The sequence below is a fragment of the Dipodomys spectabilis genome, unplaced genomic scaffold (genome assembly GCF_019054845.1).
Source record: "Dipodomys spectabilis isolate Male_0828 unplaced genomic scaffold, ASM1905484v1 ptg000216l, whole genome shotgun sequence".
Classification (NCBI taxonomy): domain Eukaryota; kingdom Metazoa; phylum Chordata; class Mammalia; order Rodentia; family Heteromyidae; genus Dipodomys; species Dipodomys spectabilis.
The window spans coordinates 754608-826538 of NW_024870893.1; the positions used below are offsets into that span (position 1 = coordinate 754608).

The window sequence follows — 71931 nt, forward strand, 5'->3', positions numbered from 1 at the left end:
CCTTGACACCACATAAGCAGAAAAAGCCAGAAGTGGTGCTGTGGCTCAAGAGGTAGAGCCCCAGCCTTGACCTGAAGAGCTGAGGGACAACGCCCAGGCCCTGAGTTCAAGTCCCACAACCATAAAGAAAGAAAGAAACAGTTGCCTTTCTTTGCTCTGATTCATCCCCATTTTATGTCTCTTTCCTCTTCCACTACTGTGCTTTGCGGTCCCCTTACCAAACTATTGCTGTGCTCGCGAAGTCCTCCAGATTTCCTCAGGTCCCGTTCACGCACCAGTTGGCCCAGTCAAGCCAGGGCACAAACAGGGGCACCTGGGGGGCAAAGAGATGGGTGAAGGAGGTGGAGAGAAGGTTGAAGACACAGCTCTGTTTATTCCAGCAAAAGCCTCAGCTATCTACACTTTCTACATTTGTCAGAGGCTTTCATCACATGAATCCAGGATTTACCTTGCCAACAAGTGCATGCAGTATGCATCCTTCCTCATTCTATTTTAAACAGTCTTTTTGGGGGGACTGGGGGTAATTTGGGGGGGTGGGAGGGAAGGGATAGTGAGGGGAAAACAAAGGAGGCAACAATGCTCGATAGGAACTGTACTCATTACCTTGCTCATGTAACTGTGAGCCTTCTGTTCAGTATTTTTGCAATAAAAAACATACACACACATATACAAGAAAACAATCTTTGTTTCCCATCCTCCCTCAGACAAGCTGTCAGACCCAAAGCCGAGGAAACCACTTCCTCAAATACAAGCATAAGTGCATTCAACACAGAGCATTGGAGTCAGTGGCTGGGAATCTTGGCTCCCACATTGCCAGCTGCTGCCACCTCATGGTCTGCAACACTTGTCAAATGGTTACTCACTTCTGTACAATATACAAATAATAATGCACAAATATACTAATAATAAACACAAATATACATAGCCTTTTTCTTTGTTTTGCCAGTCCTGGGGCTTGAACTCAGGGTCTGGGCACTGTCCTTAAGCCTCTTTGGCTCAAAGCTAGCACTCTACCACTTGAGCCACAAGGCCACTTCTGGCTTTTTCTGTGTATGTGGTACAGAGGAATCGAACCCAGGGCTTCATGCATGCTAGACAAGCACTCTACCATTGAACCACATTCCCAGACCACAAAGGTATTTATATACAAATTATATTACAAGATAGAGAAGCTTTATAATTTGCTATTTCATCCTTGTTGGGAATCATCAGTACAGTGTAGCTGCTGGTGGCTCATGCCTGTAATCCTAGCTACTGAGGTGGCTGAGATCTGAAGATCATGATTCAAAGCCATCCCCACATATTTTGTTTTCAACTAGCCCAGCACTGTAGGGACGCTCTTGGAAACTCAGGAGGCTGAGATCAGAGAATGGAAGTTCAAAGCCAGCCTGGGCAGACAAATTGGAGACTCTGATGTCCAATCAGCCAGCAAAAATCTGGAAGTAGAGCTGTGGCTCCAAGTGGCAGAGAGGTAGCCCTGAGTGAAAAAGCCCAGAGACAGTGCCCAGAGTTCAAGCCCTAGGACCAGCAACTCACCCAAAAAAGGAAAACCAAAAACAATGCAGCAACTGTATATAGCAAATTATAAAGCTTCTCCCTGACCTGTTGTTTCTTGCCCTATAAGGTGGTAAATAAAGACCAATACACCTCTATTTTCTTCTTCCTTTATGGCTAAGGAGCTATGAAGCTACGTTCTTCTTCAGGTTGTGGACCTGAGCTCAGCCAATGGGAGCAGAGGGCCCCCAGCTTAGCCAATGGGAGCCCAGGGGCAGGGCCTGCCACATGAGGTATGAAAGGGGAGCTGACTGCTGCCTCTGGACCAGGGGCTTTCTGCAGAAGGCAGCTTTCCCTTTCCTGTCAGGGTGCTTGTGTCTCCAGATAGGGCAGTATTCTATTAAAATATATGCATCTATCTATCTATCTATCTATCTATCTATCTATCTATCTATCTATATCTACACAGGATATTTGGATATTCTAATAAAATATAAGCATATATATCTGCCCAGTCAGGATGAGAGGCGTGAGCCCCAGCCAGGAGACCCCATGCAGAAAGGACCCCGAGGTCGCTGCACACTGCACGTAGCTGCTCGGCTTGCTGCAGATCCACTTCCGCTCCGTGTAGAACCGCCCACTGCTGATGCCCACTCCATTCAGATAGGCGCACTCCCCAGTTCCCCTGACCTCAGCCCTAGAAACAAGCAGAGAAATAGCACATATTCATATTGGAGTACATACTTGCTTTTTCCTTTTTGTAAGTCCTGAGCTCCTTTTGCTCAAGGCTGGCGCCCTACCACTTGAACCACAGCACCACTTCTATTTTTCTGGTGGTTCGTTGGAGATAGAGTCTCACAGACTTTCCTGTCCAGGCTGGCCTCAAAACTCAAACCTCAGATCTCAGCCTCCTGAGTGGTTACCATTCCAGGCGTGAGACATCAGCACCATTTTACTTTTTTTGCCATCATTATTGTTATTTGTTTTTCTTTGTAAGTCGTGGGACTTGAACTCTGGGCCTGGGCATTGCTCTGAGCTCTTCAGCTCAAGGCTAATGCTCTACCGCTTGAGGCACAGCACCACTTCCAGTGGTTCATTGGAGATAGAGTCACAGACTTTCCTGCCAGGGCTGGCTTTGAACTGCGTTCCTCAGATTTCAGCCTCCTGAGTAGCTGGGATGATGGGCATGAGCAACCGGTGCCCAGCTTTGCCATTATTTTTTGCACCTCCTTTCTGGTTTTTGGTCTTAGTTTTTGTGTTTGTGCATGCGCTGGTCCAGGGATTTGAACTCAGGGACCTCCACCCTGTTCCTGAGCTTTTGCGCTCTAGCATTTGAGCCACAGCTCCACTTCCAGCATTTTGGTGGTAAATGGGAGATGAGGGTCTCACAGACTTGGGCTGGGAGTGTGGCTCAGTGGTAGAGTGCTTGCTCAGCATGCATGAAGTCCTGGGTTCGATTCCTCAGAACCACATACACAGAAAAATCCAGAAGTAGCTCTGTGGCTCAAGTGATAGAGCACTAGCCTTGAGCCAAAGAAGCTCAGGGACAGCACCCATGACCTGAGTTCAAGCCCCAGGACTGGCACAAAACAAAGAAACAAACAATAAGACGGCTGATATGTACAGGTTGCTGAACTCGGTGTTGTCTGCCCACTTCCATCTATGCTGTGGAGATTCTCTTCTAAGGCCAATCCAATGCTCATACGAATCTCTGTGTCTTTCCAAGACATTCTGTAATCAAACACAATAAGTTGAAAATATGAGTCCTTATCTTCCAGATGTTTTCTTTCTTTTTCCTTTTCTTTTCCCCCAGGCCAGGGGCTGGTTATGAACTGTGATCTCACTTCTTACCTCCTGAGTAGCTATTTATTAGGTAATTACTTCTTTGTATTTTTCTTTTCATGTGTATGTATATGCCCGTTCTGGGGCTTGAACTCAGGGCCTGGGCACTGTCCCTGAGCTGCTTTTGCTCAGGACTAGCACTCTACCACTAAGCCACATTCCCAGCACTGTCCTTGAGCTCTCTTGTTCAAGGCTTTAACACTTGAGCCACAGCTCTCCTTCCAGCTCTTTTTGGCTGGTTAATTAGAGACGAGTCTCACCAAGGTTCTTCCACAGGTTGGCTTGAAAATCATGATCCTCGGTTCTTAGCCTCCCGAGGAGCTGGGATTATAGGTGTGAGCCACTGGCACCCACCCTTCATTCTGTTTTAGCTTTCACCTTACACAACCATCCAATTTCAGGGTGTCTTTTAGCATGTCACAGAAAAGAGGAGCCCCAAAAGCATTTCTTACCAACTCCTCCTTGCTGTCAAACTTGACCAGATTGGCACCAAAGGATGCACAGAAGTCCTGACTGGAGGTCCAGTTCCTTACATCATCAGAAAAATAATAACACTTGTTCCCAAATCCAATCCAGTCTCTTAGGCAAGAGGAAAACAGCCTTGTCTCCGGAATGCGGCTTTCTGTTTTGTTCACTAAAACACAGACAATGGATTAGCTGCTCATCAACCATTCCTTTCCCCTGCCCAGACCCCAGGCCTACCGCACATCCTGCATTGAAAGCGACTCACCTGCCGTAAGCACAGCAACAAATCCAAGTACAGTTGCAAGCAGAACAACATTAATGAGCACAGAGCAGTAAAATTTTCTGGGTGTGATGGGTGACAAAATTCCTAGGCATTTTCGTGGGAGATCTTTCACTGGAAACATAGAAATAGGAGGTTTGCAGCTAATGAAAGACATAGAAGGGAGACCCTCCCCACTTCATGAAGCCGTGGATTTGATTCCTCAGTACCACAGACACAGCAAAGGCCAGAAGTGGCACTGTGGCTCAAGTGGTAGAGCACCAGCCTTGAGAGACAAAGCTAAGAGACAGCGTCCAGCCCCTGAGTTCAAGCCCCAGTGTGATCATATAATATATGATAGTTGCTATAAATTTGTCATAATACAGACGTACGATCTAGTTTATGATCTCAATATATACTGTGTATAACATGATATAACCGTGTATACTGTATTACACTAGATAATATTATACTATATATACTCTTATACTACATACTATGGTCATTATGTTAAATATTATAATTTTACCTACATACTGTGTTTATCTTATAAACATTACAATATAAGATTTTATGTAAAAAAAAAAAGATTTTATGTAAAGTATAATATAGTCAGATAATCTACATATTATTTTGTATAAGATATAATATAAAAGAGTACTATCTACTACATATCATATATTATACTATATGATATGAAGTATATTTAACATGAAATATAAAGATGTGTAATAAGATACAAATAACTTATAAAATTAAAAACAATATAAAATATAACAGTATGATATATATTTTACAATATAAAATATAAATTCTATGTATGATATATAGCATATCATGTATACTATATGATGCTATATTATATATCATAATATAGAGTATATATACTGTATATCGTAATATATATGCTATATGCTATAGCATGTATGTAATGTATATTATGTTGTTAGATATCCTATATATTATATTATTTTGTATCATATACTACATAAAACATGTTTCATATATTACATCATTATGTATACATGTTATACTATATATATATATGTAAACACAGTGAGCAATCTTTATGTAAGTATTTTATTGTCACATTAAAGCAAACACAGAGACTCCAGCTGGAATGGAACTTGCACGCCTTCTTTCTGGAAACACCAATGGCCCAACCATTTAAGGACATTACTCAGCAGGTATGCCTGTTTACCCTCTTCACCAGTTACCTTCCACCTTTACCCAAAAGTCATGGGCACCTCTGCCTGCACACAGAAGCTTCCTGCAATTTCTTTTGTACTTACTCTAGGCCCTCCCAATGTTTGCTGGATTTCTGCCTCTCAGTTTAAAGCAAGCACAAGAGCATGAGGAAGAAAAAAAGCCCAACACCTTGTTTGTTTGTTTTTTTGAGAATCTTACCGAAAGGACTAAATTTACTATTGAGACATCCTTCAAGAGATCAACTGGTGAAAATTTAACTGTGTCACCCAAAATTTCCTGCTAACTTAGTTGTGTGTGTGTGTGTGTGTGTGTGTGTGTGTGTGTGTGTGTGTGTGTGTGTGTGTGTGTGTCTATACTAGTGCCTTGAGCCACAGTCTTTTTTGCTCAGGTTTGCTGCTTGACCTCTACAGCCAGGCCTTGAGCCCAGCTAGTTGGTGATTTACTGGAGGTGAGTCTCATGACTTTCCCACTTGTGCTGGCTTCAAACGATTATCCTCAGATCTCAGCCTCCTGAGTAGCTAGGATGGCAGGCATGAGCCACCAAAGCCCTGCTTCAGGACAAATTTTGCAAGGGTTGCAGTATACATTGCAAGATTATGATGACTAGTTTGCAATCCTGCCCCAGTGCAAATGAAGTTAGGCACCAACTAATTGGGAAAGAGAAAAAGAGGAAGAAGAGGGAAGAGGAGGATGAGGAAGAGTAAAGAAAGAGGAGGAAGCAAGTAACAGAAACACACCTCTGCTCCCCCTCCAACCCACTTCCCATTCATCTCTAGCCACAAAAATGTGGCTCCAATACTGGCGTTCATGATAAAACTCAAAGAAATTCAAATATGTTGGTCACTCATGCCTGTAATCCCTGAGTAGCTAGTATTACCAGCGTGAGCCTTCCCCATTTCTCTCCTTCTCTCTCTGTTACACACAGAAATTTGAGGAAAACAAAAGGAATAGGCCAGACTCGACCCACAATCTCCATCCCCCAGGCGGGATTGTGCTCCTTGCTTCTCTATCTCAATAAACACTCCTCACCTGTGGAAGATGGAGTCCAGCCTATTCCTTTTCCATTCTCCATTTTTTTCAACAGCCTTCACTTGCTCCCAGGTCCTGAGTGAGGGCCGTTAGCCTGTGAAACAGAAACTTGAGGGCAGGGAAGATGGCTCAGTGGTAGAGTACTTGCCTTGCACGCAGGAGGCCCTTCGATTTCTCAGCACCACATAAGCAGAGAAAGCTGGAAGTGGCGCTGTGGCTCAAATGGTAGAGCACTAGGCTTGAGTGGAAGAGCTGAGGGACAGCGCCCAGACCCAGAGTTCAAGCCCCACCACCGACCAAAAAACCAGAAACTTAAGATCAGGAAAAAGGCTGAGAAGGTGGCAGGACTGGTGGATAGGAATGACACCGGCAAACAGAGAGTGTCTCACAAGAGTCTTAGTTTGTGTAAATCTAAAGCAGTCTATCACAAGGAATCAGCTGCATGTGATAGAGTCAGGAAGGGTCCAGTCTGCTTTTGCCATGGTGGAGGCAGCTACACAGTTGGTCCAGGCAGGATCTGGGATAGAACGTGTCCCTCAGGTGATTGTCACATTTACTGCTGGGTTGCTTACAAATATATACCTAGACTGGTTAAAGACACTTGACAAAACGAATGACATGTTGGTGCTGCATCAGAAAGCATCAATGAAAGGATCCATCACATCCATGCCGGGGGACCATGTAGGCACAGGAGAAAGATTCCTAGAAGGTTTATTAGAGGAGCCATATTTGCCCTGGAGAGAGTGCATGGCAGCCTCTGCTATAGCTAGCAGCAGGGCCTGGGGTAGGAGGTGATGTAGATGGGAGTTCAGGTGGGTCTGGGCAGAGAGCAGGTCTGCATGGAGCTGAGGACCAAAGGTGGACATAATGCTTACAACATCAGTATTTTAATCATAGCTAGCTTGATTACATACCAGTTAATAATTCACAACATACTCATATCATTTGCCACCTATTAGAACCTTCTGGAGTTTCTTTTCCAAGGTTTTCTTTACAAGCTTTTCTCTTTATTTATATACCCTTATCTTCTTTCTGGTGTATGTTAGGTTTTTAAAGAAGAGGCCACTGAGTTAGAACACCACACACCTGGTATTTTCTGTTAAGGGGTAGGTTTATTCATTGTTCTGGCTGGAACCAGGCCAGGTTGGCACTCCATGGGACTGAGAAAGAGGGCATCTGGCTCTGGGCTAAGTCTTATCTAGGTTGGGGAGGTGAAAGGTGTGAGAAAGGCCAGGAAAAGGGAGGTGGACCAGGTAAGGAGGTGGGCCTAGGTGGGAGAAAGCTGTGGCCACATTGGTTTCAGAAGTGACCTCAGTGGATGGGAATGTGACGTCTTCCAGCTGTGCCAGTTGCCTAGGTAATGCAGGTACTAGGCAGGGTCTGCTCACCATCCAGGAGTAGACTTTACAGTGTTCTTGATCTCAGCTGTGTAGGAGCTGAGCTGCATCTCAATCTTTTCACTATTACCTTTGATAAAGATGTTTCCTTTTAACAAACAGCACAATTGGTAATTAAATTCTTTAACACCAAATTTACAATTGCCATCCAGGGACATCCATTTCAGGAAACATCAGTACCAAGAAATAAAAGAAGCCTTTTGACACCATGATAACAGCTTCTATGGATTACACTGAGATTATGTTGAACATGTTCACACACACACACACACACACACACACACACATTTAAACAAAACTTTTTAGGCACACAGGTTTTTAAAACAAAAAAGGAAATTGACCAAAAGTGTTCTGGAATTCCAGTGGCAAAGGGATATCATTTTGCCCAAGATAAAACCACATGGTCAGTGTCAGAAAATAGGCAATAGCATAAAAACACCAGGCAGTTTTGACACACAGAATTGAACAGAATTTCCATGCTAAAACAAACACTTATAACAAGAACAGAAACCCTTTAAACCAGTTTTGGTGATAAGGCACAATAGAATGTGAATTGGATGTTTTAACCCCTAAAAGAGTGAAGAGGAGTAAGCTTGGTGGAAGAGTGGTGGGTTGTAGAAAAACCCATCATGGAGCCTTTGTCTCTTCTAGAGCCTGCAAAGAGAACTGGAGGAGGAGGTGGCTGAACAGATTTGTAAAAGGAAAAGGCAGCACTTTGAACCTAAAGACATTTAAAGGAAGGATGTGGCATAATTCAGGTACTGAAAAGTGAGTGATGGCGCTGGGAAGGTGGCTCAGTGGTAGAGCGCTTGCCTTACATGCATGAGGCCCTGTGTTTGATTCTTCAGCGCCACATAAGCAAAAAGAAAAAAGAGCTGGAAGTGGTGCTGTGGCTCAAGTGGTAGAGCGCTCGCCTTGAGCTGAAGAGTTGAGGGACAGTGCCCAGGCCGAGTTCAGGCCCCACGACCGGACGAAAAAAATGAAAAGTAAGTATTTGAGTATTTGGATAGGGAGTTATTGGAAGAGATGAGAGGAAAGTATTTCTTTTCTGCAGCCTCCTAGAAGAGAAATGAAGAATCCAGATTTTGAAGTGAGTGGACTCAGGAAAGAGAAAAGGATTGGACTAATTAGGTGCCAAAGAGAAAATGGGTATTTTGGGGTGAGAAAGGGAGAGAGCAGTAAAAGGGAGAAACTATGTTTATCAGCCAGCCACTGTCAGTGACAGATGAATGAAAACACCAGAGCAGAGGCCCATGTATTTAGGGTCTGGATGGGAAGAAGGTGTATTCGCCGGAGAAGGGGGTTGAGAAATGTGTAAGTGTGGAGGGGCTTGTGTGGAGGGAGTTTAAGCAGAGCCATTAGCTGTTGTTTTACCTTTGGTGGTTTACGCCCACCTCTGCCTGGTGTCAGCTACGCAGGCAGACAGACAGATAGCCAGGCATGGATACAGGGTTCAGCAGGAGGAGTTTGCTTGGAGCAGACAGACAGTTTTAGCTTAGAGAATCTGGACCAACTGCAAGTAGCAAGAGTGTAGTTAGAAGAGCAAGGAAGGAGAAAAGGATCTTTGGTGCTGAAGGTCATCAAAGGAAAGAGAGAAAGAGGGAGAGAGGGAGAGAAAAGGGGTGAGAGATTGAGCTGTGACAAGGAGTTATTTTCTAGAGGAGATCTAGAGGTTGGGAAGCTCATGGCAGAGAAGGGCTTGGTGAGCAAGGCAGGGGAGCAGAGGGGCCACTAGAGTGGAGGTCGGAGAAGGGCGTAGGTTTAGGGGAACTCAGACCACTCTCAGTTTTGTTGGAGAATTGTTTAAATCACTGAGAGTAACACTGAAGATTTTGAGTTTAGGCCAGCGGTGGCCATGGTTTAGTGAGGCCAGATTTCAGTAGACAAACAAGTCAGGGTTTTTTTCTTTTTTGACTGCCAATCAGTCAGCCAAGAGTGTTCAGATTAGACTGAAGGCATGCCAAGGGGTGTCTGTCTCTGGGAGACAATTTGGTAAATTCAGTAGGACTACGAAGCCTGTCCCATTGAGCCAGGCGTCCTTGGTGCTTTGGGAAGGTGGATGGAGAGATCCCAATCATTAGGAGAGGGCAAAGTTCCTAATTACAGGGTGCAGGGCTTCAGGAATGGAGAGGCTCCTGAAGTCTCTGGGCACCCCACAAACAGGAAGGGAGAGACTCCTGGAATCCACAGACCTGGCTAGTTACCTTGTCCTGAAGGCTTTTGGATGTTGGATGGAGTTGGTCAAACAGTGAAGAGCCTTGCCGGGCACCAGTGGCTCATGCCTGTCATCCCAGCTCCTCAGGAGGCTGAGATCTGAGGATCGTGGTTCAAAGCCAGGCCAGGAAGGCAAGACCTTGAGACTCTTATCTCCAACAAACCACCAGGAAACCAGAAGTGGTGCTGTGATTCAAGCAGTAGAGCCCTTGCTTGAGCTGAAGAGCTAAGGGGCAGCACCCAGGCCGAGTTCAAGTCCCATGACCAACAACAAAATATAAATAAAAATTAAAAAAACAGTGAGGGAAGGCCTGGGAAAGAGAAGGTGAATGGCTCGGTTAGAAGCAGATGGAAAGGACCCAGTTATTCCTAGGCTTTTCCTCTGGGTTTCAGCTCTGGAACTGGGTTTCAGCTTCAAATGTTGGGAAAATGGAGGAGAAGGGAAAAGGAATAGGCCAGACTCAATCCCCCACAGGCAAGGACTGTTGATTGAAGAATACCAAGGGGCAAAGACTTTTCCACGTATTTGGAGGTTGTGCCAGGGACTGGATTTTGGGGTGCGCTTATATAAGACAGAGAATTAAAAAATGGGCCGGTTACTCTGAAGGATAGACCCCCATGCTTTGTCTTAGGCCCATACAAACCCTGGGACTCCAGGAGTCCCTCCTGCCTTCCTTATTGTCTGTGGGGTCTGCAGAGACTCCAGGAGTCTTTCCTTTCCTGACCCTCTGGGGACCTTAGCGGATTCCAACTGCAAAAAGTGGCCCTGTGACTCAAAGTGGTAGGGTGCTAGCCTTGTGCAGAAGTGCTCAAGTAAAAATGTCCAGGCCGTGACTTTGAAGCCAATAAATGTCAACTGGGACAAATTATCCCAGCAACAAGCACCCAGACCACCAGGACCAGGTGGAGAGGAGTCGGAGGAGATGATGTCACATCAGCCACTTTGTGCCTGCCCTTTCAAACTCCACCAGAGCCAGGAGTCCAATAGAAACAAGTTTAGAAGCATGCTCATCTAATGTCCATATCTGTCTAAATTCTAACTGGACAGGAATTGACATTCTTGCCTTTGTTACCTGCTACTTACAGACAATGATCAAGGTCTCTCACCAGGCCCTTAGCTACTCCAATCCAGCCCTAACTTCTGACTGTTTATGGGCTCATGATCCAAATGGAACATTTCTGGCTTGTGCCCAGGATGTTTTCCTGTGTTACTGGTATCCACCAGTCCTGCCATCTGTCAGGCTTTTGCCTGATCTCAGTGTTTTCAACTTTCTCTCTAGCAGGCTAACAGCCCTCACTCAGGGCCTGGGAGCAAGTCTAGGCCATCCAATTACTGCAGGCAACCAGAGGCCTGGCTTACACTGTCCTGCCGACTATAAGCCTGGACCCTGAAGACCCCAGGCCCAGTGACTCCTCAATACCCCCATACCACAGCAGGAAGTAGCCCCGAATAGCCCATGATGCCTCTTCACATTTTATATTCCTTCAAGGTTCCAAATGATGGTAATCTGCTTTGTTCTCATAACTCCCCACAACATCTTTCTCAGCCCAATTCTTCTTATGTATCCAAAGTCCAATATGAAAGACTTGCCTCTCTCCTCTTGGCCCAATTATATTATGTATCTAAAGATGAAATGTGAGGGACTGACCCCCAGCCTACTGTCCCAGGCCCACACAGACTGCAGGCAAAATCCCGGGTATGTGTGAACTCCTTTGTGATCTCCTTTGAAGTGCAGGCAGGGCAATCCATCTAAGCCCAGCTGTACTCATCCGATTGTGAGCTCAACTGAAATGCCCCCCAACTTCCTTTTCCTGGTGGCTTTTTCTTTCACCTCTGTCTCCTTCCTTGAGCCTCTTATAAAAACCCAGCTCCTGTCCCAACTCTCAGGCACAACCTCCTAACCTGCGGGAAGCTCTCTGCCCCTTGCTGTTCTATCTCAATAAACAGTCCTCCCTGTTGATCGATTCCGGCCTATTCCTTTTCCATTCTCTTCCATTTTCCTAACAGTCTTCTTGGGATGCAGGCAATGATCTTGGCCAGGCCCTCAGTTAAATGCTGGTTGTGGCTTGTCTCTTGGGGGCCCAGGTGGGAATGAGCCACCTGCGGAGAGCACACACCTGGTACTTTGCTTGACCTTGTGGAATTAGGCAGGACTCAATCCTTTATACTTCATCTGTTTGTATGGCCACATATTAATTAGAAGCAGGAAAAAGCCTGGCCTCTGCTTCCATTTTTATAATTTCTTTTTTTTTTCTTTTTTCTTTGTTTTTTTGTGTTTTTTTTTGTTTTTTTTTTTTTTTTGGTGCCTTTACTAGAGCCTAAACTCAGGGCCTGGGTTTTGTTTCTCAGTTTTTTATTATGTGGGTTTTTTTTCTTTTTTTTGCTCAACACTGGCACTCTGCTATTTGAGCCCCAGTTCTGCGTGCTGTTTTCTGGTGATTCATTGGTAAGAAGAATATCATAGACTTTCCCTCCCAGGGTTGGCTTTGAACCCCGGGCTGGGAAGATGTCTCAGTGGTAGACTGCTTGCCTTGCATGCATGAAGCCCTGGGTTCGATTCCTCAGCACCACATAAGAAGAAAAAGCCAGAAGTGGTGCTGTGACTCAAGTGGTAGAGTGCTAGCCTTGAGCTGAAGAGCTGAAGGTGCCTAGAGTTCAGGCACCATGACCAACAACAACAACAACAAAACCAAAAAACCTTGAAACCCGGTCCCCAGATGTGAAGCTGGGATTACAGGCATGAGTCACAACGCCTGGCTCTGAATCCATGTTGAGTTTTTCATGGGTATCTCCACAGTGTCTCTCACAATGAGCTTGGGGTTCAGGGAAGACAGCACTGATGGAAACATCTTTCTGACAAGGGGCTGAAGTGACCTGTGAGGAACAGTAGAGCCACACGGGGCAGCAGAGCACTCCAAATAAGGACAAGGGCCAGGCTGGACCAGGAAGACAGAGGGCCCTTCTTATGGGAGCCAGTGGCTCGCTCCCATTCACAACAGAGATAATGATTTCTCCAGAAACCAGAACCCAGAGAACCAGAACAGAGAGAGACACCTCCAAAGTCACTTGTAGCTGAAGTCCACAGTAAATGCCAGCAAGGGTGGGAATGTACCCAAGAGTCTTGTTATTTGTTTTGTGCCAGTCCTGGACCTTGGACACTGTCCCAGTCCTTGTCATTTTTTTTTTTTTTGCTCAAGGCTGGTGCTGTACCACTTCAGCCACTTTTTGGTGGCTATCTGGCCATGACAGCCTTATGAACTTTCCTCCCCCAACTTTGAACCACAGTCCCCAAATCTCAGTCTTCTGAGTAGCTGGGATGATAGGTATGAGCTACCAGTGCTGGGCCTGTGTAATTGGAATCTCCAGTTAACCACCAAATAAAAAATCCAGAAGCGGTGCTGTGGCTCAATTGGTAGAGCACCAACCTTGAGCAAAACACTGAGACAGTGCCCAGGCCCTGAGTGCAAGACCCATGCTGGAACAATCAATACATAATAAACAAAGCAAGCTTTGGTGGGCTTTAATTGAGCAAGAGAATGTAACCAGGAGATAAGATGCACCTTTGAAGCATTAGATGAGCCTCAGGCAATAATGTCTTTGTATTGTGCTCCTTTTCTTCCTGTGCCTTGGTATATCTTGGTATATCTGGCATTGTACTATTGGCAGGATTGAATGTGCATGTATTTTCTGTTTTTTTTCTGTCAGGCCTGGGGCTTAAACTCAGGACCTGGGCACTGTCCCTGAAATTCTTTTGCTCAAAGCTCGTGCTCTACCACTTGAGCCACAGCACCACCTGCAGCCTTTTCTGTATATATGGTACTGAGGCATTGATCCCAGGGCTTCGTGCATGCTAGGCGAACGCTCTGCCACTGAGTCACGGAGTAGGTTCCTTGCTACTCTCATTTTCTCTTCTTCCTGAAAAAAAATCTCTCACACAGGTCATTATAAGAATGAGAACAAAGCCAGGCACCAGTGGCTCATGCCTGTCATACCAGCTACTCAGGAGGCTGAGATCTGAGGATCAAGATTAAAAGCCAGCCCAAGCAGGGAAGTCTATGAGACTCTTACCTCCAATCAAGTACCACCAGGCAAAGTGGAGCTGTGGCTCAAGTAGTAGAATGCCAGTGTTGAGTACAAAAGCTCAGGAGGCAGGCGCTGGTGGCTCACAAGTGTTATCCTAGCTACTCAAGAGGCTGAGAACAGAGGATCATCATTCAAAGCCAGCCCAGACAGGAAAGTCCATGTGCCCTTTGTCTCCAATGAATTACCCTCCGGGTAAGTGGCTTGGTTTTTTTGCACTTTGGTTTTTGTGTATCTTCTCAAGTTTGTGCTTTCCTCTTGTGTTTTTGAGTTTGTGCTTCCTTTGCTTTGTGGATCTGGGTCAAACACATTCATAAAGCTTGGCCCTGGATCATTATCATTTGGGAGATTTAACCTTTCCCACCTTTCTTCCCTCTGTTCTCATTCTCTCCTTTCTTTCCACACATAATATGGATTTTGCATCTCCCGTTGCAACTTTGTTCATTGCCAGAGGTTCTTACAGCTCCCTGCACACAGTCCTAATACTGAGATTCTGTGACTGTGAAGGTGTGTTCATGGGATCTCTGTCAAAATACAGGACAATGCCAGGCACCACTGCTCACGTCTATAATCCCAGCTAGTCAGGAGGCTGAGATCTGAAGATTGCATTTCCAAGGTAGCTCAAGCAGGAGAGTCTGTGAGATTCTTATCTCCAAGGAGACGGTGAGAAAAGCCAGAAATGGAGTTGGGGCTCAAGTGGTAGAGCACCAGCCTGGAACACAAAACTCAGAGATAGTGCCCAAGCACTGTGTTTAAGCCCCAGGAGTGGCACAAGAAGGACTGGAGAAGGAGAAGGAGAAGAAACAAAATACAAACGGCTGTGCGAAGACTCACTGAAGAACATTCTTGAATTACAAGTTGATGCTTTGTAAGTTAAAGGTAGAGCTTCTTTTTCTAAGTCACAGGATACAGGAGATCAGCAATTAACCTCTTTACTGTTCCTTTCCTCTTTCTGTTTCTCTGTCTCTGACTCTGTCTCTCTCCCTCCCTCTCTGTGTGTCTCTCTCTGCCTCTCTGTTTTTCTTTTTCTCTCTGTCTCTCTGTCTCTGACTGTCTGTCTCTGTCTCTGTGTGTCTCTGTCTCTGTATATCTCTCTGTCTGTCTGTCTGTGTGTCTGTCTCTCTGTCTCTCTGTCTCTCTGTCTCTGTCTCTCTCTGTCTCTCTCTGTCTCTTTCTGTCTCTGTCTGTCTGTCTCTGTCTCTGTCTCTCTGTCTCTCTGTCTCTCTGTCTCTCTGTCTCTCTGTCTCTCTGTCTCTCTGTCTCTCTGTCTCTCTCTCTCTCTCTCTCTCTCTCTCTCTCTCGTGCAGGTCCTAAGCTTTGAACTCAGGGGCTGGACACTGTCCCTGAGCTCTTTTGTCCAAGGCTGGCACTCTACCCCTTGAGCCACAGCTCCACTTCTGGCTTTTTGGTGGTTCATGGGAGATAAGAGTCTCACCAGTTTTCCTGCCAGGGCTGGCTGGGAGCTATGGAGTCGCTGGGATTACAGGCGGGATTACAGTGACTAAGAAGTCATGAAGCTACATTCTTCTGCAGGTTGTGAACCTGAGCTCAGCCAATGGGAGCAGAGAGGCCTCAGCTTAACCAAGAGGCAGGGCAGGCCACATGAGCTATGAAAAGGGAGCTGACTGCTGCCTCTGGCCCAGGGGCTTTCTGCAGAAGGCAGCTTTCCCTTTCCTGTCAGGGTGCACATTCCTCCAGGTAGGGCAGTATTTTATTATATACATCTATCTATCTATCTATCTATCTATCCATCCATCCATCCATCCATCCATCCATCTATCTATCTATCTATATCTACACAGAATATTTGGATATTCTAATAAAATATAAGCATATATATCTGCCCAGTCAGGATGAGAGGCGTGAGCCCCAGCCAGGAGACCCCATGCAGAAAGGACCCCGAGGTCGCTGCACACTGCACGTAGCTGCTCGGCTTGCTGCAGATCCACTTCCGCTCCGTGTAGAACCGCCCGCTGCTGATGCCCACTCCATTCAGATAGGCGCACTCCCCAGTTCCCCTCACCTCAGCCCTAGAAACAAGCAGAGAAATAGCACATATTCATATTGGAGTACATACTTGCTTTTTCCTTTTTGTAAGTCCTGAGCTCCTTTTGCTCAAGGCTGGCGCCCTACCACTTGAACCACAGCACCACTTCTATTTTTCTGGTGGTTCGTTGGAGATAGAGTCTCACAGACTTTCCTGTCCAGGCTGGCCTCAAAACTCAAACCTCAGATCTCAGCCTCCTGAGTGGTTACCATTCCAGGCGTGAGACATCAACACCATTTTACTTTTTTTGCCATCATTATTATTTGTTTTTCTTTGTCAGTCGTGGGACTTGAACTCTGGGCCTGGGCATTGCCTGAACTCTTCACTCAAGGCTAGTGCTCTACCGCTTGACCCACAGCACCACTTCCAGTGGTTCATTGGAGATAGAGTCATGGACTTTCCTGCCCGAGCTGGCTTTGAACTGTGTTCCTCAGATTTCAGCCTCCTGAGTAGCTGGGATGATGGGCATGAGCCACTGGCGCCCAGCTTTGACATTATTTTTTGGACCCCCATTCTGGTTTTTGGTTTTAGTTTTTGTGTTTGTGCATGTGCTGGTCCAGGGATTTGAACTCAGGGACCTCCACCCTGTTCCTGAGCTTTTGCGCTTTAGCATTTGAGCCATAGCTCCACTTCCAGCGTTTTGGTGGTAAATGGGAGATGAGGGTCTCACAGACTTGGGCTGGGAGTGTGGCTCAGTGGTAGAGTGCTTGCCCAGCATGCATGAAGTTCTGGGTTCGATTCCTCAGAACCATATACACAGAAAAAGCCAGAAGTGGCTCCGTGGCTCAAGTGCTAGAGCGCTAGCCTTGAGCCAAAGAAGCTCAGGGACAGCACCCAGGACCTGAGTTCAAGCCCCAGGATTGGCACAAAATAAAGAAATAAACAAAAAGACGGCTGATACATACAGGTTTCTGAACTCGGTGTTGTCTGCCCACTTCCATCTATGCTGTGGAGATTGTCTTCTAAGGCCAATCCAACGGTCATACGAATCTCTGTGTCTTTCCAAGAAATTCTGTAATAAAACACAGTAAGTTGAAAATATTACTCCTTATCTTTCAGATTAGTTTTTCTTTTTCCTTTTCTTTTCTCACAAGCCAGGAGCTAGTTTTGAAATGTGATCTCACTTCTCACTTCCTGAGTAGCTATTTATTAGGTGGAATTACTTCTTTGCCTTTTTCTTTTTATGGGTGGATATATGCCGGTACAGGGGTTTGAACTCAGGGCCTGGGAACTGTCCCTGAGCTGCTTTTGCTCAAGACTAGTGCTCTACCACTAAGCCACATTCCCAGCCCTGTCCTTGAGCTCTCTTGTTCAAGGCTTTAACACTTGAGCCACAGTTCTCCTTCCAGCTCTTTTTGCTGGTTAAATAGAGACAAGAGTCTCACTGAGGTACTTCCACAGTTGGCTTGGAAATCATGATCTTTGGTTCTTAGCTTCCTGAGGAGCTGGGATTATAGGTGTGAGCCACCTGCACCCACCCTTCATTCTGTTTTAGCTTCCACCATACAAAACCTGTCCAATTTCAGGGTGTCTTTTAGCATGTCACAGAAAAGAGGAGCCCCAAAAGCATTTCTTACCAACTCCTCCTTGCTGTCAAACTTGACCAGATTGGCACCAAAGGATGCACAGAAGGCCTGACTGGAGGTCCAGTTCCTTATATCATCAGAAAAATAATAACACTTATTCCCAAATCCAATCCAGTCTTTCTGGCAAGAGGAAAACAGCCTTGTCTCTGGAATGGGGCTTTCTGTTGTGTTCACTAACACAGAGAAAATGGATTAGCTGCTCATCAACCATTCCTTTCCCCTGCCCAGACCCAGGCCTACCCGCACATTCTGCATTGGAAGCGACTCACCTGCCATTAGCACAGCAACAAGTCCAAGTACAGTTGCAAGCAGAACAACATTAATGAGCACAGAGCAGTAAAATTTTCTGGGTGTGATGGGTGACAAAATTCCTAGGCATTTTCCTGGGAGAGCTTTCACTGGAAACATAGAAATAGGAGATTTGAATCTAATGAAAGACGTAGAAGGAAGACAGTCCCCGCATTCATGAAGCCCTGGATTTGATTCCTCAGCACCACAGACACAGCAAAGGCCAGAAGTGGCACTGTGGCTCAAGTGGTAGAGCACCAGCCTTGAGAGACAAAGCTAAGAGACAGCGCCCAGCCCCTGAGTTCATATATGAGATCATGTAATATATGATAGCTGCTATAAATATGTCATAATATATGACATAATATCTAGTATATGCTCTAATTAATATATAATGTGTATAACAAGATATAACAGTGTATACTGTATTACACTAGATAATATTACACTATATATACTCTTATACTACATACTATGGTCATTATGTTATATATTATAATTTTACATACATATTGTTTTTTATCTTATAAACATTACAATATAAGATATATTATATAAAGTATAATATAGTCAGATACTAGACATATCATTTTATATAAGATATAATATAAAAGAATACTATCTACCATATATCATATAATATACTATATGATATGAAGTATATTTAACATGAAATATAAATATATGTAATGAGATACAAAATAAATTATAAAATTAAAAACAATATAAAATATAACATTATGATATATATTTTACAGTTTGAAATATAAATTCTATGTATGATATATAGCATATCATATATACTATATGATGCTATATTATATATCATATAATATAGAGTACATATACAATATATCATAGCATATATGCTATAGTATATAATATATAGTATGTAATGTAGTATATTATGTTGTTAGATATTCTATATACTGTTATTTGGTATGATATATTGCATAAAACATGTGTATGATATGTTATGATACATGGTATGCTCTCTCTCTCTATATATATATATATAAACACAGTGAGCAATCTTTATGTAAGTGTTTTATTGTCACATTAAACCAAAAATACAGGGACTCCAGCTGGAATGGAATTTGCATGCATTCTTTCTGGAAACACCAATGGCCCAACCATTTAAGGACATTACTCAGCAGGTATGCCTGTTTACCCTCTTCACCAGTTACCTTCCACCTTTACCCAAAAGTCATGGGCACCTCTGCCTGCACACAGATGCTTCCTGCAATTTCTTTTGTATTTACTCCAGCCCCTCCCTATGTTTACTGGATTTCTGGCTCTCAGTTTACAGCAAGCACTAGAGTGAACTAGGCCCTGAGAGGAGACTGGAGCTGGGACTGCTTCCTTACAGGTTTTGTTTTTGTTTTAGGGATTATAGAAAAAAACAAAAACCTTGGCTCCAACCAGCCCAGTTCTTAGAATGAAAAGAATGCCTCTAGGTCCCCCTCTCCTTAATGACTTGACCCACCTTCATTGTTCTGTTAAGGACTGACCAACTAGGGGCTGGGAAGGTGGCTCAGTGGTAGAGTGCTTGCCTTGCATGCTCGAGGCCCTGGGTTTGATTCCTCAGCAGCACCACATAAGCAAAAAGAAAAAAGCCGGAAGTGGTGCTGTGGCTCAAGTGGTAGAGTGCTAGCCTTGAGCTGAAGAGCTGAGGGACAGCACCCAGGCCCAGAGTCAGGCCCCACGACCGGACCGAAAAAAAAAAAAAAAAAAGGACTGACCAACTAAACAGGTAGCCAGTAATCCGGCTCATGCTGGCCTGCTGGACATCCTGAGTTTACTATAAACTCCGCCTTTTCACATGTATATGTTAAACTCCACTAAACTCCTTTGTGTATGTTTACCTTAAGCCTGCTTTACCGTTGAATTTATGAGTCATTTAAACCCAAAATGACAGGCTGGTTTAAACAGCCATTATGTGACAAAGTGTAACCTCACTGGCCACCTGCGTATGGTCTGGTATGACTGTGCAATCTTTTGGGTGTGTGACAATCTCATTGGTCACCTACGTGACCAGGCTTCACCTTGTGATTTTTGCCTTTAAAAACCTAAGCATGTGGGCTGCTCGGGGTCGCAGTATCAGCTCCTGAGCCTGTGCCACGGCCCTGGCCGGTCAGTGTAGGAACCTTCTCAATAAAGTTGCTTCTTTAATATCAACTTTGTTGCGGTGGGCTCTGTCACTCCGGATGACTAGGTGGGCTTGCCTGCCTGAGTAGGGGTCTTCCTACTACATTTAGTGGGGGCTCATCCGGGATAGAGCTGCTCTTAGCCGCTCCAACCTGAGGGGGACTGGGATCCCCAGCCTGGAGGACAGTTTGCGGGCACTCAGCTGTTGGAGAGAAGGTCCGAGAAAAGCCTCGAGGTAAGCGCGGTCGACCTAGGGTAGAGAATGCGCCAGAGTGAGGCCAGAAGTAGGGTGAGGCTGGACGCAGCAGAGTCCCCTATGGACAAGGAGGTCCAGGGATGCCTGGACCCCTCAATTCCACCAGTCCTAGCAGTCCTAGTTGGACAGGGGCTTGCTTGTGGAGAAAATAGGTTGAGAAAAAAAGTAACTTTTGGTTTTGGGATCCCTCCTCATTCTGTGTATAATTGTGTTTGTCTGTGTCTCATTGTGCTTTTTGCTTTTGCTTGCCATGTTTGTAATTGGATTTACTTTACAGGAAAAATATGGGGCAAAGTGAGTCCACTCCCAGGACACCCCTAGACCTTATCCTAGTTCGTTTAAAACAAAAACAAAAACTGCTGGTTCTGCTTTTTTAACTTGCTTGTTTGTCAATTATGAAATTGCCACTGACCACCTGCAAGTGGCCCCAGTTAGATCTCAGCCTCAGGCCTTGGCTCGGGGGGGTCTGAGCTTGGGGGAGAACCTGTCAGTCTGAGGGGACGGCCGCTAGGGACTTTTTTTTTTTCCCTTGCCCCAAGATGACTGGGAATTCTCCGCCTTGGAAGGCCCCTGGGTCAACGTTTGCAGGAATCTAAAAGAAAAATCCTCGGGCTGGGAAGTTGGCTCAGTGGTAGAGCGCTTGCCTTACATGCTCGAGGCCCTGGGTTCGATTCCTCAGCACCACATATGCAAAAAGAAAAAAAAAAGCCGGAAGTGGCGCTGTGGCTCAAGTGGTAGAGTGCTAGCCTTGAGCTGAAGAGCTGAGGGACAGTGCCCAGGCCCAGAGTTCAGGCCCCACGACCGGACCCAAAAAAAAAAAAAAAGAAAAATCCTCTGGAGGTGAGTAGGGGGGTTGAGTCCCCTGGTAAGTGAATGGTGGTGAGATGTCGCCCCATTCACTGAGACCTGATTTTGTCTTTGTGGCCACTTGTCTGTCTTGTTTACTTCGGTGTGTTTTCTGTTCTGTTTCCAGAGGTAGGGAAGTTTTGGTTGATCATGGCAGGCTCATTCAACAGGCTCTGGATTCAGCTTGCTGAGTGGGAGCAGTACAGAGTTCCGGTAGGGATAAACTGGGTCTCATTAGTCCCCAACTCAGCCTTTGGTTCTTGTCTAGTTCTGTTTTAGAATGTGGATCCTTGGTTTTTGTGTTTATCTGTGTTTTTGTTATTTATTTATTTGAACATCTCTAGGGGAATAAAAGTTCCAGCTGGGCATGGTCACAGACCTGCTGTGCCTCCCTCCCTGTGAGGCACGGAAGGTTACTGGGCTAGTTTGGTTCCCTTCAAGCCTCAGGCTGCATTTTCTCCTTGTGGAGGCTGCTGGCAGGGAGGGTGTAGAAGGCTGTGTGCCTGGTTTGGACTTTTTTCAGCTAGTCCTGACAATGTAAGAATTTGTAAAGTGTTCTTGTCTAAAATTGGATAAAAAAATCTGGCCAGTTTAGTTTTAGGTGACCCCCTCCCCCAGCCCTCCTCCAACAGAAGGGATTCAAAAGAGTAATTAGTGAATTGCCTTGCTAGACAAGCAAGCTCTGGGAAAATGAAGCCCAACAAAGGTACCTAGTTTAAAAGAAATACTCTCTTAAATTTTATTTAAAAACTTTAGAATGTGTATGTACAACTGATTTTGATTTTTGCATGCTTTAAGATCTGTGTGAGTGTTTTGTGTGTGTCTGTGAATGTGTTCAAAGATAAAAATTGTCAGCATGCTGTAACAATTGGGTGAGTTTAAATTTAAAATTCAAAAGGTTATGAGGTTTGGACATTAATAAAATTTTTAAAGAATCTTCATAGTGTCTTAAATGACTTTTTAAGGATTCTTTAACTTGAAAAAAAATCTGGTATTTTAAAAACTAATATTTTAAAATGCATAAGACTGTTTATACTGTAATCAAGTTATCTGGCTTAACAAAAATGAATTGGCTGTTTGGGATTTAGTTCCCTTGGCTAAAATTTGGGGATAAATATTAGAAATTTAAATGTAAAGGTTAGTTTAACACTGTCAAAGACAGTACCTGTTTTGTTTAAAACTATGTATTTCATTCAAGAACCAAGAGAAGAGACAGGGGGAAAAACTTAGAAACCAACAGAAGACCTGTCTTTAGAGGTAAGGGGTGAACAGGCAGAAGTGCAGTTCAGCTGGTCATACATGGTGAGACAGGCCCTGGGAGGAGTCCACGCAGGGTGAAAGAGGGCAAGCTGGCACAAACGCAGTTCATCTAACCCTAAAGACTCGGATTTGGTGTGTGCCCATTCCATAGAAGGGGCTGAGTGCCCCATCTTTGTTCTCTCGTTTCCCTGCAGATAGACACTGAAAACATGATGGTAAAAATGAGTGATGTGGTGATCTGATTAATATTGCTAAAACTTCCCCTTGGATGTGTTAACATTAAAATTAGGAAGGCCTTAAAAAGAGGGTTAAAAAGTTATTTGTATAATGTGACTTGCTTTTAATGTTTTCCAATTAGGATGTTTTTAAAAGTCATAAAGAAGCTAGGTCTAGCTTTTTGGTTCAGTTATGATGATTGTTATTTTCACATTAAGTTTAAAAATCTTAATGTGTGTCTGTTTTAAAACAAGCAGCCAAGAGGCAATGAGTGACACTTGGCCTCAAGATTTCAAGGGATCTTTTCAAAATGCAAATGAAAACTAAAGTATACAATATTAAAAAGAAGATTAGTAGGAGACTTAAAAAAATAGGGAATGGATTTTTGGATATAAAGTTTAAAAGTAAAGTTGTTTTTAACATTGGCTTCAATGTGCACAAAGGAAAAATTAGGATTACCAAAATAACTGCTATTCCAGTTTGCTCTTATAGGTTTTTTAAGTTTCCAGCAAGCCCAGAGCAAAGCACAGAGGATTCTTACAAGTTTGTCAGATGTAACTTTGACTCTTAATAAGTTTCAGGTAAGAGCATGCTTAAAAGCTACTTCTATGTTGACCACCTTGTTGCTTTTAATTGGAGTAAAGTGGCCTTTTATAAGAATCATTGATCTGCAAACTGGTTCAAACCAACCCTGGCAGAAAAAGGTCCCTGTGAGACTGTCACCTCTACTCAGCCAGCAGAGTGCTGAAAGAGCAAGCCGAGTTGCTTTGGGACTCAAAGTGGCAGAGTGCTAGCCTTGAGCTGTTGAGCTGAGGGACAGTGGTCAGGCCCCGAGTTCAAGTCCAGCGACCAACTAAAGGGAAATGCCAATGAGGCATTTATCCCAATGTGGAGAAGACACTCCTGGGACGAAAGCAATGGAGGAGCATCCAGAGGCAGTAAGCCACTGCTTGGATGGCAGAAATGTCAGATCCTAGAGTCATTTGTGCGTGGCCCTTCAAAACTGGTCAGAGCCGGGAGGTCATGGCAGGAGTTTGTAAGCATGCCTAATGTCCATGACTATCTACCCTGTAAGAGACAGGAACTTGCCAGTCCTCTGTGATAGTAAAAAGTCAATGTTATAAAATGTGGGGGATAGTTTAAACCTCAACCCCTTTATGTGCCAAAAGCTCTAATTGGCAGTTCTAATTGAGCTGACATTAGTTACATGAAATTCATCTGCTCAGGAAAAAGTTTGTAAACCTGAGAGTGTGTTTCTATTTATCTGTCTCAAGGCCTGCAAAGGTAACTTAGGCATTGTTGGGATCATTAGAGATCACATTCCTAAGCCATCTAGGAAGATGCTTTTGCAAACCAGAGTGATAAACAAGCTACACTGCTGTAACCAGAGAAAAGGTCTGTGCAGTTGTCAAAAGTTAAATATTGTTCTTAATGACATCTAACCCTGATAGCCTCTTTGTAAAATAGGCTAAGGTTATAGGTTCCTGGCTAGGTAGGATCAACGCCCCTGAAGTCAGCTTGAAGAAGTTACAGAAGATGGACCTTCGCCCTTCTACCCCCTTTTTAAGATCAAGGGTCCAGAGTCAGTTTTGGAGAAATGAGGCAAAATAGAAAAAAATGTTTTTTTTTTAGAAACAGGCATAAAGAATAGTGTTAACAGTTGTCGGTGTGCAAGGTGTGGAGACTGCATCTGTCAGAGATGGCTACAAGACTAAGCCTTCTAAGCCTTCTGTGTCTATTTACAAAAATATCTGGTTAGTAAAAAAGTTGTGATTTTGGTAAATTGTCCTGGGCTATTGTTTGAAGATCTTAAAAACCAGCAGGAACAAAGCCTGTCAAGCCTATGCAATGTATTCTTAACCAGTCTGTGTAGGAATTTACAGCCCAGCATGAGGTGTGACAGTCCCTTGGAGCCACTGAGAGACCCTGCTGCTGCTGCTGCTGCTGCTGCTGCTGCTGCTGCTGCTGCTGCTGCTGCTGCTGCTGCTGCTGCTGCACACCCTAATGGGTAAAGTTCAACGACGGCCTGACAGACACCTGGAGGAACTCCTGCCTGATTCCAACCTGAGTCTGCTTCCTGGCTGACAGCTGCTAAATCTAAGATCTTGTGGGACATTCTTTTGGGTGATATCCAGAAACCCTCTCTATTCCTACAGTGGATATTGGGGACAAGGATATCACTGGCTTGCTTGCCTTAGGTACTTCAGTGCATAGTGACTGAAAATCCACTCTATGGTCACAGCCTAGTTTGGCTCTGGTATGGTAATAACCTGAGTGTGTTATCAATGGAGGTAATACTCTTAGCCTTAAAATCTAGCAAGCTTCTGCATCACAGTGGTGCCTTAAGTCTGTTCTAAGGTAAAGGTTCCACAAGCCAAAGGAAAATTGGGCAGTTTTTTCCTCTCAGAGGAGGATGAGGTAGAAGAAAGAGGAGGAAGCAAGTAACAGAAACACACCTCTGCTCCCTCTCCAACCCACTTCCCATTCATTTCTAGCCCCAAAAATGTTACCCCAACTCAAGTCACACATCCCAGATCCAACCTTCCCTCCCCCCATCTGAGACTGAGCTGCCTTTATGGCAGATTGCAATCTTAAGGAGCCTGACCTGGAATTGTCTGCCTTGGGACTCATGAATAGGGTTACCTGCTTACCTGCTTTCCTGATTTCTGGGTCCTCTGTGGAAGAGAAATCTCCCTGTAACATTCCCACTGAAGTTTCCATAGATGTCATTTTTTTTCCTCCTGGATCACTTTAGGCAGAATGACTGGAGCTGATATTCATGTATGTAACCTTGGAGCTGGTTACGATCATATCAGAGCTATACAAACACATTTTCTAACAGCCAGAGCCCTTTCCTGGTTCCTAGCCCTGAGAGAGAAAAGAAAACAAAACTAACCGAGGAGAAGAATTAGGATATGAACAATTCATTACAAATGACATGATCCATAGGTTCAGAATGAATTTTACAATGCCCAGGTGCCTCTCAATTTCCACCCATTTAAATCACACATTCCAGAATAGAACAATGGGAAGGGGGGAGAGGGGGTTGGTTGCAGGGAAAATTCCCAGCTGAGTTCAGTTAAAATAATAATAATAAATAAGCTGGGCACCTAAGCTAGATCTATTTTTTCAAAAAATAATAATGAAGCTGGACAGGCAGCTGATAGGCTCAGAGGCTGAGATCTTATCTTGAACATCTGGGATTGAAAAAATCTAGGACAGGAAAGTTTGTGAAATTGCTCAACCCTTTAACCACCAAAAAGTCATGTGGAGGAGAGGTGGCTTCCATGGTACAGTGCCAACCTCGAGTGGAAAAGCTCAAAGATTGCACACTTTAATAATAATAATAAATTTAAAACAAGAGCAAAAAACAAAACACACAAAAAATGAGCCGACAGAAATAAATTCCTAAAGCATGAATTGATAGGAGTTTGACTTAAATAATACAGTTGCCTAACAAAGAAAAGAACAAAATTGAAAAAGCAGATGCTAACTACTAGTAACAGGCACACAGCTGTGAGCTGGAGAATGCTCAAATCCACGGGTTATTCTACGGCCAGGCGCAGGACAGCTCTGCAAACCAGCCCAGAGCAGCGAGGATACCGCTCAAAACACGCAGTGTAGTACGCAGACTCAGTACTCACACACCTGAAGGGAGTCTCACACAGCATAGTCAATATCTAGAAGCCAATCTGTGCCAGAGAAACAGAGAAAACCCCACATAAATAGCAGCTGTGATCCCGCCCAACACACACCCGAGCTAAGTCCACGGGGAAGTGCAAGACACTTCCAGATAACTACTGCTGCTTCTAGTTGTGCAAGTTCCCCAACTTCTTTAACCACAATAACAAATATATTTTATGTAATATAATTAAATTTGTATATTATATATGCGTATATATTGATAACATATTTTAAAATGCAAACTTAACGAAAGTCTGGGCTGCATTGCAGATGTAGCTCAACTGTCTAAGCCTGCTACAGTAAAATAAAAACGCAGCCAGCATGGTGGCTGGTATATAATAATAATAATAGTAATAATCATTGTTAGGTAAATTAAGTTGGCAGCTGAGAAAAGAGAGAGCAGCATGTGGTACTCAGCGAAGGGAACGGTTTATTTTCAAGCACAGCAGGAATAAAAAAAACGATGGAATCACACCAGGGCCAGGACCAAGGGCAGGGGCAGGTGTGGCCACACCAAATACCCAGTTGGCCTCAGGGAGGGAGGGAGGTGATGGCCTCCATGAGAGATAGTTCCACCTGTGGACCACAGCTACTGGGCAGAGACTAACCAAGAGGAGGGAGGAGTCTGCTCTACCTTCCCAGGGCAGACCTTACAATAGTAAGGTCATACACAAGATTGATTTGAAGAGCAGGAACAAAGTCCAAGATACTAAGCTCAAGTTAATCACCAATAAACAAATGAAAAGACACAAAAGTAAGAAGGTCAGGTGCCATATTGGCCAGGTGGTGGATTATAGGTCTGGCAATTGTCTTCATGCTGGGGGAAGGACCCCCCCCCCATCACCTGCCTCCCAGGTAATGGGCCTGCCTGGACCCCTGGAGTCAGGGGCAGACACTTGAATCTGTCAGTGTAGTGCCTGGGACTGGGAATTTCCTGAAGATCTGCCCCCTGCGCACACCTACTTACGCCCAGACCAGCCTAGCCCTGAGACTCCATGCCACGTGTGTCTCTGTGGTCGAGTGTTGTGTCCTGCCTTCTGGCTCATCTCCAGTCATCATGGTGTTCCAGATCAGGTCACCATGGGAGCTAAATTGGCTTGTTGGTATTGCTCTTGTTCTTTCTTTCCTCTTTAGCATGTTTCCAAGCTGTGCTATGTGTATTTGGATGCTGCAGGCCTTTGTAACAACTGGCAGCCTGCAGCAGGTTAACTGTATACTAAAGACTCAAATATTGGATATTTTAACATGTGGCTTCTGAGATGATTTACCTTACAACAGCACCAGCTTTGAGCAAAAAGTAATAAAAGCTCAGAAACAGCCATGAAGCCCTGAGTTCAAACCCTAGGATTAAGCACTGTGTAGGCGCACGCACACACAGACACACACAAGCCAAAAGAAATGAATTTTAACATTTTTGCTCACTTTGAGGAGACAAATTTTCAGAATTAGTTTGAATCTTTAATTTGGCATTTCTAGAAGTTTTTGATTCTGGTAATATCCCATTCATGCTGATGCTTGTAAAGCACACACTTGGCTGTTAAGTTCAAATATACACATTTACACAGACCATAATTACTTAAAAAGAACAGAACCCCATAAAGAACAATGCCTATTGCTGATCTTGTGATCAAAAGCAAGAATGTTTCATTTCTGTTGTTATTGTTGTTTGCCAGGCCTGGGGCTTGAACTCAGTGCCTGGGTGCTCTCCCTGAGCTACTTTTGCTCAAGGCTACCATCTATCACTTGAGCCACAGCACCACTTCTGGCTTTTTTGTGTGTCTATGGTACTGAGGAATTGAACCCAGGGCTTCATGCATGCAAGGCAAGCACTCTACCACCAAGCCATGTTCCCGCCCAAGAATGTTTTAGTTATATTCCCATTTTACTTTTGACATTTTAGTGGACTTTTGCTATGCTTTGTCTTTTATCTCTGTACTACTCCTGAATTGAAGGCCTAGGAATTTAGGCCTGGGTTTGTGGGTGTGTGTGTCTGCTTGGTTTTTGCTCAAGGCTGGGCACTCTACCATTTGAGCCACAGCTCCCCTTGCCTCTTCTTTGGTGCTTAAGTCTCACAGACTTTCCTGCCCTGATCCTCAGATCTCAGCCTCCTGAAGTAGCTGGGATGACAGGCATGATCACCAGCAACTGGCTTTGGTGTTTTGTTTCCTATTATTTGTAGTCACTGTTTTAGATGCACACATTCTTTTCTTGTCCCCTGTCAGCCTGCTGTGGCTGCAGATAGATCCCCTGGGCTGGACACGGGGCTGGACTGAGAAATGGGCTGAGAAGGGTGACCAGGCCTGTCTCCCTGAGGCCTGCATTCTGCAGCTTCCTACAGTTAGTTCTGCTTCTGGGAAGAAGAAAGTAAAAGGCCAGACACAGCCAATTTTCAAGAACTTTATATCCAGGAAGGGGCAGTAAGCTGGAATACCAACTGAAATTTCCTTATCAAGTATAAATTCTGCTCTATCTGGAGGGCCAAGTCCCTTCCCAGCTGCCCCCATCTGCTTCTCCCCACCCTGCCCCACCTTATATAATAGCCTCATTAGCATGTGTCCTGGCAGACTGGGCCCTTCTTTACCATATATGGCCTAAGTTAGAGGCTGAGAGGCTGCTGTGATCATATCTGCTCTTTCCCTCCTCTCTCCTTCCTGGGGCATCCAAGGCTCCACCCAGATGTGTCAGAAAGGGGGCGGGTCACCTGTTCCTGGTGACACTGATGCAAAGGAGTAGAGGGGAGGGGGTCTGGGAAAAGGAGGTGTGACACACTGGGGATGCTGGTTTGGTTTTCTTCCTCTGGGCCTTTGGAAGCACTTTCATCCCCCTAAACCAGAGCTCCTGTCCCAGGAGGTGCCTCTACCTTCCCCCACAAAAGAAAATGTTCCACATGGCCTTGATACGGAGGATCTGGGGCCCATTGTGACCTTCTCCAAAACAGAACTGTACTGTTGGCCTGACTTGTGTAACTTTTGTCACTTGGTGCAGCACCTTAGAGAGAGAGAAAGAGAGAGAGAGAAAGAAAGAGAGAGAGAGAGAGAGAGAGAGAGAGAGAGAAACTAACTCTGTTCCTGGGCCAGGGTACAGGCAGGGCTTGAAGAGGCCTCCATTTCTGTTTCTCTGCTCCATGGCCTGAGCCTTTCTCTCCAGGGTCATCTGCTGCCATCTTGCAAGCATGGGAGAGGACACAGCCATCAGCACCCATGGGTCCCACTCTCCCAGCCAGGCCTGGGCGTAAACCAGTGGAGCACTGCCCCCTAGAACCCCTGAACAAACCAGAGCCTGGGGCTGTGATCACTCTACAGGCCTTCCTCCTCTTCCTCCTCACTGTCCCCCAAGTCCCCCTGTTAAACCTGAAGCCTGTGTCCGCACCCTGAAGATTGAAGTGTTGCCTGCCAGTGGCTGCTGTGTAATAAATACATCTGGTCGTGTGTGTGTGTGTGTGTGTGTGTGTGTGTGTGTGTGTGTTTGTGTGTTTGTATGCTCTACAGCTTGAACTCAGGGCCTGGTCACTGTCCCTGAGCTTTTGTGTTGAAGGCTGGCAATCTATCACTTGAACCACAGCCCTACTTCTCGATTTTTGCTGGCCCATGGAAGATAGAGTCTCATGGATTCCTGCCCAGGAGGTCTTTGAACCCTGAATCTCAGATCTTCTGAGTAGCTGGGATTACAGGCGTGAGCCACAGTACCGTGCATGTGGCTGTAAAGTGTTGGGTTCAATTCCCTATCTTAGAGGCTCCCAGAGGTCGCTCTGCCCCACAGGCCCTATTTCTATTTATTCCTATGTCTATGTCTACTATTTCTATTTCTATTTCTTTGTTTCCCCAGGCTGCTTCCCGGGGGAAGCCTTTGAGTTCTCCAGCTCACCCAAATGGGGGGCCATGGGGCCTCAACCCCTCCACTCTCCCTTCACTAGATCTGGGGGTGTGTAAGTATATGGGGCACCCCAGGAGATCGTTGGCCCTGCCCATGCATCTCACCACACTTGACTCTCAGTTTGGGGTTTCTAGGCTGAGGAGGCAGTGTCTGAGTATAATCCAGATAAAAAGCAAAGAAGATGCCCAGTTCCAGTTCTTGCCAACAGCTGCAGAGACAGCACCCCTCATGGGGGAGAATCTGGGAGATCCGGTTATCTGGATGGGGGTAACCCAAGTTGTAGAGCAGAACCTGAGGGGTCAGGGAAAGTTGACACCTGGTGTGGGGCCCTAGGGAGGGCCCCTATTTTCCGCCCAAGAGCAACCCAGGACTTCTGCAAGGCAGCTGCGCTCCCTGCCACTCTCCCCCCCCCCCCCCGCAGGGAAAGAGGGTGTTTCCAAACCCAGAAGTATTCTTCTTAGCATCATTCTGTCCAACTGTGCTTATCAATTGTGACCAGTGTTCTAAAACAAACAAAAAACAATCAAAAATCCACCAGATAATTGCTAGAAGAATTTCAGGATACAAGGACAGCTACCACTTATAGCTCTGCACTTTCCCGCCATTATAATTTACTTCCCTTAAGTAGTTGTACACAAGAGCTTCCATCCCATAATGTCAGCTATTCTGTTTTGGTCCAAGAGAACTAAGCTGCCAATAAAATCATTCCCAATAAAATCATGTCCTTCATTCAGTACATGGGAAACTTCACCACCACTGCTTTCTTTGGAATCATTTGTTACTGCATTTCAGGGTGTGTGTGTGTGTTTGTATGTGTGTGTGTGTGTGTGTGTGTGTGCCAGAGCTGGGATTTGAACTCAAGGATTAAGGCTGGAGGCTCTACCACATGTCCTGTGCCTCCAGTTCAGGCTTTCTGGTGGTTTATTGGAGATAAGGGTGCCTGGGCTTGCTTTAAACCACAGTCCGCAGATCTCAGTCTCCTGAGTAACTGGAATTAAAGGAGTTATTATGATACTGGAAGGTTTTACAGAGTGGGGGCGTTAATAGTCATGAACAAGGATATGTAAAGACAGCTTAAAATGCAGACTGAGTTCACAGGGTCTCTGAGAAAATATGGCAATTAAACTCTCAGAGCTGGGTCCCTGGGGCCCAGGTCTCTTATCTAGCTACTCAGAAGGATGAGATCTGAGGAACACGGTAAAAGCAGGAAAGTCCGTGAGACTCTTATCTCCAAGAAACCACCAGAAAACCAGAATTGGAGTTGTGGCTCAAATGGTAGAGCACCAACCTTGAGCAAAAATGCACAGGGACAGCACCCAGCCCCCAAATTCAAGCCCCAATACTGGCGTTCATGCTAAAACTCAAAGAAATTCAAATATGTTGGTCACTCATGCCTGCAATCCTGAGTAGCTAGTATTACCAGCGTGAGCCTTCCCCCTTTCCCTCCTTCTCTCTCTGTTACACACAGAAACTTGAGGAAAACAAAAGGAATAGGCCAGACTCGACCCACAATCTCCATCCCCCAGGCGGGATTGTGCTCCTTGCTTCTCTATCTCAATACACAGTCCTCACCTGTGGAAGATGGAGTCCAGCCTATTCCTTTTCCATTCTCCATTTTTTTCAACAGCCTTCACTTGCTCCCAGGTCCTGAGTGAAGGCCGTTAGCCTGTGAAACAGAAACTTGAGGGCTGGGAAGGTGGCTCAGTGGTAGAGCACTTGCCTTGCACGCAGGAGGCCCTTCGATTCCTCAGCACCACATAAGCAGAGAAGGCTGGAAGTGGTGCTGTGGCTCAAGTGGTAGAGCACTAGGCTTGAGTGGAAGAGCTGAGGGACAGTGCCCAGACCCAGAGTTCAAGCCCCACCACCGACCAAAAAACCAGAAACTTAAGATCAGGAAAAAGGCTGAGAACTGGCAGGACTGGTGGGTAGGAGTGACACCGGCAAACAGAGAGTGTCTCGCAAGAGTCTTAGTTTGTGTAAATCTAAAACAGTCTATCACAAGGAATCAGCTGCATGTGATAGAGTCAGGAAGGGTCCAGTCTGCTTTTGCCATGGTGGAGGCAGCTACACAGTTGGTCCAGGCAGGATCTGGGATAGAACGTGTCTCTCAGATGATTGTCACATTTACTGCTGGGTTGCTTACAAATATATACCTAGACTGGTTAAAGACACTTGACAAAACGAATGACATGTTGGTGCTGCTCAGAAAGCATCAATGAAAGGATCCATCACTGGACAGTCGTTATGTTGAAACTGAACTTTACAACTTTGGTGCGGGGGAGGGGGGAGGATTGGGTGTGGTGCGGGGGAGGATGGGAAGGGATGGGAAGGGGAAACAAAGGAGGAGGCTATAATGCTTGATAAGAAATGTACTCATTATCTTGCCCATGGAATTGGAACCCCTCTGTACAGTATTTTCACAATACAAAAAATTAAAAAAAACTCCTAAAAGGACACACTTAAATTTTAATGTGCATTTCCACTGTCTTTTTGAATTTTGTATTAGACTTCCCTTTAGCCTTGGGTAAAGCCATAAAAAAATGCATGCTTAAAAATGTAATCATCACGCAGAGGAACCTTCCTAAAGGCAGCATCAAATAGAATAAAATATATTTTATTAATGATACAATTCTCAAAATTACCAGCCCTGCCACTCTCTGCCTCCAGGGACACTTCCTCTTCCTACTACATGTGCTGCTGTCACTGGTGTTTGTTTTGTGTAATTTAACCTCCTGATTGCCTTGAATGCTTAATGAACTAGATTAAGTGAAAGGCTGTTTAGGGAAGTTTTGACTCCTAATAAGAAAACAGACCAGAAAAATCACTATCTTGAAATAGAGACCCCGAACGAGAAAGTTTGTCTAAAGCTTTGCTTGTTTTCACTTTGGAAGTTATGCCTAATAAATAAAGGGAATCCTTTGTTTCCCCCCAAACCCCGTAGGGGCTTCTTCATTGATACTGTGGATCCATGTTTGCTGATTTGTTTTTCTGTTGGGGATTGATGGCTTCCAGTGGTTGAACTCGGAACTTTGGCCCTGTTCTAAGCTTTAGTGCTGAAGGCTAGCGCTCAACCACTTGAACCACAGGTTTACTTCTGGCTTTTTTTGTTGTTGCTTAATTGGAGATAAGAATCTCATGGACTTTCATGCCTGAGTTGGCTTTGAATGGCAATGTTCAGATCTCAGTCTACTGAGTAGTTAGGACTACAGGCATGAGCCACTGGGACCTGGCAGTTGCTCTCTTTTTACTTAAATAATTTATTTATTTTTCTAGATAATGTTGGGGACTTACAATAGATTTGAACTGATCTTTCACCTCCTGCCTATATTTAGTAGGTTTATCCTTGCTTCAAAACCAAACAAGATTATCTTCCTCTTTTTAAAAAGGAAATGTTATTGTCATTCTTTCTGAAGCCATGCTCAAGGAAACATAGGCCCATGGTTTCCATTATTTGCAATAACTAGTATATGTCTGATACAATCAGAAATGGTCAGATAAGATGAGGTTAGGTGAAATGAACACCAAGATGAGGACTTAAATGGATTTTCTTTCTTGCTATTGTTTCTAACATATTAATAAGATGATTTATTTGTTGCTTTGTATGTCCCTCCTCCACAATATAAACCCTGTTTTCACTGTTGGTATAATTTGGGGAAGGGAAGGGAAAAATACATCATTTAAATATGGGTACAGGTGGACCCATTGCAACAATTAGATACAAGATGTTATTTTGAAAAACAAACTTTACAACTTTGGCTGGAGGGGTGTCCTCAATGAGGGGACAGGGATGGTAAAGGAAACAAAAAGAGGAGGCAACAATGTTTGATAAGAAATGTACTCATGGGGCTGGGAAGGTGGCTCAGTGGTAGAGCGCTTGCCTTGCATGCATGAGGCCCTGGGTTCGATTCCTCAGCACCACATAAGCAAAAAGAAAAAAAAAAAAAAAAAAAAAAAAAAAAAGAAATGTACTCATGGGCTGGGAAGGTGGCTCAGTGGTAGAGTGCTTGCCTTGCATGCATGAGGCCCTGGGTTCGATTCCTCAGTACCATATAAGCAAAAAGAAAAAAGCCAGAAGTGGCGCTGTGGCTCAAGTGGTAGAGCGCTAGCCTTGAGCTGAAGAGCTGAGGGACAGCGCCCAGGCCCAGAGTTCAGGCCCCACGACTGGACCCAAAAAAAAAAAAAAAGAAATGTACTCATTACCTTGCTCATGTAATTGTATGGCATTTTCACAATAAAAAAAAAAACTTAAAAAAAAAAGAAATGATCCATCACATCCATGCCAGGGAGCCATGCAGGCACAGGAGAAAGATTCCTAGAAGGTTTATTAGACGAGCCATGTTTGCCCCTGAGAGAAAGTGTATGGCAGCCTCTGCTATAGCTAGCAGCAGGGTCTGGAGTAGGAGGTGATGTAGATGGGAGTTCAGGTGGGTCTGGGCAGAGAGCAGGTCTGGTGGAGCTGAGGACCAAAGGTGGACATAATGCTTACAACATCAGTATTTCAATCATAGCTAGCCTGATTACATACCAGTTAATAATTCACAACATACTCATACCATCTGCCACGTATTAGAACCTTCTGGAGTTTCGCTTTCCAAGGTCTTCTTTACTAGCTTTCCTCTTTATTTATGTTCCTTTATCGCCTTACTGATGTTTGTTAGGTTTTCAAAGAGGAGGCCACTGAGTTAGAACACCACACACCTGGTATTTTCAGGTTAGGAGTAGATTTATTCGTTGTTCTGGCTGGAACCAGGCCAGGTTGGCACTCCATGGGACTGAGAAAGAGGGCATCTGGCCCTGGGCTAGGCTTTATCTAGGGTAGGGGCGGTGAAAGGTGTGGGAAAGACCAAGGTAAAGGGAGGTGGGACCAGGTAAGGAGGTGGGCCCAGGTGGGAGAAAGCTGTGGCCACATTGGATCAAGAAGTGACCTCAGCGGATGGGAATTTGACTTCTTCCAGTTGTGCCAGTTGCCTAGGTAATGCAGGTACTGGGCAGGGTCTGCTCACCATCCTGGAGTAGACTTTACAGTGTTCTTGGTCTCAGCTGGCTAGGAGCTGAGCTGCATCTCAATCTTTTCACTAGTACCCTCGATAAAGATGTTTACTTTTAACAAACAGCACATTTGGTAATTAAATTCTTTAACACCAAATTTACAATTGCTGTCCAAAAACATCCATTTCAGGAAACATCAGGACCAAGAAATAGAAGAAGATGCCTTTTGACACCATGATAACAGCTTTTATGGATTACAATGAGATTATGTTGAACATGTTCACACATGCACATTTAAACCAAAGTTTTTAGACACACTTTGGTTTTTAAAACAAAAAAGAAAATTGGCCAAAAGTGTTCTGGAATTCCAGTGGCAAAGGGATATCATTTTGCCCAAGATAAAACCACGTGGTCAGTGTCAGAAAATAGGCAATAGCATAAAAACACCAGGCAATTCTGACACTCAGAATTGAACAGAATTTCCATGCTTAAACAAACACTGATAACAAGAACAGAAACCCTGTAAATCACTTTTGGTGAAGAGGCACATTAGTATATCAAGTGGATGTTTTAACCCCTAAAAGAGTGAAGAGGAGTAAGCTTGGTGGAAGAGTGGTGGGTTGTAGAAAATCCCATCATGGGGCCTTTGTCTCTTCCTAGCTGTCAGCTTCAGAGCCTGCAAAGAGAACTGGGGGAGGGGTGGCTGAACAGATTTGTAAAGGGAAAAGGCAGCACTATGAACCTGAAGACATTTAAAGGGAGGATGTGGCACAATGAAGGACCTGAAAAGTGAGTGTTTGAGTAATTGGATAGGGAGTTATTGGAAGAGGTGAGAGGAAAGTATTTCTCTTCTGCAGCCTCCTAGTGGAGAAATGAAGAATCCAGATTTTGAAGTGAGTGGATTCAGGAAAGAGAAAAGGATTGGACTAATTAGGTCCCAAAGAGAAAAGGGGAATTTTGGGGTAAGAAAGGGAGAGAGCAGTAAAAGGGAGAAACTATGTTTATCAGCCAGCCACTGTCAGTGACAGATGAATGAAAACACCAGAGCAGAGGCCCATGTATTTAGGGTCTGGATGGGAAGAAGGTGTATTCGCCGGAGAAGGGGGTTGAGAAATGTGTAAGTATGGAGGGGCTTGTTTAGAGCAGAGCTGTTAGCTTGTTGTTTTACCATTGGAGGTTTACGCTCACCTCCGCCCATTGTCAGCTACCCAGGCAGACAGACAGATAGCCAGCCATGAGGACAGGGTTCAGCAGGAGGAGTTTGCTTGGAGCAGACAGACAGTTTTAGCTTAGAGAATCTGGACCAACTGCAAGTAGCAAGAGCGTAGTTAGAAGAGCAAGGAAGGAGAAAAGGATCTTTGGTGCTGGAGGTCATCAGAGAAAAGAGAGAAAGAGGGAGAGAGGGAGAGAAAAGGGGTGAGAGAAAGATTGAGCTGGGACAAAGAGTTATTTTCTAGAGGAGATGGTTGGGAAGCTCATGGCAGAGAAGGGCTTGGTGAGCAAGGCAGGGGAGCAGAGGGGCCACTAGAGTGGAGGTCAGAGAAGGGCGTAGGTTTAGGGGAACTCAGACCACTCTCAGTTTTGTTGGAGAATTGTTTAAATCACTGAGAGTAACACTGAAGATTCTGAGTTTAGGCCAGTGGTGGCCATGGTTTAGTGAGGCCAGACTTCAGTAGACAAATAATTCAGGGTTTTTATCTTTTTTGGCTGTCAATCAGTCAGCCCAGAGTGTTCAGGTTAGACTGCAGGCATGCCAAGGGGTGTCTGTCTCTGGGAGACAATTTGGGAAATTCAATAGGTCTACGAAGCCTGTCCCACCACTCCAGGTGTCCCTGGTGCTTTGGGAAGGCAGATGGAGAGATCCCAATCATTAGGAGAGGGCATCCCCAAAGTTCTTAATTACAGGGTGCCAGGGGGTCAGGAAGGAAGAGACTCCTGGAGTCTCTGGGCATCCCACAAACAGGAAGGGAGAGACTCCTGGAATCCACAGACCTGGCTAGTTACCTTGTCCTGAAGGCTTTTGGATGTTGGATGGAGTTGGTCAAATAGTGAAGAGCCTTGCCGGGCACCAGTGGCTCACGCCTGTCATCCCAGCTCCTCAGGAGGCTGAGATCTGAGGATCGTGGCTCAAAGCCAGCCCAGGAAGGCAAGTCCTTGAGACTCTGATCTCCAGTAAACCACCAGGAAACTGGAAGTGGTGCTGTGGCTCAAGCGGTAGAGCTCTCGCCTTGAGCTGAAAAGCTGAGGGACAGCGCCCAGGCCCAGAATTCAAGTCCCACCACCAACAACACAATATAAATAAAAATAAAAAACCAGTAAAGGAAGTCCTGGGAAAGAGAACATGAATGGCTCGGTGAGAGGCAGAAGAAAGGACCCAGTTATTCCTGGTGCTTTTCCTCTCCCGGTTTCAGCCCCAAATATTGGGAAAATGGAGGAGAAGGGAAAAGGAATAGGCTGGACTCGATCTCCCACAGGCAAGGACTGTTGATTGGGGAATAGCGAGGGGCACAGACCTTCCTACGGGTTTGGAGGTTGTGCCAGGGACTGGATTTTGGGGTGCGCTTATATAAGGCAGAGAATTAAAGAAGGGGCTAGGTACGTTCTCTGAAGTATGGTCCCATGTTTTGTTCTAGGCCCATACAGACCCTGGGACTCCAGAAGTCCCTCCTGCCCTTCCTTATTGTCTGTGGGGTCTGCAGAGACTCCAGGAGTCTTTCCCTTCCTGACCCTCTGGCACCTTTTAATTAGGGCCTTAGCGGATGCCAATTGCAGAACGTGGCCCTGTGACTCAAAGTGGTAGGGTGCTAGCCTCAAGCTGAAGAGCTAGAGGAAAAATGCCCAGGCCTTGACTTCAAAGCCTGTAAATGCCACCTGGGACATGTTTTCTGAGCAACAAGCACCCAGACCCCCAAGACCAGGTGGAGAGGAGTCAGAGGAGATGATGTCACATCAGCCACTTTGTGCCTGCCATTTCAAATTTCACCAGAGCCAGGAGTCCAATAGAAACAAGTTTAGAAGCATGTTCATCTAATGTCCATATCTGTCAAACTTTTAACTGGACAGGAATTGACATTCTTGCCTTTGTTACCTACTACATACAGACAACGATCAAGGTCTCTCCCCAGGCCCTTAGCTACTCCAATCCAGCCCTAACTTCTGACTGGTTATGGGCTCATGATCCAAATGGAACATTTCTGGCTTGTGCCCAGGATGGTTTCCTGTGTCACTGGTATCCACAAGTCCTGCCATCTGTCAGGCTTTTGTCTGATCTCAGTGTTTTCAACTTTCTCTCTAGCAGGCTAACAGCCCTCACTCAGGGCCTGGGAGCAAGTCTAGGCCATCCAATTACTGAAGGCAACCAGAGGCCTGGCTTACACTGTCCTGCCGACTGTAAGCCTGGACCCTGAAGACCCCAGGCCCAGTGACTCCTTCTTAATACCCCCATACCACAGCAGGAAGTAGCCCCGAATAAACCACGATGCCTCTCCACATTTTATACTCCTTCAAGGTTCCAAATGATGGGAATCTGCTTTGTTCTCATAACTCCACGCAACACCCTTCTCAGCCCAATTCTTCTTATGTATCCAAAGATCCAATATGAAAGACTTGCCTCTCTCCTTTTGGCTCAATCATTTTATGTATCTAAAGATGAAATGTGAGGGACTGACCCCCAGCCTACTGTCCCAGGCCCATACAGACTGCAGGCAAAATCCCGGGTATGTGTGAACTCCTTTGTGAACTCCTTTGAAGTGCAGGCAGGGCAATCCATCTAAGCCCAGCTGTACACATCCCATTGAGAACTCAACTGAAAGCCCCCAACTTCCTTTTCCTGGTGGCTTTTTCCTTCACCTCTGCCTCCTTCCTTGAGCCTCCAATTAAAACCCAGCTCCTGTCCCAACTCTCAGGCACAACCTCCTAACCTGCGGGAAGCTCTCTGCCCCTTGCTGTTCTATCTTAATAAACAGTGCTCCCCATTGAAGATTGAGTCCGGCCTATTCCTTTTGCATTCTTCCATTTTCCTAACAGCATTCTTGGGATGCAGGGTAATGACCTTGGCCAGGCCCTCAGTTGAATGCTGGCTGTGGATTGTCTCTTGGGGGCCCAGGTGGGAATGAGCCATCCCTGGTGAGCACACACCTGGTGCTTTGCTTGACCTTGTGGAATTAGGCAGGACTCAATCCTTTATACTTCATCTGTTTGTGTGGCCACATATTAATTAGAAGCAGGAGCAAAGCCTGGCCTCTCTGCTTCCATTTCTTTAAATTTCTTTTTTTTTTAATATTTTTTTTGTTGCCTTTCCTAGAGCCTGAACTCAGGGCCTGGGCACTGTTTCTCAGTTTTTTATTTTGTGGGCTTTTTTTTTTTTTTTTTTTTTTGCTCAACACTGACACTCTGCTATTTGAGCCACAGTTCTACTTGCCGTTTTCTGGTCATTCGTTGTTAAGAAGAGTCTCATAGACTTTCCCTCCCAAGGTTGGCTTTGAACCCCGGTCCCCACGGGCTGGGAAGGTGGCTCAGTAGTGGACTGCTTGCCTTGCATGTATGAAGCCCTGGGTTTGATCCCTCAGCACCACATAAGAAGAAAAAGCCCGAAGTGGTGCTGTGGCTCAAGTGGTAGAGTGCTAGCCTTGAGCTGAAGAGCTGAAAAACTGAAAGTGCCCAGAGTTCAGGCACCACGCCCGACAAAAAAGAAAAAAAAAAAAAAACCTTAAAAGCCATTCCCCAGCTGGGATTACAGGCATGAGTCACAGTGCCTGGCTCTGCCTCCATGTTGTGTTTTTTATAGGTCTCTCCACAGTGTCTCTCACAATGAGCTTGGGGTTCAGGGAAGACAGAACTGATGGAAACATCTTTCTGACAAGGGGCTGAAGTGACCTGGGAGGAACAGTAGAGCCACACGGGGCAGCAGAGCACTCCAAATGAGGACAAGGGCCAGGCTGGACCAGGAAGCCACAGGGCCCTTCCTATGGGAGCCAGTGGCTCCCTCCCATTCACAACAGAGATAATGATTTCTCCAGAAACCAGAACCCAGAGAACCAGAACAGAGAGAGACACCAGCCAAAGTCACTTGAACCACTTTTCGGTGGCTATTTGGCCATGAGAGCCTTATGAAATTTCCCACCCCAACTTTGAACCACAGTCCCCAAATCTCAGTCTTCTGAGTAGCTGGGATGATAGGTATGAGCTACCAGTGCTGGGCCTGTGTAATAGGAATCTCCAGTTAACCACCAACTAAAAAATCCAGAAGCGGTGCTGTGGCTCAATTGGTAGAGCACCAACCTTGAGCAAAACACTGAGACAGTGCCCAGGCCCTGAGTGCAAGTCCCATGCTGGAACAATCAATACATAATAAACAAAGCAAGCTTTGGTGGGCTTTAATTGAGCAAGAGAATGTAACCAGGAGATAAGATGCACCTTTGAAGCGTTTGACGAGCCTAAGGCAATAATGTCTTTGTCTTGTGCTCCTTTTCTTCCTGTGTCTTGGTATATCTGGCATTGTACTATGGGCAGGATTGAATGTGCCTGTATTTTCTGTCTTTTTTTTTCTGTCAGTCCTGGGGCTTGAACTCAGGGCCTGGGCACTGTCCCTGAAATTCTTTTGCTCAAAGCTCGTGCACTACCACTTCAGCTACAGCACCACCTGCAGCTCTTTCTGTATATATGGTACTGAGGCATTGAACCCAGGGCTTCATGCATGCTAGGCAAACGCTCTGCCACTGAGCCACCTTCCCAGCCCTGTACCTGAATTTTCAAGTTTGGAATCAGAAATTCATTCTTATCCTTTAGTTATGCATAAAGATGAGGGAAATAATCCCTTTAGTAACGTGCTTCCAAAGAAGCAAAGGGTTATGGCTCTCTCCATACGATTATGGCTCTCTCCACAAAAAGTACTACAGCGCCCTCCATTGGGAACTGCAAGCATAGCAACTAAGGGGAAAACTGATTTATTTTTATCCATTTTATAACTTACAGTCATAAAGTTGATAGACAGAGGGTGAGAAATACATGAGTCAGGTGAAGACTGCATTTCTTGGTCTGGGAAGGTGGCTTAGTGGTAGAGTGCTTACCTAGCATACATAAAGCCCTGGGTTCGATTCCTCAGTTCCACATACACAGAAAAAGCCAGAAGTGGCACTGTGGCTCAAGTAGTAGAGCACTAGCCTTGAGCAAAAGCTCAGGGACAGTGTCCAGGCCCTGAGTTCAAGCCCCAGGTCTGGCAAAAAAAAAAACAACCAAAAACTCACAAACAAACAAAAACATGAGTGTATTTCTTTTTGGACAGTGTCCTCCATTCCCTCTCTCTCAACTAGTTTTGCCCTCCCATCCCCACCCACAAATGGTAGAGTTCATTTTCCACATAGTGTCCAGTGAGGACCAGGGCTACATTTCTCCACCCTGTGTCCCCCCATTTCTGTGTCTCCCCTTCCCCTCCCAGACACAGAGAAACCCACGCACAATACAAAACACAGAACCTCCCCTTGTTTCCATTTCCTGGAGTTCATTTTGGTGAGTGTGCTTGGATAGGATCAGAGGCACAGAGGCCTTGCACCCGAGGCCCAGAGAAACCCAGGCTCCATGGCTTCCCTCATTTGTGGGAGGGTCACCAGATGGAGATGAGGGTTAGTGAAGCACCCCTTTCAGTATGGGAACTCTTCACTTAGGGGCCTTAACTTCAATCCTGAATGAGAATTTATGGACACATTACAAGCAGGCAAGCAGACACACAAAAAGACCAACAGAAGCATAGGGCACATGGTAGCAGAATGTGGAAGCTCTCCTAGGGAGAGAAGAAACAGAGACAAACGAACACACATACACTGGTGTGCACGCAAGCACAGAGACAGACAGGCAGACAATCATGCAGAGAGAGACAGACACACACACAAGGAGACACCCAGAGAGACACACGGCTCCTTGGGCAGTTGGGTTTTTACAGGGTAAAGGCAGGGGTCTGGCTTTAAGGTTATGTAAAGCTAGGTGTTTTGACTTTGCTCTAACACCACCCGGTGCTGTTCTCTGAGTTTCCAGGCACAATGCATCCTGCCATGAAACAGATCCTTACCCTTGAAGCAAGGAGACACCCTGCTATCTGTGTTTTGGGGCATCTTGTCAGGCAGTTGTGAATTCTTGGGTGAGAAATGCATCCTACAGGAAAGAATGCATTCAGTCCACACTGTTTGAAGCAAAGATAGCATTTCTGTTTCTACATACCATATTTTTGAGTTGCCTTCTCCAGGCCTCAGTTTCCTTACATTGTCCTGCTTCGTGTCTCCTAAAATGGCTTTGTTCCCTTCATCTCAAGGGAAGTCCAGGAAGGAATATCTCCTGTACTTGCAGTAAACTGATCAGTCCTCATTGTCCCTAGTCTGTCCAGCTTCATTTCCCCTAAAATGACTTCGGTCCCTTAACCTTCAGGGAAGTAGGATGGACAAGCTTTAAGCTTGAGGCTGTGAATCCCTGGCAGCCATTTCCCATGCCTCATTTTCCCTAGGTTAGTCTCATTTTCCCCTAAATGACTTGGGTCCCTTGATCTTAAGGGAAGATGGTGGGTGAAGATGCATTGTTCGTCACTCCTTCGAACTGAGTCAGGGTGTTGATCCTACCTAGCTAGAGATCTGAAGTTAGGTCTATTGCGGGGTGACACGGGAAGATGGTTTGTTGGATTGCTAGGATCAGACATCATTAGCAGCATCCTTTGACTCTGAACTGAAAAGGAAACCAGACGATAAACGAGGGAGGATAATAAACCACAGAAACAGTACAAGGGGCAGCAGATTAATATTCCCTCACATATTAATGCCATCAGGAAAAACAGCAAATTTTTTCCATCTAATAGCTCCAGAAAACAAGTGAGGAGCTCACTAAAGCTAAGAACAGGGTCAGACATAGCATTCATCTGAGCGTGTACATCCTGAAGGGATGAGGAGATGTTGTTTGAGTTGTTTGGTACACAGAACATTGGGAACATAGAACATCTCACCTTTATATTTGCACAGGTTTCTCCTTGGGCTGCAGTAAGGCTGTCTAAAGCCACACTGTTTGTTTGTTGTTTTTATTTGTGGTGGGGCTTGAACTCTGGGCCTGTGCACTGTCCCTGCACTCTTCATCTCAAGGGAGAGCTCTACTTGAGCCACAGCACCACTTCCGATTTTCTGGTGGTTTATTGGAGATCACTGTCTCATGGACTTTCCTGCCTAGGCTGGCTTTGAACTATGATCCTCAGATCTCAGCCTCCTTAGTAGCTAGGATGACAGGTGTGAGCAGCCAATGCTCATCTTTAGCCTCATTACTTTTATCTCTGAATTTAACAAAGAAAAAATTTTAACCGTATCCCTGAAGACTTGTTACATGTGTTTCTTGGAGGATTCATATGTCACATGATATGGTCCAGACCAATTGATGGAACTGAAGACAGAGGCCAGGTGATCATAGTAGTGGTAAACAGACCTGGGCCATCTGTGTCGCAATGCTGGCAAGTGTGCAGGCTTTGCTAAAGTTGGGACCCATCTTCCCTGCATCCCGGGAAAGCCTCTAGTATAGCATCTTCTTCACCCTGCAGCGGGGCAGCCAGGACAAGAGTTTGGTCCCACAAAGTAATTTGGTGCCCAGCATATATTTGGTCTCAAGGGCCAGTTGGTCACATAACAGTCAGTGGCCAAACTACCTCCTCACAGAACGCTGGGTACATTGCCAAAACGAAGTTGTTTCCACTTTAGCTCAGAGAATAAAAACCAAAAAAGTACATAACATAGGTTTTTACAAACATATTTAAAAATGCTCATTAAAATGTGAGACCTAGCTGGGTGCCGGTGACTCACACTTGACATCCTAGCTACTTAGAAGGCTGAGATCTGGGGATCGCAGTTCAAAGCCAGCCCAGGCAGGAAAAGCCATGAAACTGTGATGTAAAATGAACCACCAGAAATCCAGAAGTGGCGCTGTGGCTCAAGAGGTAGAGAGTAACCCTTGAGAGGAAGAGCTGAAGGTCAGCGCCCAAACCCAGAGTTCAAGCCCCAGGACTGAACAAAAACAAAACAAAACAACTTGAGATTTGACCAAACCATCCAGTTGATCTGCTTAAGTCTCCTTTTCCTTGAGGAGGTTTCTCAGGTCTGCTAGAGGTTTCTAGGTATAGCAGTCCTGTGGATTCTTGGATCTAGATGAATCTGAAACCTAGAACTTAGGGTTGAAGAGATAAAGGTTTTATTCTAGAACTATGCACCCAGGCAGAAATGCCAGATCATTTCTCAGTTGTCAGAGTGCTGAGAATAGCCATGCAGGGTTTCTTCCACCTGGGTAGAAGTTGGATCTGAAGAAATTTGGGCACAGAAGGGGTTAACACCATTTCCATACTGCAGGCAAGTGTGGCCTGTTGAGCACTGGGGTCTGCAAAGGCAATTTCCTGTCTGACTAGGGAACCTGACCTTTGGTGACCTTCCCATGCAGCACAGCTACTTGTGAGGGTTTCCAGAAAGCTTTTAAGAGGGACAGGATCTCAGATCCAGGCTTCACTGTGGAGTGACCATACCACGCAAGCATATTTAGGTTCTGCATAGATACATAAATTACAGGTTCAAAGCCAGCCTGGGCAAGGAAAATCCAAGAGACTCATCTCCAATGAACCACCAGAAGGTTAACCAGAAGTGGTGCTGTGGCTGAAGTGGTAGAGAGCCCACCTGGAGCTCAAGACCTCAGGGACAGGCCTAGACCCAGAGTTCAAACCCCACGACCTACCAAAATGAAAAAAAAAATAGCATGTTTAGGGAAAATTTCTAGATCTCCTGCCTTTGATTTTATTATTTTTGGGGGGAAGGGATCGGTCATGAGGCTTGACCTCAAGAACTCTTCAGATCAAGGTGAGCACTCTGCCACTTTAGAACAGTGCCACTTCTGTTTTTTTTTTTTCTGAGTAGTTTACTGGAGATAAGAATCTCATGGATTTTCCTGCCCAGGCTGGCTTTGAACCTTGATCCTCAGGTCTCAGCCTTCTGAGTAGCTAGGATCACAGGCATGAGTCACAAATGCCTGGCTTAAAAAAAATCATAACTTTTGGGCTGGGAAGGTGGCTTAGTGTTAGAATGCCTGCCTAGCATGCATGAAGCCCTGGATAGATTTTCTCAGTACCACATACACAGAAAAAGCCGAGTGGCACTGTGGATCAAGTGGTAGAGCACTAGCCTTGAATAAAAGGAGCTAAGAGTTCAAGCCCCAGTAGTGACCAAAAAAAATCATGACATTCTATTTTCACAACACTGTGTGAAAGAGTATACAAAAATCTCAAGAATTGAGGGCTGGGAAGGTGGCTCAGTGGTAGAGCGCTTGCCTTGCATGCATGAGGCCCTGGGTTCGATTCCTCAGCACCACATAAGCAAAAAGAAAAAAGCCGGAAGTGGCGCTGTGGCTCAAGTGGTAGAGCGCTAGCCTTGAGCTGAAGAGCTGAGGGACAGCACCCAGGCCCAGAGTTCAGACCCCATGACCGCACCAAAAAAGAAAAAAAACCTCAAGAATTGAGTTTTGGGGAGAGGGGCTCTCCTTCTATCTTAACTCTACACAAGTTCCTCGCTACACTAATTTTTCTCTTCTTCCTGAAAAAAATCTCTCACACAGGTCATTATACGAATGAGAACAAAGCCAGGCACCAGTGACTCACACCTGTCATCCCAGATACTCAGGACACTGAGATCTGAGGACCAAAGTTCAAAGCCAGCCCGAGCAGGGAAGTCCATGAGACTCCTATCTCCAATAGGTACCACAAGTCAAAGTGGAGCAGTAGCTCAAGTAGTAGAATGCCAGTGTTGAGTAGAAAAGCTCAGGAGCCAGGCACTGAAGCTCAGACCTGTAATCCTAGCTACTCAGTAGGCTGAGAAGAGAGGATCATGGTTCAAAGCCTGCCCACACAAGAAAGTCCATGAATCCTTTGTCGCCAATGAATTATAGAAATAGCTGGAAATAAAGCTGCAGCTCTAGAGGTAGAGCCACCAGCCCTGAGCAAAATGAAGCTCAGGGACAGTGCCCAGATCCTGAGTTCAAGTCCCAGGACCAGCACACACACACACACACACACACACACAAACACACACGCACACATGCACACACACAGAGATTTCAGGGATCGTACCCAGATCCTGAGTTCAAGTGCAAGTGTCAAGTATGGCACTAAAAAGAAAAAAGTAACAATAATAAAGAACAATCAAGATGTTCTAGAATGTCATTCCAGGAAAATCAGGTGTCAGAGGCCTTCAGTTCAACATGTATGGTCCAGCCTCTGTCTCGTGTGGGTGTGGGCCAGAGGCAGACAGCAAACCACTCTCCCATGCAACTTCCGCCGGCTGATGTTTTCTGTCTCCCACTGAACCTTTGCTTCTAGAATGTCACCTCTTCTTCCAGTTATGGATTCCTCCCTCATAGATGCTGATTTCAATCTAGCCAGGGCCCCTGCTCAAGAGAAGGCCACCTCCTCCACACTCCCTCCAGGTCAGTGGCTGGGTTTTTCTGCCCTTGAGGTTTTGTGTTCTTCTGGAGTTTGTGCTTTCCTCTCGTGTTTTTGAGTTTGTGCCCTTTGCTTTGTGGATCTAGGTGAAGCACATTCATAAAGCTTGGCCCTGGATCATTATCATTTGGGAGGTTTAACACTTCCCACCTTTCTTCCTTCTGTTCTCATTCTTTCCTTCCTTTCAACATAGAATATAGATTTTGCTTCTCCCGTTGGAGCTTTGTTCAATGCCAGAGGTTCTTCCAGCTTCCTGTACAGAATCCTAATACTGAAATTCTGTGACTGTGAAGCTGTGTTCACAAGATCTCTGTCAAAATACAACGAGAATGCCAGGCACCAGTGCTCAGGTCTATAATCCCAGCTACTCAGGAGGCTGAGATCTGAAGATTGCATTTCCAAGGTAGCGCAAGCAGGAGAGTCTGTGAGACTCTTATCTCCAGGGAGATGGTGAGAAAAACCAGAAATGGAGCTGTGGCTCAAGTGGTAGAGCAGCCTGGAACACAAAAGCTCAGAGACAGTGCCCAAGCACTGAGTTTAAGGCCCAGGACTGGCACAAGAAGAAAGAGAAGAAGAAGAAGAAACACAATATGAAAGGCTTTATGAACACTTAGTAAAGAACATTCTTGAATTACAACATAATGCTTTTTAAGTTAAAGGTAGAACTTTTTTTTACAAGTCACAGGATACAGGAGATCAGCAATTAACCTCTTTACTGTTTCTTTTCCTCTTCCTGTCTCTCTGTCTCTCTCTCTCTGTGTCTCTCTCTGCCTCTCTGTTTTTCTTTTTCTCTCTGTCTCTCTTTCTCTGTCTCTCTGTCTCTGTCTCTGTCTGTGTCTGTCTGTCTCTCCCTCTTTCCCTCTCTGCCTCTGTCTCTGTCTCTGTCTCTCTCTCTCTTGTGCAGGTCCTAAGCATTGCACAGAGGGACAGGGCACTGTCCCTGAGCTCTTTTGCCCAAGGCTGGTGCTCTACCCCTTGAGTCCGAGCTCCACTTTTGGCCTTGTGGTGGTTCATGGGGGACAAGGGTATCACCAGTTTTCCTTCCAGGGCTGGCTTGGAGCTGCAGAGTCGCTGGGATTACAGGTGGGAGTGACCAGCGCCGGGCCTATTTAATGTGTTTTCAGAGTTCAGGAAGTTCATGGCACGAGAGAGCTACTTGGGGGTTCCTGATGCTTTCAAGGATTTTCATCCCTGAGCTTAAAGCAAAAACCTTAAATATCACAGTCTGAAATCCCCTCACAGTGCAGGTAAAAACAAAAGAGAGAAAAAGGATTTCTTTCAAGTCAGGGAAATCATATGTTAGAAATAGAAGGCCTGGGGGCTGGGAAGGTGGCTCAGTGGTAGAGCGCTTGCCTTGCATGCCTGAGGCCCTGGGTTCGATTCCTCAGCACCACATAAGCAAAAAGAAAAAAGCCAGAAGTGGTGCTGTGGCTCAAGTGGTAGAGCGCTAGCCTTGAGCTGAAGAGCTGAGGGACAGCGCCCAGGCCCAGAGTTCAGGCTCCATGACCGGACCCCAAAAAAAAAAAATGAAAGAAATAGAAGGCCTGGAATGGAGGAGAAGAGACTAGAAACTGAGGAAGAAAATACTTCATTAGCTATATATAGCTTTATGTTATATTTGCTATGATAGATGTACATATTTACATACACATATATTGTATTCTCTTCTGAATTCAAACAGAATTTTCTGACAATATTACCATTGTAATTACGTTTCCAACTTAATTTCCATTGGTGGAATCCGTTTTATGATTACATTTTACTATTTACATGTATTTTAATGCAATTAATACATGTTCAATTACAAATATAATTCTATTGTTATTAGTTATTAAGGTGTCATACAGAGAGCTTACATTTCTGTAAGTTGGGTAATGAGTACAGATCGTGGTATGTCATATTTTTAGAGTTTCTTGTAGACACAAATTAAGTTATCCATTTTCAGTGGGAAACCTTTGGCTCATGTCTGTCATCCTAGCTACTCAGGAGGCTGAACTGGGAGGATCATGGTTCAAAGCCAGCCTGGGTAGGAAAGTCCATAAAACCTTTATCTCCAGTGAACTACCCAAAAGCCTGAAGTAGAGCTGTGGCTCAAGTGTAAAACACCAGCCCTGAGCACAAAAGCTCAGGGAAAGCATCCAGGCCCTGAGTTTAAGCCTCAAGACGAGCACGCGCGCGTGTGCACACACACACACACACACACACACACACTGTCATATAGACATTCTATAAGCCTGTTTTTCCCTGGTGCTAGTCCCAGTGGTGTTGCTTTGTTTGTATCTTCAAGGCTGGTGCTCTACTACTTGAGCCTCAGCTCCACTTTTGACTTTGTGCTCCTTAATTGGCGAAGAGTCTCATGGGCTTCTCAGCTTTGGCTTGGATTGGAATCAAGTTATTCAGACCTCCACCTCCTGAGTAGCAGGGATTATAGGTGTGAGCTCCTGTCTCCTCTCCTCTCTCCATTCTTTCCTTCCTTCCCTCTTTCTTTCATTTCTTTTCCTTCTTTCCTTTATCTCCTTTTCCTTCCTTCTTTCCTTCCTTCCTTTCTTTTTGACTCTCTTCCTTTCTCTTTTCCTCTCTTTGTTTCTCTCTCTCTTTTTCTGTCTCTCTTTCTTCCTTCTTTTGTATTGGGATTTGAGCTCAAGACCTTGCTAGGCAAAGTCTTCCTCTTGAAACAAAGCATTCTTCCATCAGGTAAATCCCAATGGACAATGGCGACAGAACAACCCTCTGCTGAGAAACCACCAGCAACCCCATGCTGAGTGCTCTCACCACACACTGGGGGGTTGATCTCAGCCCAGCCACAAAGTCCTGATGGCCCTGAGTAGTGACCTATTTTTCTCTGTGGTCAAATGGCGAATTATTTCCTCTGTGAACACACCGAGTTCAAACCCAATACACACACACACATACACATGTGTACACGCATGCACACACACATACACAAATGAAAAATAGTGAGAGGACTGGGAATGTGGCTCAGTGGTGGAGTGCTCGCCTAGCATGCCTGAAGCCCTGGGTTTGATTCCTCAGTACCACATACACAGAAAAAGCAGCAAGTGGTGCTGTGGTTCAAGTGCTAAAGTGCTAGTCTTGAGCCAAAGAAGCTCAGGGACAGCACCCAGGCCCTGAGTTCCAGCCCCAGGATTAGCAACAACAACAAAAAAGAAACTAGTGAGAAAAATACTTAATGCTTTTCTAGACTCAAATCCCAACTTTAATTAGATTATCTATATGCTATACAAACTTGTTCATTTTAGTGCCCATGAATAAAACAAGTATGTGTGTGTGTGTGTGTGTGTGTAGCACACACATATGTTTTTGCTTTTATTTTGTGTTGGGTTTGTTTTTTCTTTCTGTCAATTGTGGGGCTTTCACTCAGGGCCTGGGCACTGTCCCTGAGCTCTTTTGCTCAAGCTGAGCTCTCTACCACTTAAGCCACAGCGCCAGTTCCAGTTTTCTTGTGGTTCACTGGGGATCAGAGTCTCACAGACTTTTCTGCTCAGGCTGCCTTTGAACCACCATCTTCACATCTCAGCCTCCTGAGTATCCTGATTCACAGACGGGAGTCCCCACCCCCCAGCTGAACAAGTATTTTTTGCTCTGTTTAGATGTGTGTCGGGGGCCCCGTTGGCTCAGGCTGGTGCTGTAGCTTTCCTGGGCTCTTATAACTCTGCTGGTCCTGGTCGTGCTTAGGCTGAGCGTGGAAGGTGAGTGAGGCAGGATCTGGGATCTCAGAACTTGCTCTCTGTCTCCATGGCAACTCAGAGCATCCTGACATCCTTTTAAGCACACATTTCTATACATAACTCTTTGATGTTTTTTTTACTAGTGGTATACTGAACACAAAGGTCGCTAACAGAAGAGGGTACTGTGGACATTCAAGAAAACAAGATTAAGACAACAGGTAAATTGCCTTACCTTGAATTTCCTGACGGCTAACACAGGATAAATATCACGTGATCAATAACCACACACGAGGACCCCATTCACACGCGGGCTTCATGCTTGACTAAATTAAAGGGGGAAATGTTGAGGGCTGGGATGTGGCTCAGTGGTAGAGCGCTCACCTAGCATGCATGAAGCCCTAGGTTTGATTCCTCAGTACCACATGCATAGAAAAAACCAGGAATGGAGCTGTGGCACAAGTGGTAAAGCGCTAGCCTTGAAGGAGTAAAGCTCAGGGCAGCACTCATGCCCCGAGTTCAATCCCCAGGACCAGCACCAAAAACAAAAAAAGAAGAAGAAAAAAAATCCTTCCTGAAAAACAATGCTATTCAGCGACTTGTATTTGTGGATGAATACGTCATTTGGCAGAAATTTTCTCACAATACTTCCTGTGGTCTTTCTCTTGGATTTAGTGAAATTGGTTACTGTTGGCCATATACTTTGCTTTAGACGTGCACTTTTTAGGTGAGTTAGATATTGCTGTCTATTTAGGAAAATTAACACTGGTGATGAATTTGATGAAATGAGAAATAGTCCTGTTTTGGTGAGTGTGTGTGTGTGTGTGTGTGTGTGTGTGTGTGTGTGTGTGTGTGTGCCTTGACCTGTACTGGGCCTTGACCTCAGGGCCACGACACTCTCCCTGAGCTTTATTGTCCAAGGAGAGCACTCTACCATTTGAAAAACTCCACTTCTAGCTCTTTTGCTGGTTCACTGGAGTTAAAAATCTCAAAGATTTTCTTGCTCAGGCTGGCTTTGAACCATAATCCACAGATCGCAGCCTCCTGAGGAGCTGGGATTGCAGGTGTGAACCTCAAGTCTTGATCAATTTCTGTTGGATCAGCTCAGCTGGAATCAGTTAATTCTGTCTCTTGGTGTCTCTTTGAGTGGTTTCAATGGCATTTTTATCTGTTCTAAGATCATAATTTCATTTATACTTTGTCATGTTTCTGGTCACTGATTCTACATGTATCATGAACAAATTGTACATGGTCTTGAAAATGTCAAGGTTATAATGAACCTACTGTTATTATAGCGGTATTGTGCTGGTGTGTGTGTGTGTGTGTGTGTGTGTGTGCGCGCACGCACGCGTGTGTGTGTGTGTGTGTGTGTGTGTGTGTGTGTGTGTGGCAGGCTGTGATTCAGCCGGGGCTGGGTGGAAGTTCAACCTCTTCCAGTTTCTTCTGTAGAGAGACCAGCCATGGCAGCGTGTCCTGTGTTTTGGCATCAACTTGGAGAGACGTGCCTATTTCTATCATCTGCACCTTTGTCTTGGAATGACAGTCTGACCGACTGCTCCACAAAGCAATCTAACCTGCTGCTCATTCACGATGGGGAGGAGCTGGTCAGTGGTGAGGGGAAACACCTTCCCAGCACTCAACACCCTGTGACCTGTGCCAGGACCTCTGGAACTTCACCAAAGAATCCATGTAGTGGAAGTGGAGACTTGAGATTTGCAAAGCTTATCCTGCAGGAGAATAAAGAGCAAAGGCTCCATATGCCTTTGTCTACATGCATCCATCCTTCCTTCCAATCACCATCCACCCTTCCATCATCCATCATCCATCATCCACCATCCATCCACCAATCAACTTCCATCACCATCCATCCATCTTCCATCCATCATTCATTACCGTCCATCCATCATCCATCCATCATCCATCACCATCCATCATCCGTCACAATCCATCACCATCCATCATCCATCCATCATCCATCACCATCCATCCATCATCCACCCATCATCCATCACATCCTTCATCCATCACCATCCATCCATCAGCCATCACTATCCACCATCCATCATCATCCATCATCGACCATCCATCCATCATCCACTATTTGTCATCCATTATCCTCCACCCAGTCATTATTATCATCTACCATCCATCCATCATCCATCTGTCCATCATCCATCCATCATCCATCTATTATCCCATGCATCTATTATCATCCATCCATAATCCAATCACTACCCATGCTCCACCCATCATCCATCATCCATTCATCACCCACCACCCACCCATTCACCCATCCAGCCATCATTTCTATCTCTATTTTTGCATGTATGTATCTATTTCAATATCTATCATCTATTATTATATCTCTATTCTGTATCTATGTTTCTGTGTTTGTGTTTGTAATATTTGCATGCATGTATCTATCTTTTCGTGTCTACCCAATTTTTGTATGTATATCTGTATAACTCACCTATCTTTATTTTTATATCTAGGGATCTACATCTATGGATTAATGTGGATATGGCAGAATGAGGCACTTAGAAAATTGAGGATATGCTTACTGTGAGGGTGTGAGGGTGTTGCTACAGTGGGTTTTAGGGGTGTGTAGAATAAAATCAGGAACTGGTACTGGTGGCTCACACCTGTAATCCTAGCTACTCAGGAGGCTGAGATCAGAGGATCACGGTTCACAGCCAGCCTGGGCAGGATTGTCTGGAAGACTCTTATCTCCAATAAACCTCTAGAAAACCGGAAGTGGCACTGTGGCTCAAGTGGTACAGTGCTAGCTTTGAGCTGAAGAGCTCAGGGACAGCACCCAGGCCCTGAGTTCAAGCCCCACAACCAACAAGAAAAGAGGAAAGAGAGAGAGAGAGAGAGAGAGAGAGAGGGAGGGAGAGGGAGAGAGAGAGGGAGGGAGAGGGAGAGGGAGGGAGAGGGAGAGGGAGGAAAGAAAGAAAGAGAGAGGGAAAGAAAGAAAGAGGGAAGGAAAGAAAGAAAGAAAGAAAGAAAGAAAGAAAGAAAGAAAGAAAGAAAGAAAGAAAGAAAGAAAGAAAGAAAGAAAGAAAGAAAGAAAGAAAGAAAAGAAAACAAGACAGACAGAAAGAAAGAAAGAAGGTCTCTGAGACTCTTAGCCCCCACACAGCAGAAGTGGCGCTGTGGTTCAGGTGGTAGAGCGCTAGTCTTGAGCAAAAAAAGCTCAGGAACTGCACCCAGGGCCAGGACTGACACCAAAAACGTCATGTTCCCCTCTGTTCCCCTCTATCCCAGAGGCTCCTGTGGGACTTTCTGGAGCATGGAAGACATCTCTACTGGATTGGACTACATGACTCAGTGTCAGAGAAGACGTGGAAGTGGACAAACGGCTCTGAGTTCGTTTCCGCCATGTGAGTCCTGGTGACGTCATCTGTTGGGTGTGCAGAAAGATGGAAACCCCATTTCTCCACAGAGGCATCTGAGTTTGGGCCAAGAAGTCTCCAGAAGTGGGAGCAGCCTGAGGAGATGAAGGATTCCCAGGAGGGATGTGAATTTGCACAAGTAAGCGTGCATTCCCCCTTTGAGCAGTGTGCATATGGATCTTTAATTTACTCCTTTATTTGGTGCTGGTCCTGAGGCTTGAGCTCAGGGCTTATACTGTCACTTGGCTCTTTCGCTCTAGGCTGGTGCTCTACCACTTGAGCCACAGCTCCACTACCAGCTTTTTGGGGGTTTACTGGAGATAAGAGTCTCATGGAAATTCTTGCCCAGGACTGGCTTTGAACCATAATTCTCAGATCTCAGCCTCCTGAGTAGCTGGGATGACAGGCGGGCACCAAAAGCACCCGACTTCTAATGGAGCTTGAAAGGACCAGGAATAGGCATAACTTCTTTGGGAAGGGCCTGTGAATATGTCATGGTGCAGCTGGGCACTGGTGGTCACGCCTGTAATCCCAGCTACTCAGGAGGCTGAGCTCTGAGGATCAGGGTTCAAAGCCAGCCTGGGCAGGATATCCATGGGACTCATCTGCAATTAAGCAACAAAAAATGTTGTAAGTGAAGTTGTGGCTCAAATAATAGAGTGCTGGCCTTGAGCAATAATAGCTCAGGGACAGCATCAAGGTCCTGAGTTCAAGTCCCAGGACTTTATCTCTCTGTCTCTGTCTGTCTCTCTGTCTCACACACACACACACAAAAACACACACACACATACATGCACAAGAATGATTCTTCCCCAGTAAAGATGAAATCTAGAGTGTCCCAATCCTATTAGCTGTATGTAACAGGCTTTGTGGCATCCTGTGACCTTGAACCTGTGTCCTTCCCTGTGTTTGTGACCTTGAACCTGTGTCTTCCCTGTTTATGATCTTGAACCTGTGTCCGGCTGACCCTGTGTTCTGCCGTGATCTCGGGTGCTAGCTGGGGAGCGTGGAGGAGGCATTCCCCACGCTCACGCTCACGCAGGGTTTGTGGCTCTACCCCTCAGCTTCCAGCCGACTGGCTTGTCACAGGACCCCAGCATGTGGCAGGACACCAACTGTGCAGTCTTGACACACTCACGCTTGTATGCTGAAAGCTGCCAAGCTGAATTGAGATGGATCTGCCAGAAGGAAGTTTCTAGAAAGAAATCACGGCAGTGACTCGCTCCTCAGCTTTCTGCCTTTCCGGTTTGCATCTCCACCCGGCCTCACTGTGTCCTGGGAGGGCAATAATGATCGATTGTGCGTGTAAGAAAGAGGGAAATGTGGCCAGAGAAAAACAAGGAAATGTTAACAGGAGCAGAGACCCGCTTGCCTTCTGCCGTGTTCATGATGCGCGCATTTGAGCTCGGATCTCAGGAACCCTACAGAGAATTTTACCATCTGTATTCCTGCACAGACCTGGTGTGGAACTGTAAACCACCCGTGTGTGTGTGTGTGTGTGTGTGTGTGTGTGTGTGCTTGGACTTGAACTCAGGGCCTTGTGCTATTGCTGGTACTCTGCCACATGAGCCATGGTCCCATCTCCCACTTTTTTCTGGTTAATTGGAGATCAAGGGTTTCACAGACCTTCCTGCCTGGGCTGATTTTGAATTTCAGTCCTCAGACCTCAACCTCCTGAGTAGCTGGGATTGCAGGTGTGAGCTACCAGCACCTGATTGTGTGTGTGTGTGTGTGTGTGTGTGTGTGTGTGTGTGTGTAATATGTGTTACGTATTACACCTGATATACACATATCATGTACATTATATTATATATTTCACATCTTTATTCTATTCATTATTGTATTGTACATAAATATACACACACAAATAAAGAATAGGTTTTGTGCTGAACTCAGGATCTGGGTGTGATCCCTGAACTTTTTGCTCAAGGCTGTTGCTTTACTACTTGAGCCACAGCTCCACTTCTAGATTTTTGCTGGTTCATTGGAGATGAGGCTCACAGAAAAGCTGGGCACTGGTGGCTCACGCCTCTCATCCCAGCTACTCAGGAGTCTAAGATCTGAGGGTCGCAGTTTAAAGCCAGCCAGGACAGGAAAGTCCGTGAGACTCTGATCTCCAATGAATCACCAGAAAACCGGACGTGGCGCTGTGGCTCAAGTGGTAGAGCACATGCCTTGGGCTGAAGAGCTGAGGGACAGCGCCCAGGCCAAGTTCAAGCCCTATGATGGGGTTGAAGGTATGCTTACACCTCAAACCCTGTTTATGACCAGGCTAGAGTTGAAAATCCCGGCTCAGAGTTCAAGCCCCACGACTGACAAAAAAAAGAAGAGTCTCACAGACTGTCCTGCCTGGGCTAGCTTTGAACCACAACTCAGCCTCCTGAGTAGCTGGGATGACAGACGTGAGCCACTGCTCCCTCCTCTTTCTGGGATTGTTACACACACACACACACACACACACACACACACACACACACACACACACACACACAAGAGCCACTCAGTGACAGGCGCTCAGGGCCCAGCGTGAATTCAACAGTGCCTCTATCGCCCCCGTGTGGCCGAAGCACACGCCTGCAACTTAGGAAGAAGCAATTTCCCACTTCCACCAAAGTTCTAGGACAGCTCAGTGAAGACCAGTGTGTCCTCCACTTACACCCCAAGATGGTTGAAATACCCACTCCCCTGCCTGCCGCTCCCCCTCTCCTATTGCTTTTTATTCTGCGAGGTTTGCACGTAAACTGAAATAAACCTAAGAGCTCAGTGGACCTGGTCCTATAATCCTATATACTATAATCCTAGCTACTCAGGAGGCTAAGATGTGAGGATCGCAGTTCAAAGCCAGCCTGGGCAGGAAAGTCCATGAGGCTCTTATCTCCGATGAACCAGCAAAAAGCTAGAAGTGGGGCTGTGGCTCGAGTAGTAGAGCACCGGCCTTGAGCACAAAAGCACCCAGAGACAGTGCCCAGGCTTTGAGTTCAAGCCCCAGGATAAGCACAGAAAAAAGAAAAAGAAAAGACACAAAACTAAGAAAGGGCGGGAGGAAAAAAAACAAGAAAAAAAACAAAAACAACTCATCAAATGGGCATATGAATTATATACAATATATTCCACAATATATACTATAGATAATATATAATATAATGTATTTATAACATGCTATATGCACATACATATATGCATATAATACCATGTATTTATAAAATATGTTATACACATACGTACATATAATATGATGTATTTATAAAATATATTTTATATTATACATGTGTGTGTGTGTGTGTGTGTGTGTGTGCGTGTGCGTGTGCCAGTCCTGGGGGACTTGAACTCAAAGCCTTGTGTTCTCACTTACTTTTTTGTTTTTCCTTTTTAACTCAAGGCTGGTCCCCCTACCACTTGAGCCATGCTTCCAGTCCAGCATTTTGCTGGTTAACTAGACCTAGAGTTGGGCTTTGAACCAAGATCCTCTGGATCTCGCGCCCCCTCCCCCTCGGGTAGCTAGGCTTACAGAACTGTGCCTCTGATGCCTGGCTACGATTTCTGCTTACATGAAGGTTTGGGGAGCTGAATGAGGGGAAAGGTAGAGATGGAGAGCTGGTGGCGGAGAGGTGTCATATTTCAGTTATGCAAGACGCATAAACTCCAGTGATGACTAGCTTCATTGTGCTGCTAAAGCTCACAAACAGTCTCTACTTAATGCTCCAGAGGAAATGTCCTCCCATACCCCTCCTCCAGTATCTTGCCAATAAACAATATATAGTTAATTAAAAATGCATGCACATAGCAGATCTCCTATGAAGTCATTCTCTTCACCTGCAGAAATAAACCAAGGAATTCAGACAAACAAATGGAGTCCAAGCAGACGGGAAGTTGAGCAAGTTGCCTCTTTAATTTTGTTTTCATAGCAAGATAGGAAAAAAAACAGAAACAAAAACTGGGAGCAAGCCACATGACCCCCTAGGTGTGTGTTTGTGCAACAGGGCCAGGTAGTGTGTTCAAAATTGAGCCCTGATGACACACGACAGCTTGTTCTTCTCCACCAATAATTCTCTGCAATCATTGCTGGTTTGCTTCAAAAATAAGATCCCAGCGTCTCTCCTTTCTTCCTCGGAGTGGGTGGAGACAGAAGCGGTTCTCTCGTGGCATTCTATGCACAGCGTTCAAGAGTTCACAGGTCAGTGAATGGAGAGTTACACCCAGAGTTCAACGCTCTTACAAACTTAATGAAACCCCTCTGTGCGCTGTTGATTTTAGAATATTTCTTAACACTCATGCTTCATTTGTACTAAGAAAACGAAAGCTTGCATTTCTAAAAGGGCTGGACCATGGTTGGCTTTTTGTGTGGCTTGGGTTTTGTGTCTCTTAGAGTTGTTTTTTTCTTTTGATTTTGTTTTTTAAATTTAGTTTGTAATCCTGGAAGACAGAATTGATCAGGAAGCCATTTTCTTGTGTATGTGTTGGACAGACAGCCATTTGCACAGTGTCTGTCAGTTAGACTCCATGCTTTGGGAAATATTGATCTTCTTCCTCGTTCCTGACACAATGAGCAAATGAGCACCTATTTTGCTTTACTTTTCTTTTTTTGTGTGTGTGTCGGTCGTGGGGCTTGAACTCAGGGCCAGAGTGCTGTCCCTCAGCTCTTCAGCTCAAGGCGGGTGCTCTACTGCTTAAGCCACAGCACCACTTCCGGTTTTCTGAGTGGTTTATTGGAGATCAGAGTCTCATGGACTTTCCTGCCTGGGCTGGCTTTGAACTGTGATCCTCAGATCTCAGCTTCCTTAGTAGCTAGGATTACAGGTGTGAGCCACTGGTGCACAGTGAGCAACTGTTTTTCTAAATAATTGAGCCTGGAATATTATTGAGCTTGAAATATTATTTAATTTAGCCCTAGACATGGGGTGAATAGAAATGGATGGTGTGGTAGAGGTTACATGTTGGACAATAGTCATATTCTTCAACAGCAGAAGAAAGGCCAAAGGGGTGTGTGTGTGTGTGTGTGTGTGTGTGTGTGTGTGTGTGTGTGTGTGTGTGTGTGTATTGGTTCTGGGGCTTGAACTCTGGGCCTGGGCTCTATCTCTGAGCTTTTATGCTCAAGGCTAGCACTCTACCATGTGAGCCACTAATTCTTTTTGTTTTTTTGGGTTTTTTGGTGTCTGAGTATAACTGGAGATCAGAGTATCCTGGACTTTCCTGCTTGAGCTGGCTTCGAACCCTGATCCTCCTCACATTCTCAGCCTCCTGAGTAGCTGGGATTACAGGCGTGAGCCACCAGCACCTGGCTTTTTTTTTTTTTTGGCAGAGTCAGGATTTGAGCCAGCACTGGTGGCTCACACCTGTAATCCCAGCTACTCGGGAAACAGAGCTGAGGAACCAGATTCCAAAGCAGCCTGGGCAGGAAAGTCCTTGAGAGTCTCATCTTTAATAAACTACCCAACAAAAGCCCGAATTGGAGCTGTGGCTCAAGTGGTAGAGCAAAACATCTCAGGCACAGCACCCAGGCCCTGAGTTCAATTCCCAAGATTGTCACTAAACAAAGCATAAAGAAAAAAGAATGAGGATTTGAACCCAGAACCTCAGCCTCATGAGCAGCTGGGACACAGGCGTAGGACATCATGCCTGGCTTAGTTTTGAGATATAGAATTGATTCTAGACTAAATTCTAGAATGGAAATCTAGAACTGATCTGGAACATTCCTAGAAAGAGTTAAAGTTGGGGTCTGGGTCTCAAACCTAGGACCTTGGGTTTACCAGACAAACCCTCTGCCACTGAGCCACAGTCTCCGGCCCTGCGCTTTGGGGACAGGGTCTCTCTATGTAAGCCAGGCTGGCCTTGAACCCACTCACTGTGTACTTCAGTTTGGCCTCAACTCTCAATCCTCCCACTTCTGCCTCCTGAGTGCTAGGATTATTACAAGCCTGAACCACTATGCCTGGCCTAAGCCAAAGTTTTCGCTACATAAAATGAGGAAATCAGGATCTACACCAAGAGAGCATTTATAACCACCAGTGACCGAGATCCAAAGCGCTCCCAGTGTTTATATTTAAATACAAAAATAAATAAAATAAACCGGGTGCTGGTGGCTTACACCTGGAATCCCAGCCACTCAGGAGACTGAGATCTGAAGATGGAAGTTCAAAGCCGGCCGGAGCAGGAACATCCAGGAGACTCTTATTTCCAATGAACCATGAAAACTGGAAGTAGAGCTGTGGTTCAAGTGGTAGAGCACCAGCCTGGAGCACAAAGAGGCTCAGGGACAGCGCCCAGGCCCCGAGTTCAAGCCCAGACACAGCACCAAAATAGGCAGGTAGGTAGATAGGTAGATAGATAGACAGACAGACAGATAGATGAACAGATTAATAGTCAGATGGATCATAGACAGACAGATTGATAAATAGATAAACATAAATAGACAGATGATAAAAAGATAGACAGACACAGACAGACAGAAACAGAAAGACAGACAGATAGACAGATAGTTTTTTTTCTGGTGGGGGCTAGATGAAGACAGTCTGGGGACTAGAACTCAGGTCCTGGGTGATGCCCCCGAGCTTTTTCCCTGGAGCCTCTGAATCACAATCTTCTGATCTCAGCCTCCACAGCAGTGTGTGTGTGTGTGTGTGTGTGTGTGTGTGTGTGTGTGTGTGTGTGTGTGTGTGTGTGTGCTGATCCTGGGGCTTGAACCCAGGGCCTGGGCGCTGCCCCTGAGCTGTTTTGCTCAAGTCTGGTGCTCCACCACTTGAGCCACAGCACCACTTCGGGTTTTCTGGTGCTTCCTTGGAGATAAAGAGTCTCATGGAGTTTCTTCACCCAGGCTGGCTTTGAACCGTGATCCTCAGGTCTCAGCCTCCTGGGATTATGAGTGAGCCACCAGCACCTGGCGTTCAGCGTATTTTTATCCTTTTTGTGAAATGACTGTTTCTCAAGCAATATTCACGTTCCCAACATGGACAAGGGCCCAAAGACAAGAAGGAAATAATGAAGCCCTCTGTGTTTCCAACTAGACAGCAAGATGGCGATCTGCCCAGAGAGCATTATTGGACATTCATGAATAGATGGATGCATGCAGATCAGAATGGAGCCATGTGATTACATAATGTCATTGTTCTGTGAGTGTCACATAACTCCCCCCGTGACCTGCCTGACATTTCTTTTGCTTAAGCAACCATGGCAGGGTCGGGCAAAACTCCAATTGGCCTAAAGCAGTTAGGAAGATGGGAGAAAAGACGTGAAAATCAGCTCAGCTTAAGTGAGCTGCTGAGATTTTAGAAAGAAGTAAAAAGGCTGGCGTCCCCAAGTTTATCAATATGACAAAAGGCACGGACGAAGAGAGCTATCTCATCATCAGTACAATGCTTGGTGCTCACGCCTGTAATCCCAGCTACTCAGGAGACTGAGATAGGAGGATCACAGTTCAAAGCCAGCCCTGGGCAGGAAAGTCTGTGAGACTCTTATCTCCAATGAAACTACCAAAAATAAATAAGAATTAAAAAGAGAGAGAGTGAACTGGAGCTGTGGCTCAATGCTAGAACACTAGCCTTGGGTAAAAGAAACAAAGCCAAGTGTGAAGCATGAGGCCCTGAGTTCAAGTCCTAATTCTGGCAAACAAAAAAAAAAGAAGGAGAATGAAAAGAAAAATAATACAAAGGAGGTAGAACTGCACACTGCCCAGTGCCTGCCTTCTTCTTCAATGTGGCCTCTTGGTCAGGTTTACCAATCTCAGATTTAAGGAGAGAAAGTTCCAGGTGCACACAGGGACCCAAACTTTTATCCCTGATTATTTTGGAGGCGAAAGAGAAAAATCATAGCCCATCCAAGGAGCAGATTCAAAATTCCTCCACAGTCCCAGCATCTCATAACACAACTTCTTCCCAACATCCAGACTCTCTAAGTGAAAACCACATTCATAGTTCTGAGTACGAAACTCAGAACTCATGTGTGTGTGTGTGTGTGTGTGTGTGTGTGTGCTGCTCCTCAGACTTGAACTCAGAACCTGGGCACTGTCCTTAAGCTTTTTTCACTCAAGGCTGGTGCTCTACCACTTGAGCCACAACTCCACTTCCATTTTTTGGTGGTTCCTTGGAGATCAGTCTCACAGACTTTTCAGCCTGGGCTGGCTTTGAACTGTGATCCTCAGATCTCAGCCTCCTGAGTAGCTGGGATGTCAGCCATGAGCCACCAGTGCTGGTTTACATTATAATTTTAGAATGCTACTATGCATAATCTTTTCTGATTTATGCCTCTACTACCTCAAGTTTTAGGGGTTTCTCCAGAAAAATCAAAAGAGTGGTAAGGTAAACAGGCCGGAGCTACTGAACTGGTAGCAGCATTTATTAAGGTTGCATTGAATAATTGTGTTTGATTGCCTAGGTGACTCACGCCTGTAATCCCAGCTACTCAGGAGGCTGAGATCTGAGGATCACGGTTCAAATCCAGCCCGGGCAGGAAAGTCTGTGAGACTCTTCTCCCCAAGGAACCACCAAAAAGCCAGAAGTGAGGCATGGCTCAAAAATTAGAATGCTAGCCTTCAACATGAAAGCTAAGGGAGAGAGAGAGATCCTGAGTTCAAGTCCCACTATTGGCACCAGAGAGACATCTATTCCCCAATGACCTTGGATAAGACTGTCTTTGACCTTGTGGAACTTGGCTTTAGGGTTGAGAAGCTGAGGCTCTTCAGTGCAGTTGGATGGGAAATATTCACCCGATCTGATCCCCCCCAATTGTTTTCTGTCCATCTCAACCGCAGCTTGCATCTGGTGCTTCCAAAGTTCATGGCGATTCAACTCGAACCATCAAAGCAATGAGGCAAACAAGGAGCATCTGCAAACAAGAAGGGCCACTTCTTTTATAAAGTAAGCTTTGTCTTGGAGGGGGAAATTGGTTTTCCTGGTTTGGCACTGCCTAGCTATCACTGGGATTCACCAATCCTAAGTGTTGACTCTCATCCAAGTTCTCAGCAACTCAGAGAGAAATTTCCTATTTATTTTAACTCTTAAAATGGATTGTGTTCCTAGATACTCAGAGACTGAGATCTAAGGATCGAGGTTCAAAGCCAGCCTGGGAAGGAAAGTCCCTGAGACTCTGATCCCCAATGAACCACCAGAAAACCAGAAGCGGAGCTGTGGCTCAAGTGGTAGAGCACCAGCCTTGAGCTGAAGAGCTGAGGGATAGAGCCCAGGCCCTGAGTTCAAGACCCAACACTGACAACACACACACACACACACCACACACACACAAGGACTGTGCCTCTTGATGGTGCTTCTGCTGCAAAACAAAGTCAACCAAAAGATTTCTTAGTTTGAAAAGTTTGTGAAATACACAATGTTAAAACTCTGTCTTGGATTTAGCCCAGTGGTGCTAGGAAATTAATGGCGTCCAAGACCTGGAAATCTTACCTAGCTGACTTGGAGCAGACAAATTATCTCCTTCCTTCCTCTATTGTTCACTGTCTTGTGTGTGTGTGTGTGTGTGTGTGTGTGTGTGTGTGTGTGTGTGTGTGTGTACACTGGTCCTGGGACTTGAACTCAGAATCTGGGCGCTGTCCCTGAGCTTTTGTGTTCAAAGTTAGCACTCTACCACTTGAGCCACAGCTCCACTTCTGGCTTTTTGCTGGTGTATTGAACATGGAATCACATGGACTTTCCTGCCCAGGCTGGCTTCAAACCACAATCCTCAGATCTCAGCATCTTGAGTAGTTGGGATTACAGGCATTAGCCACTGGCACCTGGCTGTTTTCTAATTTTAAAAAAAAGGTGGGATGCTGGGCACTGGTGTCTCCTGCCTGTCATCCTAGCTACTCAGGAGGCTGAGATCTGAGGATCATGATTCAAAACCCAGGCAGGGAAGTCCATGAGACTCTGATCTCCAATAAACCACCAGAAAAACCAGAAGTGGTGCTGTGGCTCAAGTGGTAGAGCGCCAGCCTTGAGCTGAAGAGCTCAGGAACAGAGCCCAGGCCCAGAGTTCAAGCACCAGGACCGACAAAAAATTTTAAAAAAAGGGTGGGGAGGAAGGAATTAAATTAACATATTAGAGATACACCAAGAAAATACTAATTTTTTCATAGACTAGAGACTTACTGGATTTATAGAAGTATTTTGCTAAAACGTGTGTGAATGTATGCACATGTGTGTTATCTTATCTCTTACCATTTTGTTGGGAGGAAAGGAGGGTAAATTAACCCTCCCAAAGGAAATCACATTGGATATTACCTACAGGACAAAATGATCCTGTTAGCCAAGCACCTGTGACTCACACCTATAATCCCAGCTACTCAGGAGGAGGCTGAGATCTGAGAACTGTGGTTCAAAACCAGCCCAAGTAGGGAAAGTCCATGAGACTCTTATCTCCAATGAACCACCAGAACATAAAAGAAAGAAAAAGCCAGAAATGGAGCTGTGGCTCAAGTGGTAGAGTCCCATCTTTGAGCCAAAAAGTAAAAGGACAGCACCCAAGCCCCTGAGTTCAAACCCCAGGAAGAGCTCAAACAATTCTGAGAAGTTAAATTATAAAAGAATACCATACATAACCCCTTCATACCCTCCAGAGAGGTATCCTATACTATACTATAGTATATTCATATTATATAATATTATATGTTACATAATATATAATTATTATATATAATTATATTCTATATAGTATATATTATATGATGATATAATTATATAATTATATGATATGATATCACATATTATATATTACATATAATAATATATAATATACTATAATATTATGTATTATATTTAATAATATATTGTATATATTATATATTATTATTTATATATTATATATAATAGCATTATATATAATTTTATGTTATATATAATATATAGTTATATAGTATTATACAATATGTCATATGTAATATAAAATTATATATAATATTACATAATATGAATATTATAATATATATTCAAGTTCTGTAGTGCTAATTTTGCAAGAATCCTTGCACATTTGCCTCTGGGACCTGGGATGGTAACCGATCTTTGAGGAAGGATTTTCTTCCGGATGGTAATTGGTGGAATCATGCTCTGGGGGCTGGGGTCAGGCCTGCTTTGAACGTAGGAAGTGGGTCACACAGCTCGTGTTTTTGTTTTTTGTCTTCCTTCCTCTCCGATCTGCGCTGCTAATGGCAAAGCCAAGCAGAGTCCAGTGAACCTCAGCAGGGAGTGGTAGAAACTGATGTTCTGGAAAAGAAATCAGAGATGCGGTGTGAAGAGATTGCTTCTTGAGCTGCTGGGATTTGTCCACAAAGGAACCAATCTTTCATTGTGTGTGAGCAAGTATAAATGCGAGGGGGAGAGAAAGGTAGACCAGAAGAGAGAGAGATGAGGGACCTGATCTCAATTGAGAGACAGACAGACAGACAGACAGACAGAATAAACTTCTCTTCAAGTATTGATCATTCAGACATCAGAATGGTGTCTGCCATTTTGCTTCTCTCCTGTCTTCTTCAACTCTCTGTGGCTCTGACCGTAAGACAATCGTTGACTCTCTCTTGATAATTAAAACACTAAAAATAGGACTTTGTCAGTGGTGAGACTTGAACTCAGGACCTAGGCACGGTCCCTGAGCTCTTTTGCTCCACGTGAGCACTCTACCACTTGAGCCACAGCACCCCTTCCGGTTTTCTGCATAACCCAAGCCTATTGTCCTGCTGTGTATGATACACTTGTGCATGGAGGGTATCACTAGCTACAGTTGCTTTGGGTGGGTGCCCTCTGGAGTTGTATTTTCTGGACTTTTCCTGGACTTGTTCATGGTGTGGGGGTTATGTCTTCCTACAGGCAGTATATCCTATGGATTCCATCTGTGATGCAAAGTTTCTCCACCCAGAAAGCCTGGGTCGAGAAATCCCTGTCTCTGTAGTCTTGGAGCGTGATGGTGCCAACATCACTATTTTTGAACCGTTTGTGCAAGAAGGTATCTTCTGCGGGTGTGCAGCCTTCAAGGTGAGGCGGGTAATGGCGCATTTCAGAATCACTGATGGGAAAGGGAGAGGATCATTGAGATGGTTTCTAGATAATAAATCCTGTGTGTGTGTGTGTGTGTGTGTGTGTGTGTGTGTGTGTGTGTGTGTGTGTGCTGGTCCCAGGTCTTGAACTCAGGGCCTGGATGCTACCCCTGAGCCTTTTCGCACAAGGCTGGTGCTCTGCCACTGGGGCCACAACTCCACTTCTGGCTTTTTGCTGGTTCATTGGAGATACGAGTCTTACAGACTTTCCTGCCTGGGCTGGCTTTGAACTTGAAAGCTCAGCCTCCTAAGTAGCTGGGATGACAAATGTAAACCACCAGTGCCTGGCTACAAGGACTCTTGATAGAGAATCATCTGTGGAAGACGCAGGAAAGAAAAGGAAAATCTTCACATGCAACCAAACTCGTTGTGGACTATTGATCTGTGGGGATGGAATATTCTCGTGTGCACAGGTCAAAGGTCCAGAGAAAGCATCGTCCCATCCTGACCAGATGCACGTGTCTCTGGTTTGTTGAGCAGAAACAAAAGAATTGGAGAAACAGCCTTGGAGAATAGGAAATAGAATTCTCTTCAAGAGAACAGAATTGGGTTTGTTTGTGGAGACAGTCTTGCTGTAGGTCCCACGCTGTTCTTGAACTTCTAACCAACCTCCTGCCTGGGGCTGGAACTGCAGGTATGAGCTACTGCACTAGGCAAGAGGGTAGAATTCTGACAGGGAGAATCATTTACTTCTTTTTTTTTTACTTCTTTGTATCATCTCTTCTAGACTTACTGAAATGAGAGGGTTAGTTATGAAAAATAGAGAGAGAGATACAGATATAGAGATATAGAGATATAGATCTGGTTTTGGGTTTGTTTTGTTTCTTTTTGCCAGTCTCTGAGCACTGTCCTGATCTTTTCACTCAAAGCTGGCACTCTATCACTTGAGCCACAGCTCCACTTCTGGCTTTTTGCTGGCTTATTGGAGATAAGAATCCTATGGACTTTCCTGCCCAGGATCCTCAGATCTCAGTCTCCTTGAGTAGCTGGGATGGCAGGCGGGAGCCACCAGCACTAGGCTTTGTTTGACATTTTTTTTAAGTGTGTAAATAGTGCTCTTGTAACTCTGCCAAATTAACTTCATTTGGGGCAGCGCCCACATCCATTTGGCCAGAAATATTCTGATCTCCTTCCAGACGTAGCGTGCATGCATGCTCTGTGTGCGTGTGCGTGCACATGTGTGTGTGTGTGTGTGTGTGTGTACCAAAATGTGAACCCAGGGCCTCACACTGATAGTGGAAGCAGGTGTGCATTTGAGATAGGACAAGTCTTTGCACAGTATGGAAGTGCACACGCGCAGGTGCGGGTGTCAGGCCCCTAGGCTCCGCCGGCATGGTCTGAGCATGGTGTGGCTTTCGTGACAAACTCGGGGACAACGGTGAGGCAGCACCCCCTGTCCTGCATCTCGAGATCATGTTTGTGTGTCTGTCTGTCTGTCTGTCCTGGAGCTTGAACTTTGGCCCTGGACTATTTCTCTCAAGGTGGGTGCTCTACCATCTGAGCCACAGCTCCACTTCTGGCTTTTTTGCTGGTGTATTGTAAATATGAGTCTCATGGGCTTTCTTGCCCTGACTGGCTTTGAACCATGATCCTCAGATCTCAGCCTCCTTAGGAGCTGGGATTCCAGGCATGTGCACCAGAGCTCGGCTCCTATGTCACTGTCAAAACCATCATACGTGGGAGAAGAAATTACAAAATTACAAGATAAAAAATCTCCTTTCTGTTCTGTTCCTTCTTTCAGTTCAATTTCGCCTGGTGACGCTGAACACCGGGCTCAGACTTGTCAACGCTTCGGTGAGTTCATGGTTCTCTAATGCAGCAGTGCATGTGGAAGACAGTCGCAAAATCTGTTGCTACGCAACACAGCTTCTGGAAGCTTCTTGCAAGAAAGTCAGCTCCCAAGCTAGAGCGTGGAAACATAGCTCCAAGGCCAACCCCTGCTTTAAACAGAACCCTTCCATTAAGCCTGGCACCAGGGGCTCACATCTGTCACTCCAGCCACTCAGGAGGCTGAGATCTGAGGATCACAGTTCAAAGCCAGCCCAGGCAGCAAAGTGGGTAAGACTCTTATCTCCAATCAAACACCAGAAAACCGGAACTGGAGCTGTGGCTCAAGTTAGAGAGCGCCAGCCTTGAGCACAAAGAGCTCAGGGACAGCACCCAAGCCCTGGGTTCAAGCCCCAGGACTGGCACAGGAAAGGAAGGAAGGAAGGAAAGAAGGGAGGGAGGGAGGGAGGAAGGGAGGGAGGGAGGGAGGGAGGGAGGGAGACAGGCATTCACTTGTAGTGAATAGATTTCTTTCATCTTTTCATCAAGTAAAGCAATCCTGGGCAGCATGGTGTCTGCCCTGAGCTCCACGTGGGGTGCGGGACCTCTGTGGGAGGGGGTGCGGTTTCTGGCTGCAGACATTTGGTCTGGGGGGAGGAAAGACTCATGTCCAACTGTCACCCTTATAAAACAATGCTTGGTGGGAAAGAAATACACCATGGAAATGCTGATCTGCTCTTTCTCTTTCCTTTTCTTTGGTTTCTCTTTCAGTGTCGGTTAATCCCACTTCAGGTAAGAGATCCACTTGCTGTATCTATGCTAATAATAATAACAACAACAATAATAATCCAGATCTGAAGATCATGGTTCAAAGCCAAGCTGGTCAGGAAAGACTTATCTCCAATGAACCACCAAAAAGCCAGACATAGAGGTGTGGCTCAAGTGGTAGAGTGCCAATCTTGAGCAAAAATACTAAGGGACTGCACCCAGGCCCTAATTTAAGCTACAGGGGACACACACACACACACACACACACACACACACACACACACACGTACAGAATGATGTGTATCTAGTTTCATTTTTCAGAATTAAGAATTAGGATGTCAGAAATAAAGGGACAAAGGCCATGCTCTTCCCTTTGCTGAGACCCACATTACATATGTAATTATGCACATGGAATACATAATCATTACATATGTAATTATGCACATGGAATATATCATCATTACATATGTAATTATGCACATGGAATACATCATCATTACATATGTAATTATGCACACAGACAACATCATCATTACATATGTAATTATGCACATGGAATACATAATCATTACATATGTAATTGTGCACATGGAATATATAATCTTTACATATGTAATTATGCACATGGAATACACAATCATTACATATGTAATTATGCACATGGAATATATCATCATTACATATGTAATTATGCACATGGAATACATCATCATTACATATGTAATTATGCACACAGACAACATCATCATTACATATGTAATTATGCACATGGAATACATCATCATTACATATGTAATTATGCACATGGAATACATCATCATTACATATGTAATTATGCACATGGAATACATCATCATTACATATGTAATTATGCACATGGAATACATCATCATTACATATGTAATTGTGCACACGGAATATATAATCTTTACATATGTAATTATGTACATGGAATATATAATTATAGACATTTCATGCACATGGAGTTACACGTGTAATTACACACATTGCATACGTAATTATATATACATAAATACATATATGCATTGCATACATTTATATATTACATATGTAATTATACCCGCCAAATCTATAATACACATTGCATATATGATTACATGCCTTGCATACTTAGATAAAAATCACAGATGTACATGATCTACATTGTATATATAGTTACATGCATTACGTATGTAATCATGCAACTGAATATGTGGTTAGACACGTTGAACATGTAATCATATCCGTGATTTATGTGATGATACACATTGTGTGTATAAGTATATACATTACATATGCAGTTGTATGCATTGCACGTGTAATTTTTGTATCACATGCTTAATAATATGCATTGATTCGTGGTGCAGGAAATCCCTGAGATTCTTATCTCCCATTAGTTACCAAAACAAACAAAAAACAGAAGTGGCGCTGTGGCTCAAGTGGTAGAGCTCCAGCCCTGAGCAAAAAAGCTCAGGGATAGCACCTAGGCCCTGAGCTCAAACCCCAATCAGCACACACACACACACACACACACACACACACACAGAGTAGACTCTAAGTCCAGTCCATCTCCAGCTTAATAAAGACACTTCTTGCGCTAAGAAAAAGAGAAAGTCCAATGCTAAAAAAAAAAAAATTGAAATGCATGCTAAAAACAAAGTTGAAACGTACTAGAAAGGTGACATTATTCTAAAATCAGCTCTTGGCTTTCAGAAAGTAAATCACAGACTTTTCTTTCCCCATGTCATTCTCTAAAGTAATACAATCCTCACACTGATCTAAACCAGGCCTGTCTCTAAATGCCACTGACCACATATTAATAAGTTATCATCAGCGGTAGCATGCGATTGTACATTGCACACACAACAGGCGCCATTATTAGTTACTTCGGAAAGTTAATCCTTAGTTAATTATTAATTCTTAACAAGTGATGGTTAGAATTATGAGTTAATAATCATTAACAATTCTTAGTTGATTCTCCATTTTTAATCATTAATAATTCTTACGCTGTGTTGTTATCATGATCTGGGCTGAGCTTGATTTTACCAGTAGCTCATTCGTCAATAATTTCCAAGTTCCCCAAATAAAGGCAAGTTAATGCTCAGGGGCAACGCTCTGCGAAGTTCTCATTTCTTCCTTATTTCCTACGATCCTCAAAGCAAGGCTGTATTTCAGCGGCAGAACGTCACCTCTTCCTGGAACATCGCCCGAGTCTCCTTCCGCCTGTTCTCAACCCATGTTTGGAGATTACACGATTCTCGTGGAAACACAACCAGGAAGCGTGCACACGCAACAGTGCACTGTGGATAAAAATGGTAACCATCTGCTGGGTCTTCTGTTTCCAGGAGATAAGAGTCTCCTGGACTTTCCTGCCTGGGCTGGCTTTGAACCGTGATGATCCTCAGATCTCAGCCTCCTGAGTAGCTGGGATGACAAGCGTGAGCCACCAGTGCCTGGCTCAACTGGAATTTTTAATCTTTCCTTCCTTCCTTCCTTCCTTCCTTCCTTCCTCCCTTTCCTTCTTTCCTCCCTTCCTTTCTTTCCTCCCTCCCTTCCTTTCTTTCTTTTTCTCTTTCTCTCTCTTCCTTTTTCTCTTCTTTCTCTTTTTCTTTCTCTTTCTCTCTCTCTCCCTTTCTCCCTCTTCCTTCCTTTCTTCCTTTCTTTCCTCTAAAGAGCAAGACAATCCATCAAGGCACGATTAAAGATAACAAATTTATTGACACTATTGCATCTTAAAAGAGGGCCTGCACTACCTTGTCCTGGGCTGAATACCCAGAACCCAGAGCAGCCTCCACCACCAAACCTCCAAGCCTCCAATGGGAGGCCCTGACCTTTATGAGTCGGTCTGCAACAAACCTCCAAACCTCAGATCTCCAAACCTCCAAACCTCCGACCTCCAAACCTCCAAACCTCCAAGCCTCTAAACCTCCAAACCTCCAAATCTCAGACCTCCAAACCTCCAAACCTCCAAACCTCAGACCTCCAAACCTCCAAACCTCAGACCTCCAAACCTCCAAACCTCCAAACCTCAGACCTGCAAACCTCCAAACCTCAGACCTCCAAACCTCAGACCTCCAAACCTCAGACCTCCAAACCTCCAAACCTCCAAACCTCAGACCTCCAAACCTCCAAACCTCAGACCTCCAAACCTCCAAACCTCAGACCTCCAAACCTCCAAACCTCAGACCTCCAAACCTCAGACCTCAGACCTCCAAACCTCCAAACCTCAGACCTCCAAACCTCAGATCTCCAAACCTCAGACCTGCAAACCTCCAAACCTCAACCTCCAAACCTCCAAACCTCAGACCTCCAAACCTCCAAACCTCCAAACCTCAGACCTCCAAACCTCCAAACCTCAGACCTCCAAACCTCAGACCTCCAAACCTCCAAACCTCCAAACCTCAGACCTCCAAACCTACAAACCTCCAAACCTCAGACCTCCAAACCTCAGACCTCCAAACCTCCAAACCTCCAAACCTCAGACCTCCAAACCTCCAAACCTCAGACCTGCAAACCTCAGACCTACAAACTTCCAAAGGGGGAGGCTTTTCCTTTTCCTTCCAATTCCTCCTTCTCGGTGGCCTCTCCATTCTCCACAGGCCTGCCCTGCCCTGCCCCGCAGGCTTTC

The 71931-nt window shown here is 45.1% G+C and overlaps 2 protein-coding genes across 2 annotated transcripts; both read right to left on the bottom strand.

The window, feature by feature from the left end:
• Positions 1–1977: 1977 nt before the first annotated feature.
• On the bottom strand, positions 1978–3974 carry LOC122122909 (C-type lectin domain family 2 member H-like; the record flags this gene model as incomplete). Its single annotated transcript, XM_042697344.1, has 3 exons — positions 1978–2191; positions 3098–3225; positions 3789–3974. Coding segments are annotated over 3 exons (528 nt in total), but the record flags the coding sequence as incomplete, so codon positions are not given.
• An 11832-nt stretch (positions 3975–15806) lies between these two features.
• LOC122122910 (C-type lectin domain family 2 member H-like) lies at positions 15807–17899 on the bottom strand. Its single transcript, XM_042697345.1, has 4 exons — positions 17893–17899; positions 17615–17796; positions 16943–17049; positions 15807–16020 (listed from the first exon to the last, which is right to left on the bottom strand). Exons 1-4 carry the CDS (start codon positions 17897–17899, stop codon positions 15807–15809), a joined length of 510 nt encoding a protein of 169 aa, XP_042553279.1.
• Between the last annotated feature and the right edge of the window lie 54032 nt (positions 17900–71931).

What these genes read in the sequence shown, in the direction of transcription:
- LOC122122910 (XM_042697345.1), bottom strand. An exon ending in TTGACAGCAAGGAGGAGTTG is followed by an intron (nt 17,050 to 17,614) that starts GTAAGAAATGCT and finishes GTTTTATTACAG; the next exon opens with AATTTCTTGGAAAGACACAG. An exon ending in AACACCGAGTTCAGAAACCT is followed by an intron (nt 16,021 to 16,942) that starts GTATGTATCAGC and finishes GCTTGTTTCTAG; the next exon opens with GGCTGAGGTGAGGGGAACTG.